The sequence below is a fragment of the Heterodontus francisci genome, chromosome 24 (genome assembly GCF_036365525.1).
Source record: "Heterodontus francisci isolate sHetFra1 chromosome 24, sHetFra1.hap1, whole genome shotgun sequence".
NCBI classification, from domain to species: Eukaryota; Metazoa; Chordata; class Chondrichthyes; order Heterodontiformes; family Heterodontidae; genus Heterodontus; species Heterodontus francisci.
The window spans coordinates 22753791-22824827 of NC_090394.1; the positions used below are offsets into that span (position 1 = coordinate 22753791).

The 71037-nt window shown below is 45.0% G+C and overlaps 1 protein-coding gene across 1 annotated transcript; it reads left to right on the top strand.

Annotated features, from left to right (window-relative positions):
* The first annotated feature begins 9157 nt into the window (after window positions 1-9157).
* LOC137383596 (large ribosomal subunit protein uL3-like) lies at window positions 9158-58000 on the top strand. The gene is made up of 10 exons (XM_068056753.1): window positions 9158-9535; window positions 15530-15722; window positions 17134-17302; window positions 20000-20135; window positions 27711-27897; window positions 36595-36755; window positions 48602-48703; window positions 52388-52483; window positions 53245-53364; window positions 57944-58000. The coding sequence occupies exons 1-10, from the start codon at window positions 9158-9160 to the stop codon at window positions 57998-58000; spliced, it is 1599 nt and encodes a 532-aa protein (XP_067912854.1).
* The last annotated feature ends 13037 nt before the right edge of the window (window positions 58001-71037 follow it).

Below are 71037 nucleotides of genomic sequence, written 5' to 3' on the forward strand. Positions count from 1 at the left end.
AAAGCCACAGGAAGCCACAGAAAGGGAATAAAGAAACAGGCCACAGCTGAAAGTTCTGGGTAAGACACAATGGCTGCAAATTTTCCTCTCCCAGTGCTAGTCAAAATGAAAGATGATATGAAGCAGAATTGGCAGGTTTTCCACTCGCAATGGCGAAATTATGAAATTGTAACAGATTTAATTAACAAACCAGAGCAGCTACAAGTAGCTACACTTTTATCTCTGTTGGGCAGAGACAGCTACAAAATGTATTCCACCCTAAATCTCTCCGAAGAACAAAAAAAATGGACAGCAGAAATTTTGAAAGCTTTGAAGGCACGCTTTGAACCCCAAGTGAATATAACTTATAAACGGTATGTGTTCAATATTAGGGTCCAAGGTGAAAAAGAGTCTATTGATCAATATGTGACTGCATTAACACAACCCGCAGAATCCTGTGAATTTGTGCGAATAAAAGATGATCTAATTAAAGACAGGATCGTATTAGGTATGAGAGATCCCGCAGTGAGAGCATCTCTACTGAGAGAGGACAAACTTACACTCAGGAAAGCGATCGACATGTACAGAAGAGCTGAGTTGTAAATCAGCAGCTGGAGCATATTCATGGCAGAACAGACCAGGCCTTGCATTATGCTGATAGACAGTCCTGGCTGAAAGGGCAGAAAGATCACGGACAAAGGACAGGATGCAAATACTGCGGAAGACATTACACAAAGGAAAAGAAGTTGTGTCCAGCGTGGGGAAAGCAGTGTTCTCACTGCAAGAAGCCAAATCATTTTTCACACCAAGTATTTGGCTATAAGGAAGCACAACAAGCAGGTACAGATGGCCACTGGAGAGATGTCAGCCGAAGATTCTGACGAATGACTATACACCATACAACAGGTTGGTTCAGTCAGGTCAATAGGTGACAAATGGTTTGTGACTGTTGGAATGATGACTGCAGAAGGAGAACATCAAGTCAACATAAAGTGTCAGATAGACATTGGCGCGTTATGCAACACCATGACCTTTACAGACCTGTGCAAAGTGGCTCAACATGGCGATCCAAAAATGAATCCCTCAAAAGTAAGGTGAGGCTAAACAATGACCCCATACTAGTGCCAAGAGGACAAGTTACTCTGAGAGCCCAATGCAATGACAAGAACGAAGATCTGGAGTTCCAGATCATAGACGGCAAGCAAAAGCCACCCATCTCAGCCGAAGCAAGTCTAAAGGTTGGACTGGTAACCCTCAACGTGCAAAAAGAGATTTGCAATGTGTCGCAGCATACTAAACGATTGAGCATGGAACAGAACCTAGAGGAGTACAACGATGTATTTACAGGTTTAGGATGCCTTCCTGGAGAATATCATCTCGAAGTAGATGAAAGGGTAAAACCAATTCAGCATCTGCTGAGGAAAGTTCCAACTGCCCTCAAGGCCAGCCTGAAAGACAAGATAGAAAAGCTGGAAAAGAAGGGAGTAATCAAGAAATTGACAACTCCTACAGAATGGATTAGCAGCATGGTAGCAGTGAAACAACCTGGAAAGCTGAGAGTATGCATCAACCCAAAGGATGGAAATAAAGCTCTGAAGAGATCTCACTACCCCATGCCAACCATCGAAGAAATTTTGCCACAACTTGCAAAGGCAAAAATCTTCACTACCTTAGATGTGAAGATGGTTACTGGCAAGTGAAGCTGGATTAAAGCAACTGCTTTCTAACCATATTCTGAATGCTGTTCAGGAGATACAGATGGTTGCGCATGCCATTTGGCATTTCCACGGCTCCAGAGGAGTATCAACGCAGACAGCATGAGATAGTTAGTGATCTTCCCGGAGTGGAAGCTATAGTGGATTGATTAGAGATACAGCACTGAAACAGGCCCTTCGGCCCACCGAGTCTGTGCCGAACATCAACCACCCATTTATACTAATCCTATACTAATCCCATATTTCTACCAAACATCCCCACCTGTCCCTATATTTCCCTAACACTTACTTATACTAGTGACAATTTATAATGGCCAATTTACCTATCAACCTGCAAGTCTTTTGGCTTGTGGGAGGAAACCGGAGCACCCGGGGAAAACCCACGCAGACACAGGGAGAACTTGCAAACTCCACACAAGCAATACCCGGAATCGAACCCGGGTCCCTGGAGCTGTGAGGATGCGGTGCTAACCACTGCGCCACTGTGCCACCCTGCTAGTTTATGGATGTGGAGACTCAATGGAAGAAGCCATTGCTGACCAAATCTAGTGTGACTGCTGGACAGAGCTCACGAGATGAAACAAGCTGAACAAGAAAAAATTGCAATTAAAGATGCCCAACGTCAAGTACTTGGTCATGTACTGACAGCAAAAGGTCTTCACCCAGATCCCAAAAAGGTGAGAGCAGTAGCAGCGATGCAGCGACCAACTGATGTAAAAGCAGTGCAACGATTTGTTGGATTCATCAACTATTTAGCAAAATTCTTGCCCAATTTGTTGTTGGAGTGTAAACCATTATGCTAACTCACTGCCAAGTACGTACAGTGACATTGGGACACAGAACACTAAAATCAAGCAACTAGTGACGGCAATGCTGAAATACTATGATGTAAATGATGAAGTTACCCTGCAGTGTGACACCAGCGAGACAGGACTTGAAGCAATCCAACTGCAGCAAGAGCAACCGGTTGCATTTGCATCCAGGGTGTTATTGCAAATGGAACGACATTATGCTCAGATCGAGAAAGAGTGCCTGGCCATTGTCTTTGCTTGTGAACATTTTCATCAATACCTACTTGGAAGAGACAAAGTGACAGTCGAGTCTGACCACAAGCCACTTCAAAGCATTTTCCTCAAGCCGCTACTATCCGCTCCAAAGCGTCTGCAAAGGATGTTACTCTGGTTACAGAGATATCATCTGGATGTGACATACAAGCAAGGGAAACAGATGTACATCGCTGACATGCTGTCGAGAGCAGCACTCCCTATGAATAAAGTAGAGGATGCTACTTCTTTGAAATCTTCCAAATCCAACGTGAAGCTGCAGCTCAACATGCTCTGGAAGTCATCAATCCAGCAGAGACAATGAATCTGACAGACACGCGCCTTGCTCAAATCGAGCGAACTAACCAACAAGATCCAACTCTACAAGGGTTGCAAGAAGTAGTGATGAAAGGATGGCTTGACAGCATCAAGGACACACCTGTGGTCACAAGAGCGTATTGGGCTTACAGTGATGAATTGACAGCCCAAGATGGCATCTCGTACAAAGGAAATAGAGTCATTATCCCTAAGGAGTTGAGAGATGAGATGCTAAAGCGCATCCATGCAAGCCACCAAGGAATTGAGTCGAGTTTGAGGAAGGCAAGAGAAGTGCTCTACTGGCCAAACATGAGCAATGAAATCAAGGACCACATCAGCCAGTGCAGTGCGTGTAACGAGTACCAAGCTAAGCAAGCTAACAAGTCGCTGATGACACATGACATCCCAGACAGACCATGGATGAAACTGGGAGTCAACCTCTTCACTTTCACAGGAACTGATTATCTTGTCACCGCAGACTACTGTTCTGACTTCTGGGAGGTAAACCAGCTGACCTCAGCGACTACCGGTGAGATTGTAGAATGCCTGAAAGCACACTTCGGTAGTTACGGCATTCCAGACATCGTGATGAGTGACAACAGCCCTCAGTTCACGAGAGAAGAATTCAGCCTCTTCATAAAGGATTGGAAAATTCAACACCAAACATTATCTCCACACTATCCCCAGTCAAATGGAAAGGCTGAGGCGGCAGTGAAAAGCACCAAAGGAATCATAAAAAAATCGAGCAAATCTGGCACAGATATATACAAGGCAATCCTCAAACGGAGAAAAACCTATTGAAGGCATGGACAGTAGACCTGTACAAAGACTAATGTCATGCCACACCCAAACGACTCTTCCAATAACATAAAAAACTACTGAATTCAGAAGTAATAACAGGCGTGAGTGACAAAATCAAGCTGAAATAGCAGAAAGCTATTGCTAAACCATTGCCAAAATTGAACATTGGAGAGTCAGTCAGGGTACAAACTTTCACTGCTCTCAACACGAGTCAGCCCAAGTGGCAACTTGGGACCTGCGTACAGCAGTTGTCACTTTGATCATGTGCTTAGAGTGAATGACCAGATATACCGTTGCAACCACAGGCACGTATGCACAACTGGAAAAGCTGTTCCTTCACTGCAGGCGGCCGATCAGGAAAATGTAAACTCACCATCTGCACAGGCCACAGATCAACCATCAGCCTCAGAGGTCCACTGCACCCCAACAACAGAAATGGAACAACAACAGTTACCACGGCAACAAGTGACACGGGAATAACACTCCCCGGAGAAGAATAATCACCCAGATGGACAGCCAACGACAAAATGCACATGCACCATTAAGAGACCCGGCACGATTTAAAGACTATGTGTGCAATGCATGTGCAGAATCTGACAAGACTAACAAACTGCTAATGCATGAGAATTGTTATGTGCATAGTGGGTAAGTTGGGCAACTCACAGTGTAAATGATAATGCATGCAAATATTTTTTGTATGTAAACGGGAATGTTTGGGATAGAAACGCAATACTGTTCTAATGTGCCCCCTTGCTTGCCATAGTCATATGACCTCTACCATGAGGCACTCATTGCAGGCATCCATCAGAAGGCAGTTCAATAAAGCCACAGTACAAGCAAGACTGTTGTCCTGCACGCTCCATCCCCGTAGCCCTGCAAGTTTATTTCCTTCAAGTGGCCATCCAATTTCCTTTTGAAATCGTTGATTGTCCCTGCATCCACCACCCTTGTGGGCAGTGAGTTCCAGGTCATACTACCCACTATGTCCTTCCTCATATTCCACCTGCATCCCAATTACCCAAAACCTTGAATCTGTGTCCCCTAGTCTGTACCATTAGTGAATGGGAACAACTTCCTTGTTTAACTTATAAGCCTGTCATAATCTTGTACACCTCTAATAGATCTCCTCTCAATTTCCTGGAAACCCTACATCAATTCTGCAACAATAATAGTAATAGAATACATAATTTATTACTTTTGCAGATCAACTATGATCCTAATACAAAAACAAAGTACTGCAGATGCTAGAAATCTGAAATAAAAAGAGAAAATGCTGGAAATACTCAGCAGGTCCGGCAATATCTGTGGAGTGAGAGACAGAGTTAATGTTTCAGGTCGATGAACGTTCTGGTGAAAGGTCATCACATTAACTTTGTTTCTCCAGACCTGCTGAGTATTTCCAGCATTTCCTGTTTTTATTAACTATTATGCTATTCTGCTTTTGCTTTCCCGACTGTAGATGTGATTGTCAACTCTGGTTGGACTGTTGCTGGAAATTTCATCACGTGACGTCCAACCGCTCAGCTTAATCAAACAGCCTTTATTTTTCCCACCTCTGGTATTTTTATAACTAATAAACAAATGTATTCAAAGAAAATGCAAAAAGAAAAAAAAATCATGCCACCATGAATCTTCTCTTGGGCTGCTTGAAGCAGTGTTCAGGAAATTAATCTGCAAAGCTGGAGACTGCAATGCAATCTTGGAGGATTGGCAACCCTAAATATAGAGAAGACCACACTCTGAGCAGTGGATACATCATTTTTTAAAAGTACATAATAACTAGTCTCTTACATTGAATGGGAACTTGTGGGCCTCAATAGCATTGTGGGAGAGGAGGTGAATGGACAGGTGTTGCACCCTTGCTAGGGAGAGCAGCAGGTATTGAAGTGAGGGAAAGCAATTACAGGTTGCTTTCCCAAACATGCCTTGCTTTCCCAAGCAAGTGCAAGCCTGTGAACTCTGTCATTTGCCACTTCAAATCCCTGTTTCACTCCCATTCTGAACTCTCCGTCTTTGGCCTTTTACACTGTTCTAATGAAGGTCAATGCAATTGAGCAGCAGCATTTCCCATGCACACTTTGCAGCTCTCTGGCCTTAGTATTGGCTTGAATTATACTTTCAGACCTCAACTTTAGTTCCTCCTTACTTTCTGGCAGAAGATACTGGCAGTGAGATTGGATGTGTCGGTGTTTCTGAGGGTGGGGACAAATAAGTTGGAGCTTGAGGTGGAGATCCTCTGTTGGAATATTGCACTGGTGAGCTCAACTAGTCACACATTCTATATATTTCTTCAACGTCTTTCATTTATTTAACTAAGCTTCATCCTATAATCTCATGTTAATATCACCTTAGACATTTATCTAATTTTTATTTTCATATTAAGCACTTGAAAGGTTATTCTATTATATATTTTCATTCTCATATATTTTCCTCCTCTCTTTGTTCACCTTTTTAGATGCTGATTATCAGCAATTCTTTTTTCTTCATGGATACTGATGAACTGCCCAGTGTTTCAGGCATTTGGTTTTTGAGGGAAACCTCTCGTCTTTTTCTCTGGCAGGTGGCACCACATCACCACAAAATTCTGCAAAACCTGCAGCTTTCCAATTCTATTTATTGCTTCTACCTTAGAACAACTGCAACATTATTTTTGGAATTCTTATGCTGGACAACAGAATCAAGAAATGGCCAGAAACAGAGACTATTTTTAATTCATTGGCAGTATCTTTAAAAATATTGTCATTTTGCAGTTATTCCCTTTTTAATATAGCTTTAATGAGTTCACTTTTGCATATCTATCTAAACAAATAAATTTATATTGCACCATTCCCTCAGGATGCCCCAAAGTGCTTTACAGCCAATGAAGTACTTTTGAGCTGTTGTAATGTTGAAATGTGGCAGCCAATTTGTGCACAACAAACTCCCACAAACAGCAATGTGATAATAACCAGATACTCTTGTTTTTTAAGGCATTGGTTGAGTGATAAACAATGGCCAGGACACCGGGGTTACCACCGCTGCTCTTCTTCGAAATAGTGCCATGGAATATTTCACAGCCACCTGAGAGGATAGACGAAGGTCTCGGTTTACATCTTATTCAAAAGACAGCACCTCTGACAGTACAGTTCTCCCTTAGTACTGCATGGAACTGACAGCCTAGAATTTCTGCTCGAGTTTTATATAATTGGAAGCTGTGCATTTCTAGTTTTGCAATTGTCAAAGATAGCACCTGAAAATTTGTCCTTACATATGTAACATCTCTTGGCATGCTCAAAAGACAAACAATTGTAGATGAGGTAGTCAACGTTTTGAGTGTATACCCTTCTGCAGAACAAGCATGGATGGGTTTGAGGAAGGGTACTCACCCGAAATATAAACCACCCGTTCTCTCCGCAGATGCAGATTGATTCCTATGTGCTGTTTACAAACTAAAATTTCTATTTGGTTCAAAGAACCATTTATCTGTTGCTACCAATCAAATATCTGATTGACTATAAATGACCAATTCAAAAGTGTCAATGAAAAATTAGTAATTGAAAGAAACCCGATCATTCCTACACACTTTACAAAGCTACTATTCATGAACCAGCAAGTACTATCTTTTTGTTAATGTGGTTTATGCCCGTGTGTTTACTGAGATTCATTTTCTACTACACTCAGAGTCCTTGTGGTTCCCTCAGTTGATTCTCCTAAAATCATACATTTCAATAAAATTTCACAATATTACCCAAAGTCTCTGTTGTTGTGACTTTTTGGCACAGAAGAATTATCATTTAAGATTTAAAGCTTGGGAAAGGAATTAAAATTCATCATATGTCCCAGTGATTGAAGGGGAAAAATCCAATTTTTACATTTATTTACAGGTTTAAAAGTTTAAAAAGTTAGAAATCTAAACTAGCTTTTTGATAACTCATTAAACTATGCTGATACCCATGCAATGTTGTGACCTTAATACTGCTTAATCAGATGTTCAAAATGGTGGTTAAGATTGTTTTAGAATCATAGAATCTTGGGCAAAGTGAAGTTAAAATATTAGGATGTTACAGTTGACTGGATGGTAAAAAATTATGTTGATAAAATAAACTTAAAAATGTACTTTAAAATGAAATTGATAGATCTTTGAAGAAACAATGTACTTGACAGTAAATCATCAAAGGTGTGATTTGTAAGACTTGTGAGTGAGACCTGCACAGTTTCATATTTCATATTTATTGGCTTGCAAACAAACAGGTGTCAAAGTGTAAAATAGCCGTAATAATGTAGTTTTTAAACCATGACATATTTAAAAAGCTGCTCAATGTTTGGAATGCTTGAACAGATTGTCCTCTCTGAGGGAATAACCTATAGAAACAAACTGTCCTTGGGAAATATTCAGGTTGGATGTATGACCTGTAAGAGAATGACTCCTAGAGTAGCCTTCCGAAAGGGAGAGAATAGGCTGGGTGACAGTTAATTGATGCTTACCAGTGCGATGTGCAAGGATGGCAACAGCAGAGGAGGCGTTCAGACAAGTTTGGTAAAGTTCATAGGAAGGCTGAGAAACAAAGGGGAGTTACTGTGGATCAGGTCACAGTGATTTGGTTACAGCAGAGGTGGTTACAGTGGATCTGCTTACTGCAGAACTAGTTACAGTGGAGCTGGTTGCAGTGATTTGGTCACAATGGAGCTGGTTACAGTGATTTGGTTACAGCAGAGCTGGTTACAGTGCAGCTGGTTACAGTGGAGCTGGTTACAGTGGAGTTGGTTACTGTGGATCTGGTTACAACAGAACTGGTTACAGTGGAGCTGGTTGCAGTGGAGCTGGTTACAGCAGAGCTGGTTACAGTGGAGCTGGTTACAGCGGAGCTGGTTACAGTGGAGTTGGTTGCAGTGATTTGGTCACAATGGAGCTGGTTACAGTGGAGCTGGTTACAGCGGAGCTGGTTACAGTGGAGTTGGTTACTGTGGATCTGGTTACAGTGGAGTTGGTTACAGCGGAGCTGGTTACAGTGGAGTTGGTTACTGTGGAGCTGGTTACAGTGGAGCTTGTTACAGTGGAGTTGGTTACAGTGGAGTTGGTTACTGTGGATCTGGTTACAACAGAACTGGTTACAGTGGAGCTGGTTGCAGTGGAGCTGGTTACAGCAGAGCTGGTTACAGTGGAGCTGGTTACAGCGGAGCTGGTTACAGTGGAGTTGGTTGCAGTGATTTGGTCACAATGGAGCTGGTTACAGTGGAGCTGGTTACAGCAGAGCTGGTTACAGTGGAGCTGGTTACAGCGGAGCTGGTTACAGTGGAGTTGGTTGCAGTGATTTGGTCACAATGGAGCTGGTTACAGTGGAGCTGGTTACAGAGGAGCTGGTTACAGCAGAGCTGGTTACAGCGGAGCTGGTTACAGTGGAGTTGGTTACTGTGGATCTGGTTACAGTGGAGTTGGTTACAGCGGAGCTGGTTACAGTGGAGTTGGTTACTGTGGATCTGGTTACAGTGGAGCTTGTCACAGTGGAGTTGGTTACAGTGGAGTTGGTTACTGTGGATCTGGTTACAGTGGAGCTTGTTACAGTGGAGTTGGTTACAGTGGAGTTGGTTACTGTGGATCTGGTTACAGTGGAGCTTGTTACAGTGGAGTTGGTTACAGTGGAGTTGGTTACTGTGGAGCTGGTTACAGCAGAGCTGTCATGTAGCAGTGATGAGAAGTGGGTAATTTTCTTCGTAGACAGCACTTGGAGTCTGCGATCTCCTGGATCTGTTTCGATTGCCTGAGGATGTCGAAGAGGTATTTTAGGGAGTATATTTTCTTGTATTGGTTTTTTTTTTCCTCTCCAAGGAAATTTAGATCTGGGGGGTTGGGGGCAGAGGGGAGTTTGGCGGTGTGGGTGGTGGGTGAAGCATTTAATCACGATACTCCAGTTATCATGGTATGTGGGATAGGTTTGATAGGGAGCAACTGGTCCTTTCCTGTCATCAATTTTGTATGTTTATATTATAAAGGGAGAGAGTGTATGCCTAGATGGTAACTCCTCCATCGAAGAAAGAACTACCCAGTTGGCATAGTTCACAGAATGAAAGTAATTGCTGTGTTCCCTCAGTAAGATTGCCTCAAAGTGAAAATGCAAAGTGCAATGTCCTATTACTGCCCTGCTCATGTTGCTACTTTGCTGGAATTTTAAAATTCTCATCCTTGTTTTCAAAAACTCTATGGCCCCACCCCTCCCTATCACTGTAATCTCCCTCAACCCTACAACCATCTGAAATATCTGCACACCTCTGATTCTGGTGCCTTGAACATCCCCAATTTTATTTGCTCCCCCATTGGCAGCTGTGCCTTTAGCTGCCTAGGCCCTAAGCTCTGGGATTCTCTCCCTACGCCTCTCCGCCTCTCTAACTCTCTCTCCTCCTTTAAGATGCTTCTTAAAACCTACATCTTGAACAAGGCTTTTGGATATTTTCCCTATATATCTCATGTGACTCGGTGTCAAGTTTTGTTTGATAATGCTCCTGTGAAGCACATTGGGACATTTTACTATAGTGGATTATAATCCTAGTCCCTTTTTGGGGCTATCCCAGATCAGGCGTACTTCTCAGATGATCATTGTCACTCAAGGTTGAGAAAGACAGATCCTAAAGACACTGAATGGGTCTGAAGGACTGTGACTCTCTCCAAAGCAAAAGAACCAGCTGAGAATATTACCATCCTTCTGATAGCCTTTTTAACAAGTTTCAGCCAGATTATAATAACCTTGATATTATGAGGGTCCGGGAATCTCTCCTCTATAATGTACCTCCCCACCAACGAGTGTACGGAGATGGGTTCATGAGTTAGCGATACAGAAGACTATATGAGACAATATAGTTTCTAAATTACATAAAGTTTATTAAAGAACCAAACATGCAAGTCACAGTTGGTGGGGCAGTTAATTGTGATGTTAATAGTTCTTGGCAGGAAAAAAGACAGAGGCGCAAGGGGAGAGCCAACTGTGAAACAGCCCCAACAAACAAATTTCTCTGCAGCACCTGTGGAAGAGCCTGTCACTCCAGAATTGGCCTTTATAGCCACTCCAGGCGCTGCTTCACAAACCACTGACCACCTCCAGGCGCGTATCCATTGTCTCTCGAGATAAGGAGGCCCAAAAGAAAGAAGAAAAAAGAAGAAAGATAATAGTTCTAGGAAAAGATAGAAAGTACAATCTTGTTTCTAGTGGAGAATCCAATTTTTAAATCCAAATATTGTAACAGTCAAATATTTAAGTAGGATATCCATCAATTATTAAAGTAACATTTACCTTAAATCCCTGAGTAGAAGACAACAAAGTTAGCAAGATACCTCTGTCCCAGTTAAGGGGAGGATTATCATTGCCTCATTCCATTAGTTGTAGCTTTACCATGAGAGACATTGGAGCGAGTCCAACGAATCTAAAAATCCAATGTGTGCTTCCAATATTTATATTTTTTTTAAAGGTGCATAACTAATTTCTTACTTATGGGGGTGTTACCTCAACTGTAAGTAAGTTGGTTCCCCTTTATTTCCTAAATAAGGCTGTTTAACTATTAATTTCTAGGTAAAGTCTATCCTCTTTGATTCCTAAGAAAGACTGTATAACTATTAATTTTTAGGTAAGGTCTGAGCCTCTTTGATTTCTAAGAAAGCCAAGCTAGGAGCCTCAAAATGGTCAATTTTGCATTAGTCATCTAACTGTGTTTGAAGATTATAATTCAATTTTGGAATTTAGTTAGTGTGACAGAAACCACACCTGCCAAAATGAGAAATATTTTGTCATATGGAACATTATTTTTCAACTGTTACTGGACTTGAAATAACTTGTTTAAAAAGACCACAACAGTGGCTGAAAACATGGCTGCACATTTACATTCCAAAAGACAGTTACATGAAGAAGACAATGGGAGTACTCCCTGATTCAATTGGCCAGATGGATTTTGTCAATAGTGATGATCAAGAGATATTGAATGTGTAAGAGCCAGCATTCCACACTGCCCCCCCCCCCCACCCCCCACCCACCCACCCACTGAGAGTGTCTGCTAAGCTTGAAGGAATCCACAAATCTCGCAGCGAGGCTGCTCGAAACAAGGAGCTAGTCACACGACTAACCTGCTGGCTAACCTAGGTTTTTAAAAAAATTGTGCCTGACACAGAACAGTTTGGGAAGAGACTGGAACTGAACTTCAAGAAGAGAGCACCTCTCTCTCCCTCTCTCTCTCTCTCTCTCTCTCTCTCATGCAAAGTTCCAGGGACCCACGGAAGTAGCTCAAGCCTCAAGGCAGAAGACCAGCGAAACAAGTTTGAAAGTGTGCACTGGGTCCCAACAAGAACTGCAAAACTTGATTTCAATCAAAGACTTTACTTGCAATCCAGAACCAGTAACTAAATTCCATCTACTGTTTCAAACCTTTCCCCTTTGATTCTTTCTCTTTTTCTGTCTCTATTTGCATGTGTGTTTATCGCGTATGCGTGCTAGCATAGTCGCATCATGTATTTTTTGTAGTTTTAACTGAATTAGTGTTTTAAGGTTAATAAACTTACACCTTTCTTGTTTAAATCTGTCTGGTTGATTTCTTTGCCATTACAATTAGAGAGCAGTGAGCAAGGATTCACTGAAGGGAAGCTAAAAACACAGTGTTTTAAAAATTTAACCCGGTTATGGCCAAACCAGGAAAAGGCTGAGAGGGAACTGCGGCTTGCCTTGCTCTATGAACTTTTTGTTCCTCTACATGAGTCTTTATGGATGGTGGGAGAGAGCTTTTAAATTCTTCTAGCAAAATTACCTCTCTGAGGTTTTCATGATGAGTATGCTCTAATATACATGTCCGTTCCTCAGGGGAAAACCTTTCCTAGTCACCCCCACAAATCCGAAAAGGACAAAGGGTGGGAATGTGATAGGAGCCCAAGCAATCCTGGGAGAGAGAGAAAACCAGGAGACACAGGGGGCCCTCCTCCAGCCAAAAGGGAAGGTGCTGTAAGTAGGAGTGAGACCCGGCGTCCTGTGTGCTTCCATTGTAATAAGGCAGGTCATCTGAGAGCTGACTGCTGGAAAGTACAGGGAAAGCCTGTAGGATTAATCAGGACACACCCGCTCAGTGAAGGAGAAAGGACCCTGATGGAAAGCACAGCTGAACAAGCTGTGGCTTTAACTGCAGCAGTAGTAAGACCCAGAAAACATACTGCTGTGGGTGCAGGAAAATTTAATAGGATCCCTGAAGGTTATCAGGATTTTGTGTCTACAGGGAAACTAACCCCACACCCCTCGAGTGGAGCAAGCAACTCCAGGGATACAGGGGCCACTAGATCCCTTTTACTGGGAAAAGGCATGACCTTTCCCCCAGAGAGTGCAGTGAACACCAGAATGGTGGTGAATGGTATTGGAGGGCAGTGTATGCCTGTACCTGTACACCCGAATGCACTTGGACTGCGACCTAGTTTCGGGACCAGAGACCATAGGGATTGTCCCTTGTTTGCCTGTGGACGGGGTTGACCTGCTCCTAGGTAATGATGTGGCAGGGGTGAAGGTGGTAGCCCCCCCAGTCGTGATAGAGAAACTGCAGGAGGTCAGAGAGACAGGGCAGTGGCAGGAGATGGTTCCCTGCAGTAACCCTGCATGTGTAGTGATTCGGGCCATGACCAAACCAGCTCCCCCAGAGGAGACTGAATTGACACTATAGGCAAATGACCATGAGGTCTGTCTGTCTGAAACTTTCTTTGGGAAGTTAGAGGACTCAGGGAATGGATTGAGTGAATCTTCCCTAGCTTAAGCTTAGAGAGCCATCCCAGTACTGAGAGAGTTAGCACAGGCGGCCCATACTGAAATTGAAGCAGAGGGAGTCCCTGATTGCTATTATTTAAAGAATGAGGTACTGATGAGGAAATGGAGTTCTCCTCACAGACCTGAGGACAAAGAGCGGACAGTGGTTCACCAGTTAGTTGTGCCACAGAGGTATTGGAAAGAAATATTAATAATGGCCCATGAGATTACAGTGGCTGTACATGCCAGTATATGAAAAACCAAAGCCCGCATAAGACTGGCTTTGTGATTGGCCAAAACTCCACAAAGATGTGGTGAAGTACAGTAGAAGTTGCCACATGTGCCAGGTTGAGGGGAAACCTCAACCTGCAGTGAAATCTGCACCCCTAATTCTTGTATCAGCTTTTGGGAAATCCTCCAGCAGAGGGCTGGTGAATTGTAAGGTACCCCTGCCGAGAACAAAAGGGGGCAGACAGGCACAGGGCTAGCAAAATGTTAGAGAGGAAAAGGGAAAAAGGGACAAAGAGGACAGGTTAGAGGAGATCTGAGAGGATTCCCAAATGGAAACCCCTACTGTCCAGTCAGCCAACCCCGAAATGTTGGAAAATTAGACCCCACATCATCCTATGTAAATGCAGACACTAGAAGTACCCCACCAGAGTTGCTAACAGTATTTACAGAAACCTGCAGGGACAAAGAAAGTCCTCAAGAGGGCAGAGAAACTGTGAGGGTGATGCCTCATCTAGTCGAAGTGCCACAGGGGCATGCAGTAGAATCTGGAAAAATACACAGTGTTTTAAAAATTTAACCCTGTTAAGGCGAAACCAGGAAAAGGCTGAGAGAGGAGTCCTAGGCCCCTTGCTCATCTGGTCATAACATTAGGCTTGTCAAAAATTTAGTTGACTGTAGTTGAGGTCTTTATCAACTATTACACTGTGGTAGCTTTTGTGACAGCTTGAAAAGCTAGGTTATCAATGTTTTACCATGTGGTGAGGTTTGTGACTTTCGAAGCAAATCCCTCTTATCAGAAGCTGCCTTTTACGGTTCTAAAATGGGGCAAGCTTTTTAACTCAAGCTCATCTCCATTTAGTACTATAGAGATGAACATTTCTAACCTGTTCGGAAGATGAAACCGTTTAAAAAAATTTTAAATCCCTCATTCATAGGAAAATATGTCTTTTAATCTTACAACCCTCTCATTATGTCCAGATTCCTTCATATTACTATGTTAAAGGTGCTATATAAATTCAAATTGTTGCACTTGAAGTCTGTCATAAATAAAAATTGCATTTATTTATTAAAAATATACATGCATGGTTATGTATGACTCGACAGGTCTAAAGTCACATTATATTTCGAGACACAGTGCACATGTTATTTTCTAACTATTATAATTCACTTTATTTTCAGGTAGCAATGAATCTCATGAGGGGAAAAGGATACAAATAAGCATCTTGAAAAGTTGCCAGTGAACATTTGTAATGTAATGAGCAGTGCCAATGGCACCTGGCAGTTCAGTGCCTGCAACTGCCGTGATGTCAAACTTGGGCAACCTCCCTGCTCCTAAAATCTATACGTGGACTAATGGAGTCAGGAGCTAAATTTGTGACTTTATATTAAGCAACATCTTAAGTATGAGCTTATTTCAGCACTTGGAAACTGTCCCTTTCAGCTGCTCGCGAGCGCACAGTGCACACCATGGTTTGTATGCTTTTGCTGTTAGCTTTAAAAAGTATGATTTGAAACAGAAACTTCTTTCTTGGCTTAGCTGGATCTGAACATGTATTTTATATTTCCTTATTTCTGCAGTTACTGTAATCTTTCGTGAAAGTTTTTCCAGATAACCTAGAACTCATGTTCATGACATGGATTTTCAATGGCAGGTTACATGTGTCGGTGGCCATGTCTTTTTTAAATTAAGAAGTGTTTCTGTTTCCAGTCGCATCGCAAGTTTTCGGCACCCAGACATGGGCACATAGGATTTCTTCCTCGTAAGAGAAGTTCCAGACACAGAGGGAAAGTGAAAACCTGGCCTAAGGATGATCCCAGCAAGCCTGTGCATTTGACTGCTTTCCTGGGCTACAAAGCCGGCATGACTCATATCCTGCGGGAAGTACATAGACCTGGCCAGAGTAAGGATTTGGATTATTTTACTGCATTGTCCACATATTACTCTGTTGTTTGAAAAACATCACCTCCAACAGTGCAGCGTTCCCACAGTGCTGCACTGGAGTGTCAGCGTAGATCTTTTGCTTAGGACACATTTGTTGACAATGCAACCACTAGATAGTGCACTGCTGGGACATGCGCAAATGCTGTATCATTGACTGAAATGTCACTGTCAGCGATGGCTCAGGCAGCTGCGCATTGATGGCATCGACAATCGCTCTGCGCATGCTCTGTGTTGTCAGGAGACCCAGTCTTTCTCTTTGACCATGCTCTTGGCCATCTGCCCCAGTATCTCCTTATGTGGCTCGGTGTCAAATTTTGCTTTATAATGATCCTGTCAAGTGCCTTGGACGTTTTATTCTGTTAAAGGTGCTATATGAATGCAAGTTGTTGACGTTCTTTCTTTTTCTTCCTTTAAAGTCAGTTACTAATGCTATATGGCTGTCTGACTTCCCTCTCGTGGTCATTTAGTTCTTTATTCGTAGTAGCTTGGGGTTGCACCATCTATTACAGTATATTTCGCTGTTAATAACATGTTTTAGGTGCAATTTCTAACATATCTGTGCTTCATTTATAATGAATTGCTTTTGAGGCGTTGTCTCCTGTGATCAAGCTCCATTATTGTAACAGTGGCAGAATGTGTCTTCAAATGTATCTGGGAGTACAGTGCCTGAACCCCTTAAAATTTCCAGGGTCAGGCAATTTGCATATTGTTGGTGGATGCTTGCACCTATATTGTGGGGTGGGGGGGGGGGGGGGGTGTGGTGGGTGGTGGTGGGGTCCAGTGGTGGTCTGGAAAATGTGGTCGTGCCCAGCTGCCTGGGCAGGTGGTCCTGCTGATTTGAAATTGGCCCTTTTAGGAAGGATTTCACATGTAACTGGCCTGAAACACTTTGGTGCCTACAGTATTATGGGGGCACTAGAGGTGGCACCAGTAGAAATTCCCATGGATGATGCCATCCAACCAGTACCATTTCCATACCTGATTTCAAGCTGCAACAACTACCTACCCCCTGAGGATCTCCCGGCGATACATCCAATAGATGTAATGGGGTCCCATCCTATTTCCACCACTGCAGATCTCTAGCCACTCTAAATCTGCTGGCCAGTTTGTGAACTTTCAGAGACACTATGCAATGCAGCCAAACACAGCAGGCATTTTGTGTACCATAGTGTCCCACAAGCAGCAATGTATAATGAAGGGAATAGTCTTCTCTCATTTGTACTTACCTCTTTGAGTCACACAATGTTAAGTATTTACAAACACAAAAGAAGTGATTTTTTCAGATGATCTTATGAAGTGGCTACCTTTCTATCTGCTCTGAGCAATGTTTTTGAGTAGAGCTTTTTAAACTCGATATTTTAATATTACAGAGATTTCAAAACGAGAAGCAGTAGAGGCTGTTACTATAATTGATACTCCACCATTGATAGTCGTTGGGATTGTTGGGTATGTGGATACGCTGAAGGGACTTCGGACTTTTAAGACAATCTTTGCTGAACACTTAAGTGACGAATGCAAGCGACGTTTCTACAAGAACTGGTAATATGAACTTTTCTCTTTTTTCATATTCCCTTTCTCAAGTTCACTTGTAGAGATAAATGTGAGTGGATGACTGGTCAAAAGAAGACACTCGACATATTTTCCAGCCTCTGGCTTGTTTGGTGCCCTGCATCTCACTGGGGATGCAACCCGATTGGACAGAAGCTCCCTGGAAAACATAAGAAAAGCCAAGGATCAGACGAGACCATTTGACCCATCAAAATTTGTTGCTCTCCCATCCCAGTGTCCAATTGGATTTTGAATTTCCATAATGTATTTTCACCTGGAAGATTATTCCAGATGTTTACCAACCTTTGAATAAAGAGCCTCAAGACCCTTCTCTCTATCACTTCCACAGCCTGCATGGTTCCCTTGTGCTTTGATGATCAGAACTGGACACAGTACTTGAGGTCTGGAGGGCTGTGTGTCTTCAATGTGATGACCTCAAACGTACATTTATCTAGTATCTTAATCTTCACTAACATAAATTTACCTCTTTGGTCTGACAGAACAGAGTTAACTTGAAGGAACATTCTTATTCAGCATATCTATACCATTCAATTATTTATATATATCAATGTGGTTTGCCCCCTTCCCAGTTCCCCAGCACCACAATCTTAATCTTCTTGTTCTCTCTAGACTGAGAAGATTATGCCCATTGCATGCAAACATTTTTTTATGGTTCTGACTACTTGAATCAAGGAGACCTACACTCTGTCTGGGTTGTGTATGAACACAGGAACAGGGGTAGGCCATTCTGCTGTTCAAGTCTGTTCCACCATTCAAATAGATCATAGCTGATCTCAACTTGACTTTATTGCACATTCACAGTTAGGCTGGATATTTGTGGGACACACAGAAGTCCAAAAATGAACATTCAAATTAAAGGGCGAGGAAAAGGGCCATCAAAGCTCATTTTACCGACTGGACAGTGAAAGCTTGTGCAGCGTTCTCCTAGGGCTAACTCCAGGGAAAAGAAGCAAAACCAGAGGGGAAATAAACATCACTTTCAGGATAAACTCTGCAAAGTTCCTCACTGATTTCACAAGGCAATCCTGCAAGTTCCAGGAACCTGTGGTTACCTTCCTCATGGGCTTCTTACTTCTCTTTTAAAGATCTGAGGGTTCATTTTGACTTTTGGGCAACCAACTGATTGCCTCTAACCTTGGCCAATCACCTGTTGGGGGATTCTAGTTACAAGGTTAGGCTGGAAAAGCTGGGAACGTTCTCCTTGGAACGAAGGAGATTGAGGGGAGATTTGATAGAAGTGTACCAGATTCTGACAGGTTTAGATAGGGTCAACAAAGAAAAGCTGTTCCAATTAGCTGATGGTACAAGGACTAGGAGACACATATTGAAGGCTTTGGGAATGAGATGCAGTGGGGAATGTGAGGAAGATCATCTTTACACAAGCGGTAATGACCTGGAACTCGCTGTCTTCGAGGGTGGTGGAAGCAGAGATGATGAATGATTTCGAAAGGAAATTGGATGAGCACTTGAGGGAAATAAACGTACAGGGCTATGGGATATAGCTGGGGAATGGGATTGATTGAATTGCTCTGCAGGGAGCTGGCACGGACACGATGGGGCAAATGACCTCCTTCTGTACCATTATGACTCTATGACATTTATTGCAAAATGGGGCCTACTGCCTGAGACAGGGTGGTGGGGAGGGGGGGAGTGCATTCGGCATCCAGTGGTGAGCTCTTTCAAAATGTTGTCAGTCTCTTTTTTGACGATATGGGCTGGTAAGACTACCAATCGCATTTTTAGGTCATACCACCCTGTTGACTTCAGAAGTGAACATTGACCTCCCTGTCGTGACCCCTTACTTACCACATCCCCTGTATTTTATAGGCAGGCTCTACTATCACTAACATTCAATCCTTTCCTAATTTTAAAAATCTCGATCATTTCTGTTGAAAGCCTACATTTCACCAATGTGAATAACACCAAGTGTAAAAGCTTATCCTTGTCTAAGTTCTTGTAGCTCCCTTTACTTGGTAAATTCACTCCCCAGCATTACAACTGAGCTATGCAGAACAGGAAGATCCCAGGTTAATCCCTGTTCTGGGGCGTGGGTGGAGGGGCGGGTGCGGGAGATGGCGGCGTACTGGTAATGCCACTGGACTAGTAATCCAGAGCTCAGGCTAATGCCATGGGTACACGGGTTCAAATTCCACTATGGCAGCTGGTGGAATTTAAATTCAATTAATTCATTAAAATCTGGAATTGAAATCTAGTCTCAGTAATGGTGCCTTGAAACTGTCATCAATTGTCGTAAAAAAGAATCCAATGTCCTTTGGGGAAGGAAATCTGCCATTCTTACCTGGTCTGGCCTACATGTGATTTCAGACCCACAGCAATGTGGTTGACTCTCAACTGCTCTCTGAAATGGTCTCGCAAACAACTCAGCTGTCAAGGGTAATTAGGGATGGGCAACAAATGCTGGCCTTGCCAGTGATGCCAACATACCATGAAAGAATAAATTTGAAAAATGCATCACAGATCTCTGTCCAGAATTCCACTAGGTCCTCTTGACTTCTGCCCATAAATTGAGAAATGCCAATTGGAAAATGTAGGCTTGTGATATAACTACTGATGGGACTTTTGGTCTCATGGTTTTGAACTGAATAATTAGTATATGTTCAGTATAATATATGCTGCAGCACACGTCATACCTCCATGTACAACTAGGTGTAAGAGCAAGAAGAAAGCCTTTACTAAATACAGCAAGAAATGGCAGGACGAGGTTGAGAGAAAACAACTGGAGAAAGATTTTAAAGCCATGAAGAAGTATTGCAAGGTCATCAGAGTCATTGTTCATACTCAGGTGAGAACTGGTTTGTTTCTCCATTGTCCATATTTATCTTTCCCATTTCGAGCCACTCAGATTTATACACCTTCTACAACAAGGAGCAGAGTAGTTACCAATATGATCTCAATGCAGTGCTGCTCTGTTGACTGCCTACAATGTTACATATTAAAGACGGAGTAGTTTGAACTAGTGACTTGGTTGAAAATTGTTAGAACTCACTTCAGCTTCTTGCTGGATCTTCAAACCTAAACTGATGTGCCTTAACCACTATGGTAGAGACCCATAATAAGGAACAAGGCCTCAGTCCAGGCCTAAAATCAGAGCCACCAGCGGACTATATATGATCTTTCCAGTATTTGAAGAATCAATGTAAATTTACATTTTGAAATAACTGTATCGTGCTGATAAATTAAATTGTAAAGAAGTGAAATGTGGTATACTTACATCTGGACTTCATACTGCATTAAGTGCAATTCATAAATGTAACAACCAAGACTTGCATTCGTATAGCACCTTTGACCACCACAGGATGTCCCAAAGTGCTTTAGAGCCAATGAAGTACATTTGGAGTGTAGTCACTGTTGTAATTTAGGAAACACAGCAGCCAATTTGCACACAGCAAGCTCCCACAAACAGCAATGCGATAATGATCAGATATTCAAATGGGAATTAGACTGTTATCTGAAAAGGAAGAATATGTAGGGTTGTGGGGAGAGGTGGGGGAATGGCATTAGGTGAATTGCTCATTCGGACAGTCAGTGCACATACGATGGGCCAAATGGCCTCCTTCTGCGCTGTAACAGTTCTGTGATTCTGTTATCTGCTTTAGTGATGTTAGTCAGGATTAAGGAAAATCCCAAGGCTTTTTATATGTATATAAAGAGCAAGAGGGTAACTAGGGAAAGGGTTGGCCCACTCAAGGACAGAGAAGGGAATCTATGTGTGGAGCCAGAGGAAATGGGCGAGGTACTAAATGAGTACTTTGCATCAGTATTCACCAAAGAGAAGGACTTGGTGGATGATTAGCCTAGGGAAGGGAGTGCAGATAGTCTCAGTCATCTCATTATCAAAAAGGAGGAGGTGTTGGGTGTCTTGCAAAGCATTAAGGTAGATAAGTCCCCAGGGCCTGATGGGATCTACCCCAGAATACTGAGGGAGGCAAGGGAAGAAATTGCTGGGGCCTTGACAGAAATCTTTGCATCCTCATTGGCTACAGGTGAGGTCCCAGAGGATTGGAGAATAGCCAATGTTGTTCCTTTGTTTAAGAAGGGTGGCAAGGATAATCCAGGAAATTATAAGCCGGTGAGCCTTACGTCAGTGGTAGGGAAATTATTGGAGAGGATTCTTCGGGACAGGATTTACTCCCATTTGGAAACAAACAAACTTATTAGCGAGAGGCAGCATGGTTTTGTGAAGGGGAGGTCGTGTCTCACTAATTTAATTGAGTTTTTTGAGGAAGTGACAAAGATGATTGATGAAGGAAGGGCAGTGGATGTTATCTATATGGACTTCAGTAAAGCCTTTGACAAGGTCCCTCATGGCAGACTGGTACAAAAGGTGAAGTCATACCGGATCAGAGGTGAGCTGGCAAGACGGATACAGAACTGGCTCGGTCATAGAAGACAGAGGGTAACAGTGGAAGGGTGCTTTTCTGAATGAAGGGCTGTGACTAGTGGTGTTCCGCAGGGATCAGTGCTGGGACCTTTGCTGTTTGTAGTATATATAAATGATTTGGAGGAAAATGTAGTTGGACTGATTAGTAAGTTTGCCGACGACACAAAGGTTGGTGGAGTTGCGGATAGTGATGAGGATTGTCAGAGGATACAGCAGGATATAGATCGGTTGGAGACTTGAAGGAGAAATGGCAGATGGAGTTTAATCCGGACAAATGTGAGGTAATGCATTTTGGAAGATCTAATACAGGTGGGAAGTATACAGTAAATGGCAGAACCCTTCGGAGTATTGACAGGCAGAGAGATCTGGGCGTACAGGTCCACAGTTCACTGAAAGTGGCAACGCAGGTGGATAAGGTAGTCAAGAAGGCATACGGCATGCTTGCCTTCATCGGTCGGGGCATAGAGTATAAAAATTGGCAAGTCATGCTGCAGGTATACAGAACTTGAGTTAGGCCACACTTAGAATATTGCGTGCAATTCTGGTCGCCACACTACCAGAAGGACGTGGAGGCTTTGGAGAGGGTACAGAAGAGGTTTACCAGGATGTTGCCTGGTCTGGAGGGCATTAGCTATGAGGAGAGGTTGGATAAACTCGGATTGTTTTCACTGGAACGACGGAGGTGGAGGGGCGACATGATAGAGATTTACAAAGTTATGAGCGGCATGGGCAGAGTGGATAGTCAGAAGCTTTTTCTCAGGGTGGAAGAGTCAGTTACTAGGGGACATAGGTTTAAGGTGAGAGGGGCAAAGTTTAGAGGGGATGTGTGAGGCAAGTTCTTTACACAGAGGGTGGTGAGTGCCTGGAACTTGCTGCCGGGGGAGGTGGTGGAAGCAGGTATGATAGTGACGTTTAAGAGGCATCTTGACAAATACATGAATAGGATGGGAATAGAGGGATACGGTCCCCGGAAGTGCAGAAGGTTTTAGTTTAGGCAGGCATCAAGATCGGCGCAGGCTTGGAGGGCCGAATGGCCTGTTCCTGTGCTGTGCTGTGTTCTCTGTAGTTGAGGGATAAATATTGGCCTGGATATTGAAGAGAACTCCCCTGCTCTTCTTTGAAATAGGACCATGGGATCTTTTACATCCACCTGAGAGGGCAGACAGGGGACCGAATTTTCATTCCGGTGTCAGGAACCCAACGCTCAGAACATTTCCAGGTCCCGACCCTGCAGTGTATCGGCGTCAGAGACGCAACGCAGTTTTCGATGTGTCAGCCACTAATTGTCCCAGAGCTGAGCTCAGCTCCCAATTGGGGCATCGGGCATGGGCAGGAGACGGGAGCTAAGTTTGGAAGGATAATTGAACAGACAAATGGCAGCCATGACTGGGTTTGCCATTGCCTCGGAAATGGATGAGCAGGGAGAACAGAGGGCCGTTGGTGGTTTGGGCAGCTGTCCTCGGGTGTCCCCAGATTTTTCTGTTGCCTCCCTTGAAGTTCTGATCGAGGCTGTGGCTCACAGATGAGCTGTACTCTTCCCTCCATCTGAAAGAGGAACTCCAGTGAGCCAAACCAAGCAGGCATGGCTAGAGGTGGCCACGGATGCCAGTAGCCTCATGTTCCTCAAGCACTCTCTCCTCACAAAATTAAGCCTCTCAGCCCTAGCAATGGCAACTCTTCACCACTGCATGTCCAACTGAGTTTAAATCACCCCTTTTATACATTTTCACACTGCAGTCATGAGCACGAATGGCTGCCCGCTATGGTCTCGACAGCAAAACTCAAACGTGTTCCAGACCCTCTGTGTTCCCCGTAACTGCCATTTAAAATTTTCTAACTCCTAACGAGTTCCACAACGAGCTCAACGAGCAAATATTTGGAAGCATGTGGGCTGTTGGCTCCCTGCTCCCGACCTCCCTTTGAAAAATCTAATCACAGCACTGAGGCACCAGGAACCAGTGATACCTTCCAAGTACGCGATTTTCCAGGCCTGCCCACACCCGAATTCACTCCCATGGCAAGTGAAAATTCAGCCCAGGGTCTCAGTTTAAAGTCTTGTCCGAAGGATAGCATCTCTGAAAGTGCAGCACTCCCTCAGTACTGCACTGGAGTGTCAGTCTGGATTTTGCGCTCAGGTCTCTGGTGTGGAGCCTGAATTCATAACCTTCTAACTCAGATGCAGGACTGCTACCCGCTGAACTTTGTCTGACATCATTATCAGTACCATTATTATTAGTAAAATTACAAATTAGTAGCAAAATGGTTAAAACGTTAGTTTCGTGGTGGCATTGTGATTAAAATGAAGAACTCAGCTCTGACACAGACGCCAATTGTTACTCGGTCACTGTTTATTGGGATTTACATTCTGAATTTGTGCTCGTAGATTTTATGTAAGAACAGCACAAACTTCAATAATTGTATAGATTATCAAAAGCACTGATTCACTTTTGGGATTGTTTGACTTCCTGTCTGCATTGCTCAGGTACATACGGTTTTGTTAAGTGTCTACTAGATAGAAGATTTTTAAAAAGTTAGATCAGTTCTAAATTTGTTTGCTGCATGTATTGTTGAAAATGTGTCATTGTGCCAGGCTTTGCTGGATTCGTGCTTTAATATTCAGGAGAAAGGCCAGAGAGGATAAAATCAGGTCACATTCTGGACTTCAGAAATTGTGGGATCAGATTGACCATCTAAAGCATCTGCTGTAAGCATCTGTCATATCATTGTACAGTCCATAATTAGCATATTGCATTATGTCTCATATTATGCACATTGTTGACATTTTTCAGCCAAGTTGTAGTCCGTCCTATCAATAGAACGGGGGTTGGAGCCTAGTTTCACTGAGTTAACTTATTTTGTTTTTGATGGTTCGTGTTTTCCTTGTGCATTAGAATGGTTTAACAATATTAATCATTTGCTCTTTTTTTTCCAAGAAGCTAACTACATATAATAATAGCAACAGGTTGCATTTATATAGCACCTCTAATGCAATAAAACACCCCAAAGGATTTCACATGGGTGTAAATAACTGGGCACCAAGGAGTAGTGGGAGAAGGGTACATGGGGAATCTAGAACTAGGGGGTTACAGTCTCAGAATAAGTGGTCAGCCATTTAGTACTAGGACGAGGAGAAATTTCTTCACTCAGAGGGTTGTGAATCTTTTGAATTCTCTACATCAGAGAGCTGTGGATGCTCAGTCATTGAATACATTCAAGTTAGACAGCTATAGATTTTTAGATTCTAAGGGAATTAAGAGATAGTGTGGACGATGTAGCTGGGATCATGGTCTGATTGAATGGCGGAGCAGGCTCGAAGGTCTGAATGGCCTAGTCCTGCTCCTATTTCTTATGTTCTTATGTGAAGAACAGTGAGCAAAGGCATTATCAAAGAAGTAGATTTTGAGGAGGCTTTTGATGGAGATGAAACGTTAGTATGATGGAGGGGTTAGGGAGAGCATTCTACAGTTGTGGCTGGAGGTGGAATGGAGAGTCAGGGTGGGGTGGGATAGTGGCAGATGATGAATAGGAGGCTGAACTCGGAAGAGTGACAGTAGCAAGCAGGATCATAGGGCTGAGTAAGGCTGCAGAGGTAAAGAGCATGAGACCATGGAGAGATTTTTAGATTAGGACAACAATTTTGAAATCAATGCAGTGGGAATAGGAAGCCAGTTAAGGTTAACAAGGACTGGGATGAAAGCAGAATGGGACTTGCTATGAGATAGGGTGTGGCAGAATTTTTGGACAAGTTGCAACTTATGATGGGCTGAATTTGGGAGGTTAACAAAAACAGCTTTGGAGTTTGGAGATAACAGGGCAAGGATAATACACACTCTTACTGTCAGGAAAAGTGAATTATTTCTATGCATAAAGGTGAGTTGTCGGTGAGTCACCTGATGGATCTCATCACACATGTGACTAACAGATTCAAACTGTATCGCAACTTTACAGTCACGATCATCATCCCTTTTGTCATTTAATCTTTCCTGCCTTCCACCCTATCACGGACCTTCCCTTTTGTTCCCCTGCCCACTTTTTCCTGCGTCTGTACTTGTTTAAACAATATTACAACTCTACCATTTCTGACGAGAGGTCATCGATCTGAAACATTTGACAGAATTTTCCTAGCACCGTGATGGTGGGAGTGACAGTTGGGGGGTGGGGGGGAGGGTGGGGGGTTGGCGGAGCTGGGAAAATAACGGTGTGTCTTGTCAGGACGGCTCCCTGATGCATTCCCTGCTGGGGACCCTTCCCAGGGTGGCCTGAGAAACAGATGGGTGCCCTCTATGTGGAGGCAGGCAGCCAATTGAGATCATTAAGGCCCCAATTAGGGGTGATGTTACCAGCTCGCTGGCCTTTTGCCGGCGCTGGAGCAGCCCCCTCCCCATCGCATGTGGAGGCCACTAGCTTAAGGAAGGCAGCCTTGCTAATGACAGGTCAAGGGTCATTGGAAGCGGAGGCTCCATCCACCAAAGAAAGTCCTTGGGGAGGTGAGGCTGCCCCTGTGGCCCCAACAAGCCAACTAGAGGGGTCTCCTCACCGCTCCGAGGGGGGTCTCCCCTATGCTCCAAGGGGTCTGTCAGCTTTTCCTATCTGATTATTATATTTACTTTTACCCCTCCAAGGGAGCCTCCATTTTGAGGCACCTTCAAGGTCTCCTATTTGCCTCAGCAGCGTCCACCTCTCCTGATGGGGCTGCCAAAGCACCAGAGCTGCCAGCCCTCTGATTGGGCCTATTAAGGATAGCGAGCCCACAGGCAGCCAATTAGGAGGCTGCCTCTGGGATTACTGTTGAGCCAGTCTTGTTGCCAGCAAGTGCGGGCTCAGGACCCCTATTTGTGCCAATGTCGGGGTCCTGAAGCCTGCAGTACAGTCCTGCCCATTAACTATGTTTCTCTCCATGGATGCTGGCTGACCTGCTGAGTATTTCCAGCATTTTCTGTTTTTATTTATAGTCACAAGGTTGTGAAACAAGTATTTTAATTACTGGACAGTTAAGCCATACTTTATTTTGCGATATACTTGCTTGGAGACGATAACTGTCAGATTGAGATGATTCTGATGGAGTGGGTGGGGGGAGGGGGGTTGTGGGCGAGGATCCTTATTTTGCTGCAAGCTGGGTGGAATGTCCAATCCTGCACCAGCTTGGAATTTCTGATTTTACCCTCCCAGGCACTGGAATCTTAACTTAAATTAACTTGTTGCTCTCATTCAACTTCTTTTGTCACATTTATTCTTTGGAAAATGTGATGGTAAAATTTTAATCCAGAGAAAGTCTGGAGTTTCCTTCAGACAACGGATTCACTTCCACTCGGGAATGTTTTTGCAGTGCTATGAATCATTTCAATTTACTATTAATAACCGTGTTTATTAAGGTCCATAAGAATGGTCTGTAAGGGAGCTCTTCTTTTCTTGTAGGTTGGATTCCAGTTGGTAGCTTCAGGAAATATGAGATAATTAAAAAGATCAATCCAAAAGCTTGTTCTGTTTGAAATGGCATCCTCATTGCAGTGTTCTGCACCTCAGTCATCATATATGCCTCTGAACTTACCCTGAATTTGAATTTGATCGGGTTTCAGGAAAAATTCCATTCAAAGATCTAACCTTAAATCCTCCTTCCTTTAACATTCATTATCTTATGTCATCCAGTTTTGCTAGTCTGCACCTAATTGGCTGTGAAGTGCTCTGGGATGCCCTGAGGTCATGAAAGGCGCTATATAAATGCAACTTCTTTTTTCTTAACAGGATTGTCTGTGTTCGGGATGTACCATTCTGTAGATTGCATTGATTAAGGAGGTGGACTGGAAATGACCGTGGCTCTTACATTACAACTTAGCCAACTGAAATATCCAGGCTGACTGCAGGGGCTGACCACAGAGGGAAAAAGTAGAGGGGACGAGGAACAAACTCCCATCAAATTAAATATTTAGGTCATGGAGCTGCTGTCAATTGACCTTTAAAAACATTTTTTCCCTTCAGATGAGATTGCTGCCTCTGCGTCAGAAAAAAGCCCACATCATGGAAATCCAACTGAATGGAGGAACCATTGCAGAGAAGGTGGACTGGGCACATGAGAAATTGGAGAAACAGATCCTAGTGAATACTATCTTTCATCAAAATGAAATGATAGATGTAATTGGTGTTACCAAAGGAAAGGGATTCAAAGGTAACTCAGATACTTGTTAACCCTCCAGGATTATGCTACGATCTTTAGATATAATATGAAAAACAATTATTTCCATTACATTTTAAAACGTTATTTTTCAACTGTTTAAAGATCAGTGACAGAAGGTAAAGGCGTTTGCACTAATTAACAATTCTACAATATTATTCACCCAGTGGGAGCCAAGCTCAAAGGTAGCACAGGTTGGCAAGAATGCAACAGCATTCTCTACACATACTCGCTCGGAGTGCAGGATCCAAAGCCAACTCTATTCTCTGATGCACCATTTACAAAAAAGATGTCCTAATATTAGCAGGGCTAAGCCTGCCTTAGGACCTCATTCATTCAAATGTTGTAGAAGTTCTGTTGTGCTAAAGCCTAATTAAGGCTATAGATTCCAGTGCCTATATGATGCACAATAAGTGACATAATGGACAGGAGAAAATATGGTGCACTGGCTGAAGACTAAACATATAATAATATGCTAGCCAACACCTCAATCTTTAGTGGCTACAGCACCACTGTTGATCAGGTACCAGTGATGCTATAGGTTCATGAAAATTCTGATTCCCATGCAAATGATGAGAGCTCCCTATAAGGTAAGGAGAGTGCCTGATCATCACTGTTTATGCTAAGCTTCCATATAAATCAGGCAAGAGAGGCCTTGTTCCTTCAAATGGGCCATTGCTCTGAAAGATACATTAATGTTTTGCTCTATCTGTTTACAAGTCATTCTAATTTTTGCTTATCCTTGGGATATGAGCATCACTGGCAAGGCCAGCATTTATTGCCCTTGAGAAGGTGGTGGTGAGCTGCCTTCTTGAACCGCTGCAGTCCGTGTGGGGTAGGTACACCCACAATGCTGTTAGGGAGGAAGTTCTATTACTTTGACCCAGCACCTGTGAAGTAACGGCGATATAGTTCCAAGTCAGGATAGTGTGTGGTTTGGAGGGGAACTTGCAGGTGGTGGTGTTCCCATGTGTCTGCTGCCCTTGTCCTTCTAGTTGGTAGAGGTTGCAGGTCTGGAAGGTGCTGTCGGAGAAGCCTTGATGAGTTGCTGCAGTGCATCTTATATATGGTACACACTGCTGACACTGTGCACTGGTGGTGGAGGGAGTGAATGTTTAAGGTGGCAGATGGGGTGCCAATCAAGCGAGCTGTTTTGTCCTGGATGGTGTTGAGTTTCTTGAGTGTTGTTGGAGCGGAACTCATCCAGGCAAGTGGGGAATACTCCATCACACTTCTGGCTTGTGCCTTGTAGATGGTGGACAAGATCTTGGGAGTAAGGAGGTGAGTTACTCGCCGCAGAATTCCCAGCCTCTGATCTGATCAAGTAGCTACAGTATTTATAAGGCTGGTCCAGTTAAGTTTCTGGTCTGTAGTATAAGGGTATCAAAGTGTTAATCTTGAGAGAATGTAAAGATTACTGCCCACCATGATGAGGTAAGAGATCATGTGGGAGAGACTTGAGAACAGTTACAGCCTGGCTTTTGAAGGAGACACATAGGCTAGTGTGGATTGTATACAGTTAGTATACATTAAAGATTAATGTTTAAACAGTACAGTCTAAGAACCTCGCTGGCTAGGCTCTATAAGATGGCAGCATAATGAACCAAAGATATAACATGGTCAAGGGTAACTCCCCCCCCCAACAGGATGTTGATGGTGGGGGATTCAGCAATGGCCCTGGCAGAATCCAAACTGAGCGTCATTGAGCAGGCTATTGCTGAGTAAGTGCCGCTTGATAGCACTGTCAATGATAACTTCCATCACTTTGCTGATGGTTGAAAGTAGATTGATATGCGGTAATTTGCCAGATTGGATTTATCCTGGTTTTCATGAAGAGGACATGCCTGGGCACTTTTCCACATTGTTGGGTAGATGCCAGTGTTGTAGCTGTGCTGGAACAGGTTGGCTAATGGCACGACAAGTTCTGGAGCATAAGTGCTACAGTACTACAGCTGGGATGTTGTCAGGGTCCATAGCCTTTACGGCATCCAGTGCCTTCAGCCATTTCTTGATGTCAAATGGAGTGAATTGAATTGTCTGAAGACTGACATTTGTGATGCCGGGGACCTCAGGAAGAGGCTGAGATGGATTATTCACTCGGCATGTCTAGCTGAAGATCATTGCAAATGTTTCAGCCTCAGGTTCTTTCCCTGTTAGATAAAGGAATCTCGGGATACTTCTTGGAAACTTCCTGACACCTTCCTAACACTGTATTAATGGTATATATCAGTCATCTGTGCCCATATCTCCAGTTATTGGTGTTAGTGTGGGCATGTCTCTCTGTTTGCTGGTTCTGAAGAAGGAAGATCAGAGATGTTCCATTAGAGACCATCCTTATGCTGCCACCCATGTATACATGTGGGCGTATCCAAAGATGACACCTTCAGTGTCTGGATATAAAATATCACCTGGCCACAACATGCAAAGGAAAATCAAATAAAGCAGAACGTAAACCTGTAACTCAGTCTGCCCAATCTTCAATTTAACTCATTATTGAATCATTATTAGCAACAGGTTCTGTTATGGGCTTGCAGTCTACCCTGTCTGATTTTCCTCTCCATGATGTGCCCGGGTAATACTTTATGCCCAAGTAATAAAGACAAAAATCTGCCCCAAGACTCCGGAAGAAGACTGTATCCAGTCTTGAAAATCACTTCCAAGCCAGGATGGCTCAGTCAGTGGCTACAAATGTTCCAGCTCCATTGAGCTTTTATATGTCAGACTTATTCTAAACAACCTTGGGAAATCAGGGCCCACCCATCAGTGCACACATTGATCACACTATTTGTCAGGGCCAGTGTCTTCCTCAGTTTACTTTTGAAAAGCAGCCAGCAGCAGGAGAGAGTCCTGCACTTAATCTGTGTGATAGGATTGACCAGAGGGCAAGGTATCATTGACTATACTCTTTTGGTCCTCTGCATATCTATCTCCTGTGCTACTCCCTTCAGAACACTATCAGTCCATGACTGTCCAGTTGGTCTGAGGCCAGAAAATTACGTATGTGAATGCCCATTAATCCAGCAGCATCCAGTAGTTCCTTCATTCTGCAGCAGTCAATGGTGTCAGTGTTATTTGAAGAACTCTAAAGATTGCAGGGGTGTTTGCTGGGAGTCCAGGGGCATACACTGCAGTCATAGCTGAGAACGCCACTGTGTAACCGAAGACAAAACCATAGACAAACGCACCACAATTCAGATGTATAGACAACTCAGGCAAGGTCTCAAAGAATTATTATAGACTTCTGTGTTCTGCACAAATTTGCCCTGCAAAGGAGCACAACATGGATCAGGCAGGGGAAGAATGGTAAGCAGCAACCAGAGGAAGAAGATGAGTTTTTATTTTTTTTATTTTTTTTATTTCCAAAATATACTTTATTCATAAAAATCTGTAAAAATTACATTGCCAAACAGTTTCCAAACAGCACCAAAAAATACAAACATTGCAAGGGAGATCAGTTTCCTTCAATACTGTCATGAGTTTCTTCCCAACCCTTCCGTTTCACAATTGTCATGTCAATTACAGTTTTACATTTACAGCAATTGAGAATATTAACGATACAGTTCGAGGAGTTTCCCATGGATCCAGCCCCTCAGTCCAGCTTGGTGGGGGAACCTTACACTGTGGTCTTTCCCCATTGAGCCTTTGCTGCGGCTGCCCCAAGCTTTAGTGCGTCCCTCAGCACGTAGTCCTGGACCTTGGAATGTGCCAGTCTGCAACATTCGGCGGTGGACAACTCTTTGCGCTGGAAGACCAGCAAGTTTCGGGCAGACCAAAGGGCGTCTTTCACCGAATTGATAGTCCTCCAGCAGCAGTTGATGTTTGTCTCGGTGTGCGTCCCTGGGAACAGCCCGTAGAGCACAGACTCCTGTGTTACAGAGCTGCTTGGGATGAACCTTGACAAAAACCACTGCATCTCTTTCCACACCTGCTTTGCAAAGGCACATTCCAGGAGGAGGTGGGCGACCGTCTCTTCCCCACCACAGCCAACGCGGGGGCACTGTGCGGAGGGGGCGAGACTTCGGGTGTGCATGAAGGATCTGACGGGGAGGGCCCTTCTCACCACCAGCCAAGCTACGTCTTGGTGCTTGTTTGAAAGTTCTGATGATGAGGCATTCCGCCAAATGACTTTGACGGTCTGCTCGGGGAACCATCCGACAGGATCCACCGTTTCCTTTTCCCGTAGGGCCTTGAGGACATTCCGTGCAGACCACTGCCTGATGGACCGGTGGTCAAAGGTGTTTTTCCGCAGAAACTGCTCCACGAAGGATAGGTGGTACGGCGCCACCCAACTGCATGGTGCGTTCCGCGGCAATGTGACCAGGCCCATCCTTCGCAACACCGGGGACAGATAGAACCTCAGCACGTAGTGACACTTGGAGTTTGCGTACTGGGGATCTACACATAGCTTGATGCAGCCGCACACGAACGTGGTCATCAGGATGAGGGCCACGTTGGGTACATTTTTCCCGCCCATGTCCAGAGATTTGAACATCGTGTCCCTCCGGACCCGGTCCATTTTAGATCCCCAGACGAAGCGGAAAATGGCTCGGGTAACTGCCACGGCGCAGGAGTGGGGTATGGGCCAGACCTGCGCCACGTAGAGCAACAACGTGAGCGCCTCGCACCTGATGACCAGGTTCTTACCCACAATGGAGAGAGATCGCTGCCCCCACATGCCCAACTTTTGTCGTACCTTGGCTACTCGCTCCTCCCATGTTTTGGTGCACGCCCCGGCACTTCCGAACCATATCCCCAGCACCTTCAGGTCATCTGACCTGACGGTGAAGGGGACAAAGGATCGGTCAGCCCAGTTCCCAAAGAACATGGCCTCGCTCTTGCCGTGGTTAACTTTGGCTCCCGAGGCCAGTTCGAACTGGTCGCAGATGCTCATCAGTCTGCGCACGGACAGCGGATCCGAGCAGAAGACGGCGACGTCATCCATGTACAGGGAGGTTTTGACCTGAGTGCCTCCGCTGCCTGGGATTGTCACCCCTCTTATGCTCGCATCCTTCCTAATAGACTCAGCAAAGGGTTCAATACAGCAAACAAACAAGACCGGGGACAGAGGACAGCCCTGTCTGACTCCAGATTTGATCGGGAAACTTTCAGATTCCCACCCGTTGATTGACACTGCGCTACTGATGTTTGTGTAGAGCAGTTGGATCCAATTGCAGATTCCCTCCCCAAACCCCATTTTGGAAAGCACGTCCATCATGTAGGTGTGCGATATCCTGTCAAAGGCCTTCTCCTGGTCCAGGCTGATGAGGCAGGTGTCCACCCTCCTGTCCCGTACGTAGGCGATCGTATCCCTGAGTAGCGCGAGGCTATCAGAGATCTTCCTGCCGGGTACAGTACAGGTCTGATCGGGGTGAATCACCAGCTCCAGAGCAGACTTGACTCGACTGGCTATGACTTTGGACAGAATCTTGTAATCAACATTAAGCAGTGAGATGGGCCGCCAATTTCTGATTTCTACCCTCTCCCCCTTCTGCTTGTAAATGAGGGTGATGATGCCTTTACTCATGGATTCTGACATGCTACCGGCCAGGAGCATACTCTCGTATACTTCCAGCAGGTCCGGGCCGACCCAGTCCCACAGGGCCGAGTACAACTCGACCGGTAAGCCGTTGCTCCCGGGAGTTTTACTCGCCTCGAAAGACTCGACGGCCTTTGTCAGCTCGTCCAGAGTTAGCGGCTTGTCCAGTCCCTCCCTCCTGCTGTCATCTAAGACCTCTGTGATAGATGACAGGAAGGACTGGGAGGCTCTGCTGTCTGTGGGCTTCGCGTCATACAACCCAGCATAAAAGGATTTGCTGATCCTTAGTATGTCGGACTGCGAAGACGTTACCGAGCCATCTTCTTCCTTCAGGCTGCTGATAACAGAGCTCTCTCTGTGTACCTTTTGGAAGAAGTAACGCGAGCACGTCTCATCCTGCTCGATGGAGCGGACTCTGGACCGGAAGATGATCTTGGAGGCCTCCTTGGCAAAGAGCGAGGCCTGCTGGCTCTTCACCTCTTGGAGGTCCTCTTTGACCTCGACCCCCATTGACTGCAACCGGAGTAGATTTTGCATAATTTTCTGGAGTCGGGACATTTCCCTCTGTCTCTCTCTCGCCTTCTGAACACCTTTGTGGATGAAGAACCTCTTGATGTTCTCCTTAATCGCTTCCCACCAGTGAACTGGAGACTCAAAGAGGGGTTTCACGGTCCTCCAACCATTGTAATCCCTTTTGAGTTCCTCAACGTTCTCTGGGGTCAGCAGTGTCGCATTGAGCTTCCACGTCCCTCTGCCAACCCGCTGGTCGTCCTGTAAGTGACAGTCGGCCAGTAAGAGGCAGTGGTCGGAGAAGAACACCGGCTTGACGTCGGTGGATCCGACCGTGACAGCACGGGACACAAACAGGAAGTCAATCCTGGAACGGGCAGACCCGTCCGATCTTGACCATGTGTATCTGCGCTGCGCTCCGTCTGCAGGTTTGCTGAAGACGTCGTGCAGTTTGGCATCCTTAACTGTTTCTATTAGGAATCTGGACGTAGCGTCCAGTTTGCTGTCGTCACTGCCGGATCGTCCAGCCGCATCGATGATGCAGTTGAAGTCACCGCCTAGGATGACCGGCCTGGACGTCGCCAGCAGCAGTGGGAGCTGCTGGAAGACGGTCAGCCGCTCGCTGCGTTGTACCGGGGCGTACACGTTGATCAACCGGAGCGGAGCGTTGTTGTACATCACGTCTGCTACGAGGAGGCGGCCGCCCACCACCTCCTTAACTTCGGAGATGGTGAAGTTACCTCCCCGCAGCAGAATACCCAGGCCGGAGGAACGGCAGTCATTACCCCCCGACCAGATCGATGGCCCGTGGGACCACCATCGCGACCACTGCCTGTAGGTGCTGAGGTGTGGTATTCCACACTCCTGCAGAAACAGTAGGTCAGCTTTGACCTTGGCAAGGTAATCCAAGGTTGAAACACATCGCGTAGTCGATTTAATGCTACGCACATTAATGGAAGCAATTCTTACACCCATTTTTTACTAAAAATTAGTTGTTGCTTCCCATACCATTTGTCCTCGCTAGTCCCAGTCCTTCCCCTTCGGGATGTTCCTGCATACCCATCGTATGCGCAAGCAGTTTCACGTTGGTTGGGCTCAGAAACCCCTCCTGATTTTTCATGCAGGGTTTGTGCCGCTCGGGTGACATCGGGGGGGTCTTGTAGGCAGAGAGGATTGGGTTGTCCTCAGCTGCTTCCATCTGTTCCTCCTCGAAAACATCACAGCTCCCAGTCTCCCGGAGCTCAGGTGCGCCAGACGTGTCTTTGCTCCCGGTGTCCCGGAGCTGAGATGCGTTGGCCACGTCGTTACGTGTGGGGAATTGGGGTTGGGGCACGCCGGGCCCATCACAGCTTCCAGTGCCAGGGGGCTGGGATGCTAGAATGTGAGACAGAAGACTTGTTTGCCCATTGAACAGCTCAGTCAGCAAGAAAATCAGGCCGGTCTGAAATTCAGCATGGGTCCTCCTGGTCATCATAACTTTGTTGGCGGATGAGCAGAACTGCCAGAGAAATGGTCTAAGCAGCTGCTTTTAGAAGTTATGGTAAGATACTGTGATCCCATGCCTTACTCTCATTTAAAAACCATTTAACAAATCTATAATAGCTTTAATATCCCCACTGGGAGAGGACAGCTACAAGCACTTAATCACCATATAAGAGGGATTTTGGAAAACATACACAAACAAACTGAATTGCCAGGAATGTACATGCTGCCACCATCTGGTGGCTTCATTCTGCACTACTGCTGCTACCCTTTATTATCATGATTACCTCTTGTGCTTAAAACACTTTTCACACATGTTCGTTCCTGAGAAATGTAAAGTAAACAGTCATGCCAAAAATATTGAACGTGATTATGCAATGAAGAAAATAACATTGAATAAAGTGGATCAAGAAAAAAGGCCCAAGTTTGATAATTGACCAAACATTGTAAGTGATGATATTATATGCAAGCATTTGTCAGCATTATTAGAAGGGTATGTGTATGTGCTGAACCACAGAACATAAGTTCAAGGGAGTGATACTAAAAATCTAGAGAATACTGTCATGACGTGAAATATTAAGATTTGTTTTCTGAAATTCCATGCCTGACAGAGTCTCATTCAACACATTAGACAATAGGGTGCTGAGGTCAGCTGCCCACTTTCTGAGCTGTGTGTTTTTGTTTTGGTTGTTATTTAAACGGCAGTAAAACTACACGGTGCAAATTGCTCTGATCAGTGGTCCTGTTAAGTATGGCGCAGTGTCCGAAGCTAATTTTCCAAATTTACAGCATAGAAACAGATCACTCAGCCGGTGTTTTTCTGTTCCACATGTGCCTCCTCCCACTCCTGTACTTAGGATAAAACACTGGAGAACTGGATTGGATTCATGGAAAGTTCCAGATTTTACGTGACTGAGTGAAGGACATTAAAAAAGCAACAATATAGGGCATAGAGAAACATGGCTGAAATTTTGAAAGCTGTGGATGGGACTGATGGGATTGGATGTAGAATTATTGTCTGTGAAGATGGGGAGATTACTGTAAGTTATCAAGTTTACTTTCTAGCAGATGTACATTTAGGAGATTTGCTGCAAAATATTTCAATGCTAACGTGTGAAGGAAATGTAACTACAGCAACTACATCTGTTCTTGTTAACTTTCAGGCGTCACCTCCCGCTGGCATACCAAAAAGCTGCCGCGGAAGACTCACAAAGGTCTGCGAAAGGTCGCTTGTATTGGGGCTTGGCATCCAGCTCGAGTTGGGTATACGATTGCCCGTACAGGACAAAAGGGTTATTTCCACCGTACAGACATCAATAAGAAGGTACACTTCAAATGCACTGGGCAGGTGTGCCTTATGTTCCACGTGGTGTATAAAATGGCTACTGCCTAAAGTCTTTATTTATATATCATGACATCAGAATTTACATGTGTACAGCAAGCCAAAGTGTACAAAGGTATTTATCCAAAATCTCTCTCTTCATAAAATAAGTCTGTTCTTTCTTGTCCTTTCAAATTTGTCTGTCCCGACACATACGTTTCACACATAATCTTTAAAGCCTTCAGGTGATTTTATGGTATGCGTGCGAGTTGTTGTTGGCTGTTTGTCTGGTGCCTGCTAGTTTCTTGGGTGATGTTGTTGGTGTGTTGATTGTTACTGCTCATCTGTTGCACTTGTTGGAGTACGGTTGATCTCTGGAACTGATGGTCGCTCAGTTCCTTATTTAGTTGGCGAACTCAGATCTGTCTCATCAGCCATTTGCTGTGCAGAAGCAGTTTCTCCGGTTGAGCGTAGATGTCTGCGGTTGCGATGATAGATTTGGTTGTTCACCTTCACCTGGTACGATCGAGGTGATAACTTCTTCATGCAAGTCCCAAGTTGCCGAGTGGGCTCATTTTTCTTGAGTGCACTGAATGTTTGCAGTCTGACCGGCTCTCCAACTCTCAGCTCTGGCAACGATTTTGCAGTTTTATCAAAGTGATATTAGTTGCTGGACTGAACTACTTCCCATGCCTTCAGTAGGTGCGTTTCTCCACTCTAAGATTGCCTTGTACACATCTGTGCCAGATCTAGTAGATATTTTTATGATCCTTTTAGCAATTTTCACCGCTGCCTCAGCCTTTCCATTTGACTGGGGTTAGTGTGGAGATGATGTGTAGGGCTGCATTTCCCAATCATTCATGAAGTGTCTGAATTCTTCACTTGTGAACTGAGGGCCATTGCTGCTCATCACAATGTCAGGAATGCCATAACAACTGAAGTGTAATTTCAGGTGTTCTACAATCTCACCAGTAGTTGATGACATCAGCTGGTCTAACTCACAGTAGTTAGAGCAGAAGTTGACTGTGATGAGACAATCAGTTCCAATGACAGTGAAGAGGTCTACTCCAAGCTTCATCCATGCTCTGTCTGGGATATCATGAGTCATGAGGGTCTCTTTAGTTTGCTCAACTTGATGTTCAGTGCAAGCACTGCACTGGCTGATATGGTCCTTAATCTCATTGCCCATGTTTGGACAGTAGAGCACTTCTCTTATCTTCCTCAGATTAGACTTGATTCCTTGATGGCTTGCAGGGACACGCTTCAGCATCTCCTTTCTTATCTCTATTGGGATAATGACCCTAGTCCCTTTGTACAAGATGCCATCTTGGGCGGTCACTTCATCTCTGCATGTCCAATACTACCTTACAGAAACAGGTGTCCCCTTGATGGTTTCAGTCTATCCTTTCATCATAACCTCCTGTAGCACTTGAACAGTTGCATCTCATCGTGTAGTTTGCTTGATCTGAGCAAGACACTTGTCTGTCAGATTCAATGTCTCTGCTGGGTTGATGACTTCCAGAGCGTGTTGTGCTGTTGCTTCTTGTTGAATCTGGAAGATTTTGCACTCTGTACTAGCATCTTCAACTGCCTTCAAAGGGAGCACAACTCTCAACAACATGTTGCCGATGTGTATCTGCTTCCCTTGCTTGTACTTCACTTCCAAGTGATATCTCTGCAAACGAAGTAACATCCTTTGCAACTGCTTTGGAGCAGATAGAAGTGGTTTGAGAAAAATACTTTGAAGTGGCACGTGGTCAGACTCTATCATCATTTTCTCTCTCCAAACAGGCACTGGTTGAAATGCTCACAAGCAAAGACAGTAGCCAGATACTCTTTCTTGATCAGTGCATAACGTTGTTCAATTTGCATTAACGCTTCTGGATGCAAATGCAACTGGTTGCCCTTGCTGCATGAGGGTGACTCCAAGACCATTTTCACTAGTATCACACTGCAGGGTGACTTCCTTATTGACATCACAATACCTCAGTGCTGGCGTTGTCTTCACTAGTTATTTGATGAGAGTGAAAGCTGCTTCTTGTTCTTTGCCTCAATACCACTGAACATCCTTTGCAGTGAATTTGCATAGAAGTTCACACTCTGATGACGGGTTGGGTAAAAGCTCAGCTAGGTAGTTAACAAATACAAAAAAATAATTGAACTGTCTTCATATTTGTTGGTTGCTGCATCTCTGGTACAGCTCACACCATATCAGGATCAGGGTGAAGTCCTTTAGTTGTCAGTACATGCCCTATGTACCTAACTTCAGTCATCTTCAACCACAGTTCAGTTGTTCAGTTTCGGGTTCATCTGGCGAGCTCTCCCTAGCAGTCCCACTAGATTCCAATCATGGTCAGCGATGGCGTCTTCCATCATATCTCCACATCTATAGACTAGAAGATCATCCATGATCACTTCCACTCCTGGTAGACCATTGACTCTGTCATGCTGTCTGTGTTGGTACTGTGTCTGGAGCAGTAGAAATGCCAAAAGGCATGCACAACCATCTGTACCTCACAAACGGCATCATAAAAGTAGTCAGAAAGCTGCTGTTTTCATCCAACTTCACATGCCAGTATCCATCCTTAGCATCTAAGGTAGTAAAGACCTTTGCCTTGGCAAGTTGAGCAAGAATCTCTTCAATGGTTGGTATAGGATAGTGAGATCTCTTCAAAACTTTATTGAGGCCTTTGGATTTAAACACACTCAACTTTCTGGGGTTTTTCACTCTTTCCATGCTGCTAATCCAGTCTGTAGCAGTTGTCACTTTCTTCATTACTCCCATCTTTTCAAGCTCGTCTATCTTGTCTTTTAGGCTGGACTTGAGGGCAGCTGGACCTCTCCGCGGAAGATGTTAAGTTGGCCTCACACACTCATTTACTTTGAGATGATATTCCCAGGAAGGCATCCAAGACCTGTGAAAACATCTTTGTTGATGCTACCTGAAGCACTGCAAATCTCTTCTGGTACATAGAGGGTTATCAGTCCAAGCTTTTGACTTGATTCATCTGAGATGCTTGGTGTCCACTATCTGGAACTGAAGTTCTTTATTCTTCCCATTGCATTGAACACTCAGCTTGGTTTGTTTCTCTTGGGGTGAGCATCGTTCCATCATAGAGCTTCAACTTTACCGTCAACAACTTCATATTCAGATCACTACCTTTCACACAAGTCTGTAAAGCTCACGATGTTGTACATAGAACTGGCATCTATCTGACACCTCACATTGAAGACACAAGTAACATCCCAGTATTAGCTGTAAGTTAGGAAATGGAAGGGATGGAGGAACTCAAGAAAATTACAATCACCAGGGAAATGATACTGAACAAATTGTTGGAGCTGCGGGCTGACAAGTCCCCGGGTCCTGATGGACTTCATCCTCGGGTGCTAAAAGAAGTAGCTAGTGAGATCGTTGATGTGTTAGTTTTAATTTTCCAAAATTCCCTAGATTTGGGGAAGGTTCCGTTAGATTGGAAACTAGCGAATGTAATTCCTTTATTCAAAAAGGGAGGGAGACAGAAAGCAGGAGACGACAGGCCAGTTATCTTAACATCTGTCATAGGGAAAATGCTAGAAGCTATTAAAGATATTATAGCAGAGTATTTAGAAAAATTCAGGGTAATCAGGCAGAGTCAACATGGCTTTGTGAAAGGGAAATCATATTTAACCAATTTATTGGAGTTCTTTGAGGGAGTTACATGTGCTGTGGATAAAGGGGAACCGGTGGATGTATTGTACTGAGATTTCCAGAAGGCATTTGATAAGGTACCGAATAAAAGGTTATTGCAGAAAATAAAAGCTCATGGTGTAGGGGGTAACATATTGGTATGGATGGAAGATTAGCTAGCTAACAGGCAACAGAGAGTAGGCATAAATGGGTCATTTTCTGATTGGCAAAATGTAACGAGTTGTATGCCACAGGGATCTGTGATGGGGCCTCAACTTTTTACAATTTATATAAATGATTTAGATGAAAGGACCGAAGGTATGGTTGCTAAATTTGCTGATGACACAAAGATAGGTAGAAAAGTAATTTGTGAAGAAGACATAAAGGGGCTACAGAGGGATATAGATAGGTTAAGTGAGTGGGCAAAGACCTGGAAAATGGAGTATAATGTGGGAAAGTGTGAAATTGTCCATTTTGGCAGGAAGAATAAAAAAGAAGCATATTATCTAAATGGTGAGAGATTGCAGAGCTCTGAGATGCAGAGGGATCTGTGTGTCTCAGTGCATGAATTGCAAAAGGTTAGTATGCAGGTACGGCACGTAATTAGGAAAGCTAATAGAATGTTCTTGTTTGTTGCGAGGGAAATTGAATACAAAAGAACAAAGAACAAAGAAAATTACAGCACAGGAACAGGCCCTTTGGCCCTCCAAGCCTGCGCCGATCCAGATCCTCTTTCTAAACATGTCGCCTATTTTCTAAGGGTCTGTATCTCTTTGCTTCCTGCTCATTCATGTATCTGTCCAGATACATCTTAAAAGACGCTATCGTGCCCGCGGCTACCACCTCCGCTGGCAACGCGTTCCAGGCACCCACCACCCTCTGCGTAAAGAACTTTCCACGCATATCCCCCCTAAACTTTTCCCCTCTCACTTTGAACTCGTGACCCCTAGTAATTGAATCCCCCACTCTGGGAAAAAGCTTCTTGCTATCCACCCTGTCTATACCTCTCATGATTTTATACACCTCAATCAGGTCCCCCCTCAACCTCCGTCTTTCTAATGAAAATAATCCTAATCTACTCAACCTCTCTTCATAGCTAGTGCCCTCCATACCAGGCAACATCCTGGTGAACCTCCTCTGCACCCTCTCCAAAGCATCCACATCCTTTTGGTAATGTGGCGACCAGAACTGCACGCAGTATTCCAAATGTGGCCGAACCAAAGTCTTATACAACTGTAACATGACCTGCCAACCCTTGTACTCAATACCCCGTCTGATGAAGGAAAGCATGCCATATGCCTTCTTGACCACTCTATTTACCTGCGTTGCCACCTTCAGGGAACAATGGACCTGAACACCCAAATCTCTCTGTACATCAATTTTCCCCAGGACTTTTCCATTTACTGTATAGTTCACTCTTGAATTGGATCTTCCAAAATGCATCACCTCGCATTTGCCCTGATTGAACTCCATCTGCCATTTCTCTGCCCAACTCTCCAATCTATCTATATTCTGCTGTATTCTCAGACAGTCCCCTTCACTATCTGCTACTCCACCAATCTTAGTGTCGTCTGCAAACTTGCTAATCAGACCACCTATACTTTCCTCCAAATCATTTATGTATATCACAAACAACAGTGGTCCCAGCACGGATCCCTGTGGAACACCACTGGTCACACGTCTCCATTTTGAGAAACTCCCTTCCACTGCTACTCTCTGTCTCCTGTTGCCCAGCCAGTTCTTTATCCATCTAGCTAGTACACCCTGGACCCCATGCGACTTCACTTTCTCCATCAGCCTACCATGGGGAACCTTATCAAATGCCTTACTGAAGTCCATGTATATGACATCTACAGCCCTTCCCTCATCAATCAACTTTGTCACTTCCTCAAAGAATTCTATTAAGTTGGTAAGACATGACCTTCCCTGCACAAAACCATGTTGCCTATCACTGATAAGACCATTTTCTTCCAAATGGGAATAGATCCTATCCCTCAGTATCTTCTCCGGCAGCTTCTCTACCACTGGCGTCAGGCTCACCGGTCTATAATTACCTAGATTATCCCTGCTACCCTTCTTAAACAAGGGGACAACATTAGCAATTCTCCAGTCCTCCGGGACCTCATCCGTGTTTAAGGATGCTGCAAAGATATCTGTTAAGGCCCCAGCTATTTCCTCTCTCGCTTCCCTCAGTAACCTGGGATAGATCCCATCTGGACCTGGGGACTTGTCCACCTTAATGCCTTTTATAATACCCAACACTTCCTCCCTCCTTATGCCGACTTGACCTAGAGTAATCAAACATCTGTCCCTAACCTCAACATCCGTCATGTCCCTCTCCTCGGTGAATACCGATGCAAAGTACTCGTTTAGAATCTCACCCATTTTCTCTGACTCCACGCATAACTTTACTCCTTTGTCCTTGAGTGGGCCAATCCTTTCTCTAGTTACCCTCTAAAAGGTAAGTTTATATAAGTTGTAAACTCACTTACCCAGCTGCCACCTCGCTCTCCCTGTTGCTGCTGCAAAATGAAACTGCCGAAACAAAAAGGTAAGTTTATATAAGTTGTAAACTCACTTACCCAGCTGCCACCTCGCTCTCCCTGTCGCCACTGCAAAAAGTAGGGAGGTTATGCTTCAACTATACAGGGCATTGGTGAGACTGTGTACAGTACTGGTCTCCTTATTTAAGGAAAGATGCAGATGCATTGGTGGCAGTATGGAGAAGGTATTCTAGACTAATACCTGGAATGGGCGGGCTGTCTTACGAGGAAAGATTGGACAGGCTAGGCTTGTATCCGCTGGAATTTAGAAGAGTAAGAGGCGACTTGATTGAAACATATAAGATCCTAAGGGGTTTTGACAGGGTGGAATCTAGAACTAGGGGTCACTGTTTAAAAATAAAGGGTCGCCCATTTAAGACAGAGATGAGGAGAATTTTTTTCTCTCAGAGGGTCGTGTGTTTTTAGAATTCTCTTCCTCAAAAGGCAGTGGAAGTAGAGTCTTTGAATACTTTTAAGGCAGAGGTAGATAGATTCTTAATAAGCAAGGGGGTGAACAGTTAGTTGGAAATGTGGAGTAATCAGTTCAGCCATGAACTTATTGAATGGCGGAGCAGGCTCGAAGGGCCGAGTGGGCTACTCCTGCTCCTAATTCGTATGTATGTTCATATGTACATCACCTTGATGCTCCCCTTCTGCAGTCATCATTCCAACAATCACAAACCCCTTTCTACCTCGAGGCTTGACGACACCAACATGTGCTAGGGTATAGAGTGATTCGTCAGAATCATCGTCTGACATATCGCCATCAATCATCTTTATAGGCTTGCTTTTCTTCTTTCTAGTGCAACACTTGTGTACAAAGTGGTTCAGCTTCTTGCAGTTAGAGCACTGCTTTCCCCACACTGGACATGCTTCCTTTTCCTCCTTGTCGTACTTCCCCAGTACTCTGGCCTTGATCTTTCTGCTGGCCCTTCTGAAATTTGTCCTTCCTTTTTCATCACTGCTTTGTGCTTGGAAGACATGGACTGCTTCTCATCATAGTGCACAGCCTCATTGATTATCCCACCAATACTCTTCAGCTGTTGAATAGCTATCTCAGAGCTTCTGCACATGTCGTTAGCTTTAGATTTTTAGATTTAGAGATACAGCACTGAAACAGGCCCTTCAGCCCACCGAGTCTGTGCCGACCATCAACCACCCATTTATACTAATCCTACACTAATTCCATATTCCTACCACATCCCCACCTGTCCCTATATTTCCCTACCACCTACCTATACTAGGGGCAATTTATAATGGCCAATTTACCTATCAACCTGCAAGTCTTTGGCATGTGGGAGGAAACCGGAGCACCCGGAGGAAACCCACGCAGACACAGGGAGAACTTGCAAACTCCACACAGGCAGGACCCAGAATTGAACCCGGGTCGCTGGAGCTGTGAGGCTGCGGTGCTAACCACTGCGCCACTGTGCCTCTCTGGAGAATAAGATTCTCTTCTCTCAGTAGACATGTACCGACAGCAGGATTTCTTGTTCCTAAGACAATCTGATCTCTAATGAGATCATCTTTCAGTTCCACAAGTTCACAAGGCTCAGCTGGACATCTCAGTACAGTCACATACTGATCAATATTCTCCCTCTCTTCCTGAGCTCCAGTGTTAAACACATAGCGTTCATAAATGACATTAGTAGAAGGTTCAAAGTGGGTCTTCAAGCCTCCAACATCTCCCAAGTCCTGCTTTTCTTCTCCTCAGTGAGATCTAGGGTGTAATACAGCTTGTAACACTCCTTCCCCATCAATGATAATAGAGTTGCTATTCTTATCTGTTCAGATTTCTTGTCCAACTCTGTGGCAACCTCATAATTCTGCCACTGAGATTGGAAGAATTGCCAATTCCCTCTTAAATCTACCTTCATGTCCATCGGAGCAGATACTGGAAAATTCAAAGCCATAATGACTTACCCAGCTGTTGATGCCCTGAGCAAAGTTGCAGACAGGATTTGTTTTAAACTCTGATGTTTTGCATATCTGCTGACTGTTTTACAGATATAAAAATCCTCTCAAATCCTGGCTACTCCCTTCTGACACCATGTTCCATCTGGTGCTTAAAATGACTACTGCCAAAAGCTTTTATTTACGTATCAAGACACCAGAGGTCACATATGTATGGAAGTCAAAGTGTACAAATGTTTTTATCCAAACATTTTCAAGCTTTAGGCCTTGTGAGGCAAGATTCCCTTCATTTTTGATACTTTTTGTCAAATTGTAATTTCTAAAGACATTGTTAGCTATTTCATTATCAATAGCAAAAACTATGCTAGTTTTTCCATGCTCAAATTCCCAGAGCTACACTCAGGGTGAGACAACTGATGTGAGATTGCTCACCTTGCTCAAAATCAGGTGACTGGGGTTCCATTGTACATTGGGATTTAAGTCATTACGGGCTGGATTTCTGTTTGGGAAGTTTTCAACCGCTGGAAGTGGGTCAAGTGGAACTTTTGCCCGCTGCCCCAAACCCACCATGAACATGATCCATTTTTCTTGGCTGGTCTTAATTCATTAATGCAGGGCAGGCTCCCACCACGAGCTCTACCACACAAAGGGAGCTTGTCACTTCAAGAGAGGGAAATCCAGTGGTGCTGTAGTGTGACGCCCACTGCAGTGCTAAAAGGAGTAGGAGACAGTAGTAAAACAGGTTGAATCCTCCACAATGTCAGGTCTAACCCTAACACCGTGATCAAACTCTGCTGACAAGGGTGGTGATGTTGTTGTCTGGTGCACCGACCTCTACCTTGCAGAGACTGAGCGCCAACTATCAGACACTTCTACCCACCTCCCCCTGGACCATGACCCCACCACTGGTCATCAAGCCACTGTCTCCAGGACTGAACTGACCTCATCTCCTCTGGAGATCTTCCCTCAACAGCTTCCCACCTCATGGTCCCAAACAGCCTGCTTCTATCTCCTTCCCAAAATCCACAAGCAGGACTGTCCTGGTAGACCCATCGTTTCAGCCTGTCCCTGCCCCACTGAACTTATTTCATCCTATCTTGATTCTGTTTTTTCTCCCCTTATCCCATCTCTTCCCACTTACATCCGTGCCTCTTCTGACGCCCTACATCATTTCGACAGTTTCCAGTTTCCTGGCCCTAACCACATCCTCTTCACAATGGATGTCCAATCTCTCTACACCTCCATCTCCCACCAGGATGGTCTGAGGGCTCTCCACTTCTTCCTTGAACAGAGGCCCAACCAGTCTCCCTCCACAATTTGCTTCCCGTTTTTACCCTTCTCTCACCTTTACATGGTCCACCTCTGACACTTCCCTTCCCTTCCTCGACTTCTCTGTCTCCATCTCTGCGGATAGGCTGTCCAATAGTATTTATTATCAGCCCACCGACTCCCATGGCTACCTTGACTACACTTCTTCGCACCCTGCCTCCTGTAAGAACTCCATTCCATTCTCACAATTTCTCCGTCTCTGCGCATCTGTTCCGATGACGCAACCTTCCATAACAATGCCTCTGATATATAAACAAACAAAGAACGAAGTAACAGTACAACACAGGAACAGGCCATTCGGCCCTCCAAGCCTGCGCGATCTTGATGCCTGTCTAAACTAAAACCACTGCACTTCCGGGGACCGTACCCCTCTATTCCCATCCTATTCATGTATTGTCATGATGCCTCTTAAACGTCGTTATCGTACCTGCTTCCACCACTTCCCCCGGCAGCAAGTTCCAGGCACTCACCACCCTTTTTCCTCAACTGAGGATTCCCCTGCACTGTGGTTGACAGGGCCCTCGGCCCATTCTGACCCATTTCTCGCACCTCTACCCTCACCCCTTCCCCTCCCTCCCAGAACAGTGACAGGTTTCCCCTTGTCCTCACTTTCCACCCACCAGCCTCCACATCCAAAGGAACATCCTCTGCCATTTCTGCCATGTCCAGTGTGATGCCACTACCAAATACATCTTCCCCTCCCCTCCCCTGTCAGCATTCTGAAGGGATTGCTCCCTCTACAACACCCTGATCCACTTCTCCATCACCCCGACACCTCTTCCCTTCCCACGTCACCTTCCCATGCAATCGCAGGAGGTGCAATGCCTCCCCTTTTACTTGTTCTCTCCTCACCATCCAAGGCCCCAAAAGCTCCTTCCAGGTAAAGCAGTGATTTACTTGTACTTTTTTCAATTTAGTATACTGTATTTGCTGCTCACAGTGTGGTGTCCTCTACATTGGGGAGACCAAACACAGATTGGGTGACCGCTTTTCAGAACACCTCCGCTTGGTCCGCAAGCCTGATCCCGAGCTTCGGGTTGCTTGCCATTTTAATTCACCACCTTGTTCTCATGCCCACATTTCTGTCCTCAGCCTGCTGCAGTGCTCCAGTGAGCATCAACGCAAGCTCGAGGAACTGCATCTCATTTTCCGATTAGGCCTTCTACAGCCTTCTGGACTCAATACTGAGTTCAGTAATTTCAGACCCTGCACCCCATTATTTTTATTTGTTTATTTTCTTTCAATATATATGTTCTCAGCTTTTTATATTTATTTATTTTTTTAACCATTTGCTGGTCTTAAACTTATTTGTCATGTTTTTGCTTTCGTAAAGAGCTGTTCATTATTCTGCCATTAGCACTCTTTCTGGACTCGTGCTTTGTCTTTCACTACAACGATTTAGCACTCCATTTGCATTCTGTTCCATGACATTTGTCATTTAACCTCTCCCCCCTCCATCCTATCACAGTCCTTCTTTCTTGTTCTTCTTCCTCCTTCCCCCTTTTCACTTGCTCAAAGACTGTTACATTTCTAAATTTTGCCAGTTCTGATGAAGGGTCACAGACCTGATTCGTTAACTCTGTTTCTCTGTACACAGATGCTGAGTATTTCCAGCACTTTCTGTTCTCATTTCAGAGTTCCAGCATCCACAGTATTTTGCTCGTCTATGAATCCCCCACAAGCCGTTTTCAAAAAAACTCTGCATGAACCATGGGCACCTATGGGCAATTAACTCCTCTGGTTGTTTTTATTTTCAAACAGTTTTTTTGGGCTACATGTTTAGAATTGTCTTCTTATTTCATCTTTGACTTAGTGAAGTCCTGCAGTGCTGATCTTTGTAAAGGTTGGGCTGCAGTTCAGGCCAATGTATTCCCTTTAATGGAACTAGCTCTAACGCTGATTTTTGACAGACATGCTTGTTTTCCCTCAAAGACGTAAAAAAGAAATTGAGGTAAAACAAAGAATCTTTTAATGGCCATCCGTAGTTAGCATGAGAAGCATGAACCCAAATTCAGAAGCCTGCATGCATTTGTTACAGTGTTAATGTTAATAAAAATGTAAAAAGCTTACATCACCGTTATGTACAGCTAATCTTGTGCACAGCAAAATCGGCAAACAGCAAATGAGACAAGTGACCAGCTGAATTGTTTTTGGTGACGTTATTAAGGGAGGGATGCTGGCCTGAATATGATGAGACCCTCTTACCCTTCCTTGAATAATGTCATGGGCTCTTTCAAAGCCCATGTGAAGAGGTAAATGGGGGCCTTGGTTCAATGCCTTGTCCTAAAGACAGCATCTTTGATGATCTCTCAGCACTATGCTGAATGTCAGCCTAGATTATGGGGCACATTGTGAATTGTAAAAGCCATCTGAATGTTTTTCCTATTACTGATCAGATATATCGCATTGGACAAGGTATCCACATAGAAGATGGCAAATTAGTGAAAAATAATGCTTCCACTCATTACGATATGACTGATAAGAGCATCACTCCAATGGTGAGTCAGTTTGAACAATCTCACTTGTAAAATGGCAGATATCTGCAAATTGGTTAATTGAAGCAAATATTTTGTAGAATGGCCACTGTCCTCCTTACCAGCATTCCGAGATCTTTCACTTTCAACCAGTTGATTTCTCAACAAGTACGGCATCTGTAAGTGAATGGCCACTATGTGTAGTGCTTGGGTCCAAGTTGCTAGAACACATTATTTGCTGCTAATGGTTCCATTACCCTACAGTGTGTGTCCTGCTTGGATGTACTGGTGCATTGCTTCAAGTAGTGATATCACATTTCACATTTTTTTTTTTATTTCCAAAATATACTTTATTCATAAAAATCTGTAAAAATTACATTGCCAAACAGTTTCCAAACAGCACCAAAAAATACAAACATTGCAAGGGAGATCAGTTTCCTTCAATACTGTCATGAGTTTCTTCCCAACCCTTCCGTTTCACAATTGTCATGTCAATTACAGTTTTACATTTACAGCAATTGAGAATATTAACGATACAGTTCGAGGGGTTTCCCATGGATCCAGCCCCTCAGTCCAGCTTGGTGGGGGAACCTTACACTGTGGTCTTTCCCCATTGAGCCTTTGCTGCGGCTGCCCCAAGCTTTAGTGCGTCCCTCAGCACATAGTCCTGGACCTTGGAATGTGCCAGTCTGCAACATTCGGTGGTGGACAACTCTTTGCGCTGGAAGACCAGCAAGTTTCGGGCAGACCAAAGGGCGTCTTTCACCGAATTGATAGTCCTCCAGCAGCAGTTGATGTTTGTCTCGGTGTGCGTCCCTGGGAACAGCCCGTAGAGCACAGACTCCTGTGTTACAGAGCTGCTTGGGATGAACCTTGACAAAAACCACTGCATCTCTTTCCACACCTGCTTTGCAAAGGCACATTCCAGGAGGAGGTGGGCGACCGTCTCTTCCCCACCACAGCCAACGCGGGGGCACTGTGCGGAGGGGGCGAGACTTCGGGTGTGCATGAAGGATCTGACGGGGAGGGCCCTTCTCACCACCAGCCAAGCTACGTCTTGGTGCTTGTTTGAAAGTTCTGGTGATGAGGCATTCCGCCAAATGACTTTGACGGTCTGCTCGGGGAACCATCCGACAGGATCCACCGTTTCCTTTTCCCGTAGGGCCTTGAGGACATTCCGTGCAGACCACTGCCTGATGGACCGGTGGTCAAAGGTGTTTTTCCGCAGAAACTGCTCCACGAAGGATAGGTGGTACGGCGCCGCCCAACTGCATGGTGCGTTCCGCGGCAATGTGACCAGGCCCATCCTTCGCAACACCGGGGACAGATAGAACCTCAGCACGTAGTGACACTTGGAGTTTGCGTACTGGGGATCTACACATAGCTTGATGCAGCCGCACACGAAGGTGGTCATCAGGATGAGGGCCATGTTGGGTACATTTTTCCCGCCCATGTCCAGAGATTTGAACATCGTGTCCCTCCGGACCCGGTCCATTTTAGATCCCCAGACGAAGCGGAAAATGTCTCGGGTGACTGCCACGGCGCAGGAGTGGGGTATGGGCCAGACCTGCGCCACGTAGAGCAACAACGTGAGCGCCTCGCACCTGATGACCAGGTTCTTACCCACAATGGAGAGAGATCGCTGCCCCCACATGCCCAACTTTTGTCGTACCTTGGCTACTCGCTCCTCCCATGTTTTGGTGCACGCCCCGGCCCACATTTCACATATCAAGTTACAAGGTAACAAACTTTAGGAGATACTCAGCAGGGCAGATTGGAGATTCCAGCTAGATAATTAGATACCCTCTTCATAGACACAGGTAATACCATTATATTAATGTACAGGCATATGTAAACCAACAATATATATTGTATGTGACATTATTATAATAATCTAAAAGCATGCACAATAACTTAAAATTTATTACTTGCAACAGTAAAAAAATGATCCAACACCTGCATTAAAATAATGGACAAAAGGATGCCATCTGCTAATCAGTGACAGTAACTGGGCTGAGTTTTGTGTTTCTCCAACTGGGAGATGTTAATGCTGACAGTGGAAGATTCCATTGTCTGCACCAGTGCCAATATGAAGCTCTCCCGGGTCAGGTAAATGTTCAGATTTAGATGCAAAGTGAAGCTACCTCTACTCTGTCTCAACAGTGGGCCTTAGAACACCACATACTGGACAAGTCTGATGTTTTTCAATTTTCTGCTCTCATCTGTCTTGATATATGATGCTTGTTTAATTTAGCGTCTCTCTCAAAGAGGGACCATTACTTTTGTTTGGCACATCCTCTGTTTCACAGCTCAGCTAAGATTGGGAACTCACCACCTGGTTCACTAATGTCTATCTGAGAAGGGGGAAATCTGCCACCCCCACTGGATCTGGCCTACATGTGACTCAAGTTCCAGACTATGTGGTTGGCACTTAATATCTTTGGGGTAACTGGGGGTGGGGAATAAATATTGGCTTGTTGGCATTACCTACATCCTGGCAACAAATGAAAAAGTGGTGATGGAGGAGGAATGTAAAGATAAGAATCTGCCCTACTGATTCAACATTTCATCATTAAGGGTGCAGAATGAAATATAAATGGGTTACAATCTAAAGGGAGTGTTATGTAAGTCAGTAGTTCAGAGGTACATTTTTATTTTAAATGTTCAATTGACTGAAAGTTGCTCTCATGCTAAATTCTATGTAATGCTGATTCCTTTGTCAGTTATGTTTCTAACAGTCTATTCGTGTTATCTTATGCTCTGCTAAGTAAACAATTCACACATTGTACATGCAATTCAATCAATGGGCAGTTGCAATTTAGATTTTATCAACTGTACTGTTTACAAACATATTTAGGCTTAAGTTTTTTTTCCCCAAAATATACTTTATTCATAAAAATCTGTAAAAATTACATTGCCAAACAGTTTCCAAACAGCACCAAAAAATACAAACATTGCAAGGGAGATCAGTTTCCTTCAATACTGTCATGAGTTCCTTCCCAACCCTTCCTTTTCACAATTGTCATGTCAATTACAGTTTTACATTTACAGCAATTGAGAATATTAACGATACAGTTCGAGGGGTTTCCCATGGATCCAGCCCCTCAGTCCAGCTTGGTGGGGGAACCTTACACTGTGATCTTTCCCCATTGAGCCTTTGCTGCGGCTGCCCCAAGCTTTAGTGCGTCCCTCAGCACGTAGTCCTGGACCTTGGAATGTGCCAGTCTGCAACATTCGGTGGTGGACAACTCTTTGCGCTGGAAGACCAGCAAGTTTCGGGCAGACCAAAGGGCGTCTTTCACCGAATTGATAGTCCTCCAGCAGCAGTTGATATTTGTCTCGGTGTGCGTCCCTGGGAACAGCCCGTAGAGCACAGACTCCTGTGTTACAGAGCTGCTTGGGATGAACCTTGACAAAAACCACTGCATCTCTTTCCACACCTGCTTTGCAAAGGCACATTCCAGGAGGAGGTGGGCGGCAGTCTCTTCCCCACCACAGCCAACGCGGGGGCACTGTGCGGAGGGGGCGAGACTTCGGGTGTGCATGAAGGATCTGACGGGGAGGGCCCTTCTCACCACCAGCCAAGCTACGTCTTGGTGCTTGTTTGAAAGTTCTGGTGATGAGGCATTTAGGCTTAAGTTAATGGTCAATTCTTGTGTTATGGTGTTAAAAGGATATTGGTAGAGTCAATCTCTTTTTCTGTTTTAGGGTGGATTTCCACATTATGGTGAAGTGAACAATGACTATGTTATGGTAAAAGGCTGCGTTGTTGGAACAAAGAAGCGTGTTCTTACACTAAGAAAGGTACAACATCCTCCTCCGTATATGTTTGGAACATCACTATATATGATGGCAATGTAGTGGGGGTGTTATCATTTCTAACTTTGTTGGCACATTTGGAATATTTTCCATGAGAGAATTTTTCTCAGTCTCTCTCTAAGCATCAAATACCCAATTTCAGAAAAAAACTCCTTTCTTGATGCATGGAAACAGTAGCCGAGGAATTGGTGTGTACCTGAATTGGGCCGTGATCCTTGTGCCATGTACACTGCAGGCTCCTCATGGGGCCGGTGGAAGGACCACAGAAAATTTGCATATGTAAAGGTTTTAATGTGCCCATGATGCCTAAAGATGGAGCCGTAATCAATATGGTGGGCAGTGCACTTCTGGTGTGGAATGAGTGCGTGTATGCCGCCTGCAATATTGGACCCTGAGGCACCCGATTTACATGTGCAAAAAAAGCACAGTGCAATCCAATTTCTAGGCCAGTGAGCTTAAACAAAACAAATTTACATCCTGGAAAAAAAAATCAGGAGATTGTCATGGAAACACAACATGGAAATCTCTTAATCACAAGAGCAGGTAAAATAGCCCAACAATTACATGGCTGGAAATCTATGTAAAGTATAGGAGGGAATAAGGTCACTGAATATTGCAGTTTAGTTTCTTGTATATTATTTTCAGTTAACATTTTAAATGTGCTCATGTTTCTATAATTTTACATAACAATTCTAGTGCAGCTGAAAAATGCAAATTCAGAGTTGACATCTATTCTTCTTTTACAGTCTCTTCTGGTTCACACAAAACGGAATGCTATTGAACCAATCGAACTCAAGTTCATTGATACAACTTCCAAATTTGGCTACGGCCACTTCCAGACACCTGAGGAGAAGAGAGCTTTCATGGTAGGATTACAATATAGTTTGGATTCCATGGGATAGATTTTGACACTTTGTGATTGTGTAAAGCAGGTGATAGCGAGTTGGAAGCTAGTTTTACCATTCTTCCGATTTTCCATTGAAGTCAGTGGAAATGAAAATTGGGACAGATCTAAAATGAGCTGCCAATTTGCTATCGCCCATTTTACGCTATCTCACAAGGTCAAGTTCTACCCTGAATGAGCAACTGCAGAGGTGATGGGGTGTGACAAGATTTGGGATTAGGGAATGGTGGCATGGCTTAATCGGGGCGAAGATGTGGCAGAGCGAAGGAGAAAATGGTAAAAAATCAAATAATTATCAAGAAGGAACTTCACCATAGCAATGCAAAATAAATGTTTGTAAATTTCAATTGCATTTATTTATAATTTTTTAATACGTATTTATAACTGGTGCATGTTGAAATCAGAGTTTAACTGGCCTGATCTCACCAGATTTAGGAACAGGAGGAGGCCATTCAGCCCCTCAAGCCTGTTCTGCCACTCAAATAAATCAAGTCTGATCTATGACCTAACTCCACATACCTGCCTTTGCCCCATATTCCTTAACAGCTTTGGTTAGCAAAAATCTATCAATATCAGATTTCAAATTAACAATTATCTAGTATCAATTGCCATTTGTGAGAGTTCCAAATGTCTACAATCCTTTGCAGTTAGAAGTGTTTCCTAATTTCCCATCTGAAAGATCTGGCTCTAATTATTAGACTATGTCCCCTAGTCCTAGACTCAGCAACGAGCAGAATAGTTTGTCTCTATTTATCCCATCTTTTCCCCTTAATATCTTGAAAACTTGGATCAAATCACACTTTAACTTTCTAAATTCCAGGGAATAATATTAATCGTAATTTAACCCTTGGAGTCCAGGTATCATTCTGGTAAATCTAAACAGCACTCCTTCCAAGGCCAAAATATACGTCCTATGGTATGTTGCCCAGCACTGCTCACAGTATTCTAGGTGTGGTGTAACCCGGTCTTTGTATAACTGAAGCATGACTTCTGTCCCCTTGTATTCTAGTCCTTTAGATATTACGGTCAGCATTCCACTAGCCTTTCTGATTATTTTCTGTACCTGCTCATGACATTTTAATGAGCCGTGTACCTGGGCCCCCTAACCTCTTTGGGCCTTCACTGTTTCTAGTTATTCACGATTTAGAAAGTACTCCGTTCTATCCTTTTTAGGTCCAAAGTGGATGACCTCACATTTGCCTACATTGAAATCCATTTGCCATGGTTTTGCCCATTCACTTAATCTATCAATATCTCTTTGTAATTTTATGCTACAATCTACTCTGCTTACAATGTTGCCTATATTTGTGTCATCTGCAAATTTGTTTATGTGGCTTTCTATCCCATCACCTAAGTTATTAATAGATATGATGAATAGTTGAGGCCCCCCACACTGATCCTTGGAGGACACCACTAGTCATATTCTGCCAATTGGAATGCCTTTCCATTATCCTTACTCTCTGTTTCCTGTTGCTCAGCCAATTTCTAACCTGGTCAATAATTTGCCTTCAATTATGGAAAAGGATAGGACTGGTCCTCAGGTTGAAGTCCTAAATTGGGGGAAGGCTAATTTCAATGGCATCAGACAGCAACTCTCAAAAGTTGAATGGGAGAGGCTGTTTACAGGTAAAGAGACGCCTGGCAAGTGGGAGGCTTTTAAAAGTGAGATAGGAAGAGTTCAGGCCAGCATGTTCCTGTTAGATGGAAGGACAAGGCTGGCAAGTTTAAGGAACCTTGGTTGACAAGGGATATTGAGGATCTGGTCAGGACAAAGAAGGAGGCAGATGTCAGGTATAGGCAGCTGGGATCAAGTGAGTCCCTCGATGAATATAGGGGATGTAGGACTACACTTAAGAAGGAAATTAGGAGGGCGAAAAGGGGCCATGAGATTTCCCTGGCAGATAAGATAAAGGAGAATCCTAAAAGATTCTATAAGTATATTAAGACTAAAAGGGTAGCTAGGGAGAGAGTAGGTCCCCTTAAGGATCAGTGTGGCAATCTATGTGTGGAGCCACAGGAAATGGGTGAGGTCTTAAATGAATATTTCTCATCAGTATTTACCGTGGAGAAGGTCATGGAAGCTAGTGAGTTCAAGGGAGGGAACAGCGATATCCTGGAGCATATTAACATTACAAAGGAGGAGGTGTTGGAGCTTTTGAAGCGCATTAAGGTGGATAAATCCCCAGGGCCTGAACAGGTGTGTCCTAGGATGCTACGGGAAGCAAGGGAGGAGATTGCTGGGGCCCTGGCAGAGATTTTTGTATCATCGTTAGCCACGGGTGAGGTACTGGAAGACTGGAGGTTCACTAATGTTGTGCCTTTATTTAAGAAGGGCAGCAGGGATAAACCAGGGAACTACAGGCAGGTGAGCCTTACATCAGTGGTGGGAAAGTTATAAGAAGGGATTCTGAGAGACAGGATTTATATGCACCTGGAAAGGCATGGTCTGATTAGGGATAGTCAGCATGGCTTTGTGCGTGGAAAATCATGTCTCACGAATTTGCTTGAGTTTTTTGAGGAGGTGACCAAGAGGATTGACGAGGGCAGGACGATGGACGTTGTCTACATGGACTTTAGTAATGCCTTTGACAAGGTACCGCATGGTAGGCTGGTCCAGAAGGTTCAAACACATGGGATCCAGGGTGAGCTAGCAAATTGGATACAAAATTGGCTTGGTGATAGGAGGCAGAGGGTGGTAATGGAGGGTTGTTTAGCAGACTGGAGGCCAGTGGTGTGCCGCAGGGATCAGTGCTGGGCCCTCTGTTGTTTGTCATATATATTAATGACTTGGATGTGAATGTAAGGGGCATGATTAATAAGTTTGCAGATGACACCAAAATTGGTGGTATAGTGGACAGTGAAGAAGGTTGTCTAACGTTACAACAGGATATAGATCAACTGGGAAAGTGGGCAAGGGATTGGCAAATGGAATTTAATGCAGACAAGTGCAAAGTGATGCATTTTGGGAAGTTAAACCAGGGTACGACATATACAGTGAATGGCAGGGCCCTGGGGAGTGTTGTTGAGCAGAGAGACCTTGGGGTGCAAGTACATAGTTCCCTGAAAGTGGCAACACAGGTAGACAGGGTGGTGAAGAAGGTGCATGGCATGCTTGCCTTCATCGGCCGAGGCATTGAGTACAAGAGTTGGGACGTCATTTTACAGTTGTACATAACGTTGGTTAGGCTGCATTTGGAATACTGTGTGCAGTTCTGGCCGCTGCACTACAGGAAAGATGTGATTAAGCTAGAGAGGGTGCAGAAAAGATTCACAAGGATGTTGCCTGGTTTGGAGGGCTTGAGTTATAAAGAGAGATTGGATAGGCTGTGTTTGTTTTCCCTGGAGCGAAGGAGGCTGAGAGGGGACATGATAGAGGTATATAAAATTGTGAGAGGCATAGATAGGGTAGATAGCCAGAGTCTGTTTCCCATGGTAGAGGTGACTAAAACTAGAGGGCATAGATTTAAGGTGAGAGGGAGGAGGTTTAAAGGGGATCAAAGGGGTAAATTTTTCACACAAGGAATAGTGAGTATCTGGAATGAGCTGCCTGAGGAGGTGGTGGAGGCAGGAACAGTAGCAACATTTAAGAGGCATCTGGACAAGTACTTGAATGAGCAAGACATCGAGGTATATGGAATTAATGCAGGTAGGTGGGATTAGTATAGATAGGCATTATGGTCGGCATGGACGCGGTGGGACAAAGGGCCTGTTTCTATGCTGAATGACTCTATGACTCTAATTCCATGAGCTTCAATATTAGCTAACAGTGACTTCTGAGGGATTTTATCAATTACCTTTTGGAAGTCCATATAAATAACATCCATAGACATTCCCCTGTCCACTATTTCAGCCATCTCGTCAAAACAATTAATCAGGTTTGTCAGGCATGACCTACCCTTTACAAATTGTTAAACTGTCAGGAACTGTTTTATTTAAACAGAGTACATAGTAATAATTTTTTAATTTAAAAATGTGGAAACCACTTTTGGAGGCTGATGGACGCGGGACGGATGCGGGCAGGCCCGGAATTTTGCGCCACCAGCCGGCACTATCCTGCCCCGAGCCATTTGTGAGAAGGCTGGGTTGGGAGCGGAACAGCTACCTGCCTGCAAGCAGCAGGTCACCAATTGAGGTAATTAAGGGGCCTATTAAGGCCCCTCTCCCGCGCTGTGGAATCTTTCAGCCAGTAGTCAGACCCCACATTGCAGCTGAAATGTGGCCAGTGAGAGGAGGAGGCTTTTAAATCTATTTTTTTTTACCTGGTCTCCTATTGGCCCTCCAGCCTTGGGGGCCCACCTGCCATCCTTAATTGGACAGCAAGCATGCCCTCTGGCAAAAATCCTGTCTGGTGATTATCCTGACACAGTGTCGGCTCAGGACCTGTATTTGATCCCAACTTTGAGGTCTCGATCCCAAACAGAAAATCCAGCCCCATGTTCCGTATGGTATGCTATAGTATTGAAGATAAGTTAATGCTATACATTGGAGGTCGGAATAGGACAAAAATCATTTCAAATTCAATCATTATTCTCTTTTTTCAGGGGCCACTCAAGAAAGATCTGGTGCAAGGGAAGGCCAGAGTCTTGATCGATTCTTAACAGCTACAGATATGAAGGACTGTGCCTGTCACTGAATTGCTTACCAAGCCGATAATAAAGAATTGTTTAATGTTCAGTGTCTGTTTTTTTTTAAGTAACTCATTAGTTTGTCTTTACTACTTCAAAAACGACAGCAGAACCTTTAAATGAAAAAACAAGAATGAGACTTTATTCAACAAATAGTGTCAGTGATGAAATGTTCAATAACCCATATAGTTCTACTTCCTGTAATATTTATTAATATCGGAAATAAGATAAGCAATTTTAAAGCTGAAAGAACCTTTAGGTAAAGGAGTTTGGTTTTCATTGCTATTCCCCCCACATACCATAGCTGAAAGTCTCATTTGCTTTCTTCTGCAGTCTGTTAGCTTCATGGGTGCAATTTTCAACTGTTAGTCACCATTTCTTGCCTGACCCCTGGGCAGCCGCCAGTTGAATATTGGGAGAAGAGGCACTTTGCTCATTCCAAGGCCTATCTAATACATTTTTCAGGTAGGCCTGTAAAGGGCTGAGCAGCCTGCTAGCCTGTTGGAGCACAAAGTTGCTTAAGTATGCAAATCCAGATCATATGACAGTACTTCTAGACCTCCGATTGTAATTTTTGAGTACAAATGGACAGAGTGTGTTGCTCTGCCCATTTGTACCAGGTATTGAGCAGCCTAACCAAAAATGACTGAGGAAACTTTACATTTTGTTGGGCTGAGAGGAGCAGGTTTTGAGCTGCTCTGCTGACACCTGTTTCGAGCACAGGTCGAAGATTGGCATCCATCTGACTTATGGCATATGTTCGAGAGATGGTTCCAAATAATGATTTATAGACTTCCAAGAGTCACGGTGCTGTTAACTTGAGGCAGTGTTTAATTGGAGTAATTTCAGCTATACTTGTTCTGTTTTTGTGATTTAATAACTGAATCCCTAGATTAATTCATGTCATCATTACTCACTCACAGCCATCTAATCATAAAAAGAAAGACTTGCATTTATATAGTGCCTTTCGCAACTACCAGACGTCTCAAAGTGCTTCACAGCCACTGAAGTACATTTGAAGTGTAGTCACTGTTGGAATGTAGGAAACGTGGCAGCCAATTTTGCATAGCAAGCTCCCATGAATAGCAGTGTGATCATGACAGATAATCTGTACTGAATTTAGTGAACCTGTCACGGTTCCCTGCAGCGGACCCGGAAGTGGGCGCTTGTCATGTGTGCGGCCGGCCCATTGCCCTCAAGCGGCGGGCAGCCACTTTACAAAACGGAGGCGTGGGCCCCGGCCAATTATATGATGGAGGCAGGACTTGATGCACAGAATACAGCATCAGATGACTCTGGAGCAGGTGCTGGCGCCATATTGAAAGCCCTGCCAACTCTGTTTGCATTGCTAATTTCGACTCATTTGCAGTGCTGTCTTGTGAAGCCATTGCTGTAGTGACCCCTGGACTTGCCCGACCACTGGTGAAGGACGCTGCAGGATGACAGGGAAAGAAACAGAGTGACCCTACAGTTTAGTGAAGCCTCCCTGGCGATTCTCCTCCAGGCTGCAAAAGAAAGGCGGGAGGTTCTTTCCCCCCAGCAATGGAAAAAAGAAGTCCTGCCGCCTGACCAAGCAAGCCTGGATGGAGATCGCTGAGAAGGTCAGCAGCTGTGGGGGGGTCACCCCCCACAACCCTCCCGGCAACATGGGTACAGTGCCGCAAGAGGGTCAACAACCTCCTTTGTTCTGCCAAGGTGAGTGCTCCATACCTCTCTCCTTTTCAGGGATTGCATTATTTACATGTTTTTTATTTATTCTTTCATGGCCACTAGCAAGGCCAGCATTTGTTGCCCATCCCTAACTGCCCTTAACAACTGAATGGCTTACTAGGCCATTTCAGAGAGCAGTTAAGAGTCAATCACATTGCTGTGGGTCTGGAGTCACCTGTAGGCCAGACCAGCAGATTTCCTTCCCTAAAGGACATTCGTGAACCAGATGGGTTTTCCCGACAATTAATTAATTAATTAAAAAATCTGGAATTGAAAGCTAATTAATTAATGAATTCAAATTCCACCGGCTGCCATGGAGGGACTTGAACCAGTGTCCCCGGGGTATTAGTCTGGGCCATGAGGCTACACAGGAGAAAGCAGGACATGGGGTTGGAGGCACCACAAATGCACTGGCAAAGGGGGTTAAGCATCATCTCATCCTGACAGATGCATGGCTGCATCTCGGCCACAGGCCATCTTCTTTCACAGCTCACCCCCATTAACTCCCCTGAGAGTTGATGGAAGGACGAGCTATATAGGAAACCCCAGTATGGGACGAGGGGCTGTCACTAGCACAACTGTCATGTTGATCTCTCTGTGAAGTGTGACTATCTCCCTCTTTCCACTTGCAACACAAGAGGGCCCATAACAGCAGGGAGAAAGAGCAGACTGGCAGAGGCATCCCAGACATCAGGCCTCTCTCAATAGCTGAGGAGGGGGCACTTGAATTAGTGGGGACCCAGAATGACTGCTCACTAGCTGATGGTGAGACTGGAGTCTCTGTGCAAGGAGGTGAGAATTGTCTTCAAACAACATACAGTTCACTTCAGGAGATCCACATCAAGCCTGGTTGGCATGATGAGATCTGCACAGCCTCACCCACACTTGTTTGTGTTCTCTCATGTTGCTCAGTGTCCACAGGAGACTCCAGCAGAAGGGGGACATAATTCAACCTCTGAGGAGGATGAGCAGTCAGAGGATGCACTGTCACATGACTCTCCTGCATCTTCCATCAGCACAGATACATTCACCTGGGTGGGTACCTGCTCAGCTGTAGAATCAGGGTCACAAGCTGGTGAGAGCACCACACACACGTGCCCGAGTGGCTGAGACAGCTAAGGCCTCTGACAGTCAGACAGTCATGACAAACTTCTGGTGTTGACAGCACAGGGCATGCTGGAGTCGCAGAGAGAGGTAAGGCAACATCTGGCAGAGATGCCGGAGGCCTTGTGCAATCATGAGTGGATGATGGAGGAGTCCATCCATGCCCTGAGTGCTGCCATGTCTCAGGCATCTGAGCACATGGCTTCCTCTGAGAGGTTAATGACCCACATAGAGAGCCAGATCCCACAAATGCACACGGACCTGCACACCATTGCCTTGGCCATGAGCTCAATGCAGCAGTGGCAAGGCGAGATAAGGACAAGGCCCCTGGAGTCGTCTCTAGCACCTCGTCCTTCTTTGGTCAGCAGGGAGTGTCATGCAAACAGGAAGTGCAGCGATGGAAATACAAAAAGAAACCAAAGAGTTATGAAAAAAAGAACAATTTAAAATGGCTGGTACACTTACCTTCAACAAGGTGACTGACAAAGTCACATGACACATACCTTCTCCTGAACTGAAAGGCACATTCATGTCTGATAGAACTGAAACTCATTAACCCTGAAATGGATGTGAGCTATTCACAAAATGAACTAAAACAAAGTCACTCACAGATGCTCCGTCTCCAGCTACAACTACTACATTAAAGCGTGAACATCCCTCATCTTATCGAAATTGGCTGTAATCAAAAGCTATTATAGCTCCTCAGGAACTGAAAACCGAAAGTCACATGGGTGAAACCAACACTTTATCAGTTTACCTTTAAAGGTAACCTTTTTGGAGAACAAAGGGAGTCATCAATCATCAAGTCACCAGAAGAGCAGTCTGAGATCTCCAGCTACAGAGAGAAAGAACATCAAAAGCCATCTTGAATTCCAACACAAGGTTGAGAGAGAGAGAGATCGATTCCAGCTAAGACAGTTGAACCTTGCTGAGATGAGTTTGCAACCAACTGCAGCAGAGAAGTGAGAGAGTGCTTTTTAAACAACTCCTCCATCTGTGAAAACGGAACTAAGAAATACCAGCCCCATCTTCAAGCTGACGTGTTGACTGACAGAAGACTTCAGCAACACAGCAAGTGCAAGACAATGAGCAAACAGGCCTGCAACTTTAAAAACTTACCTTCCAAGAGGATCCCACAGGCTTTTTCTGAAAACAGCAGGCTTTTACACCTTGAACTCAATGCATCTTGCCATTTACCTACTGCAATCTTTTCTTGGTGCACATGTGAGAGTAAATGCATGCGTGGGTGGTGTTGCAAACATTTTGGGTGATTATTGTTCAATAAATATTTAATCCTCTGTTTTAAACTCACAAGAAAACCCATCACTGTATGTTTATTTGGCAAACAAGACACAGCGGCTGAAACATTAGTTTAAACAAAACACTATCTGTGCTCAGTTGGAAGGTGACCAGTGGAAACCAGCCACACCATTTCCCACCTGTCCATAACAGGAGGTTCAAGTGAGCCTTGGAAGAGAGGAGGAGAGGCTGACCTACACAGCTGGGGGCTCCCCTCATGGGGCTCTGAGTATGAGCACCGGCTCCTCAGTCCCTCCCCCAGTGAGCCCCAGCTCCAGTAACTGCGATGCCTGGGAAGAGTCCAGATAGTTCAGTACCTGTGCAGGGAATTGTCCGGCAGCTGGGACCCTCCAGGCCTCAGGCAACCAGGGGTTGGCTGCTGAAGTGATCACAGGCCAAGGAGCAGCATAATCAGCAGCCTGCCTCCAGCCCAGCTGTTAGCACAGAGGTTACACTGCGTGGAAGCACTTGAAAATGTATAAAGAGCACCTAGACACACTTGGGGTTGCATAGGTTTTTGATATTTGCTATTTGATTTCTCTTACAATTTTTTTCATTTTAGAAATTCTCTTTCATTGTGGAAAATGCTTATTCTATAGCTCCTTAATTGTGAGATGCTGACTTCACCCTTCCCGCTTAGTGGATGCCAATGTAGGGACAGCCCTGATTTGATTAGCGTCTCCCATGGGCCATTGCACATGGTTAAACTGGGAGGGCACTAAGCACGGAAGAGAAGTAGAAAGGAGGTGATAGACCGACTGCATTGAGGTGAGTTTTCATTGATTTCATTGTAAGAGGCCATCATGGTGGCTGGAAGTGGTAAATATGAGACTGTCTCTTGCGTCCTTGACCCGTCTCTCAATGTGCCTGGCCTCTGGTGCAAGGGCTTCAACATCCAGTGTTGCCTGCTCAGCACCCTCCTCTACGTCCTCCTCGTCCACATTCAGTCATGTTCTCATTATGCAAGGCCTCCCTCCACTGCAGTACTAGATTGCATAAAGCACAGCAGACCACCAAGCGGGACCCTTGCTAGGGCATACTGCAGGGCTCCACCGGACTGACCCAGGCACCGGAATCTCATCTTCAGCAGCCCAATGGCCTCCTTGATAGTCACTCGGGTGAACCAGCGGCAAGTGTTGTACCTCTCCTCTGCTGCATTGCAAGGGTTTCTGACAGGTGCTAGTAGCCATGTCTTCCATGGGTAGCCTTTGTTCCTGAGAATCGATCCCTGAAGGCGAGCAGGGACCAGAAAAGCTGTGGCACCTGGGACTGTTGAAGTATGTGAGCGTCGTGGCTGCTTCCCGTGAAGTGGGCACACACTTGCAGGACATGCTTTCGGTTGTCGCAGACCAGTTGAATGTTGATTGAATGGAAGCCCTTCCTGTTGATGAAGGTGGCTGGCTGGTCTGTGGGAGCCTTGATGGCCACGTGCGTGCAGTCTATCACACCTTACACCTGGGGGAATACAGCGATTGCCCCGAATCCGATGGCCCTCACTGCCTGAATGTCAGGGTCGGTCCAGTAGCGCACATACCCTCTTGAACAGGACATTGGTCACCTCCTTGATGCAATAGTGGGCTGCTGCCTGGGAGACCGCACACATGTCCCCAGTGGATCCTTGGAATGATCCCCACATGTAGAAGTTAAGTACCACGGCCATGGGCATAGAGTGACCACCGAATCACATAGGTCACAACTCCTCTTGCAGCATGGAGCATAAGTCAGTGATGGGCCTCCCTGGAGATCTGTAGTCTTTACTGACAATGCTGCTCGGACATTTGGAGGTAGCTGAATCAAGTCCAGTACACTCTCTGGTACAGGTGGACCCTTCTTGGCATGGCCAACTGCTGTTGCTCTCTTTGTGGAACTCCACGTGCAGGCGCAGCTGCCTCCTGCCCTCCCTCCGTCAGCGGCACTGCGTCATGCCATAGGGGTCCAAAAAGACAGGGGTGTATGAGACCCATGGAGGGTGATCTGTAGGCCTCCAGATTGCTGTCCTTCCAGAGATGAACCTATCTTGTCAGCTTTCCCTTTGGTACTCCTCTCAACCTTCTTCATCAATGGCCCTCAGTGCCCACCCTTGCTGATAACTAACCCACTTACCCAGCAGTATGGCCACCCAACCCACTCACCCAGCAGTATGGGCACCTGGTACTGCCACCCAAGACCAAGTCCTGCCCCAGTACTGTCATCCGTGACCAAATCCACCCATGCAGAGTGCATGTCGGCCAACAATAGCGGCACAGTGGCGCAGTGGTTAGCACCACAGCCTCACAGCTCCAGCAACCCAGGTTCAGTTCTGGGTACTGCCTGTACAGAGTTTGCAAGTTCCCCCTGTGACCATGTGGGTTTCCGCCGGGTGCTCTGGTTTCCTCCCACAGCCAAAGACTTGCAGGTGATAGGTAAATTGGCTGTTGTAAATTGCCCCTAGTGTAGGTAGGTGGTAGGAGAATGGTGGGGATGTGGTAGAGAATATGGCATTAATGTAGGATTAGTATAAATGGGTGGTTGTTGGTCGGCACAGACTCGGTGGGCCGAAGGGCTTGTTTCAGTGCTGTATCTCTAAAAAAATAATAGCCTCCACTCCCCCCCTCTTCCACTATGCGGTGCTGGTCATGGGCTGCCTCAGTGCCACCAGCTTTCAATGGCTGGGGATCCAAAGGCATGTGAGGGCCACTCATCGTCCACTTAATTCCAAGTCCCCTGTTGAATCATACTCAATAACATAATTTATTAAAACTAACTGTTCTACAATTTAAATTACATTCCCATTGTGTCAGGGCAGCAATGCTGCCTTTGTGCTTTCCCGCCACTGACAAAATCCAGAACGTTGGATTTCCGGGTGGACTCATCTGATGCTATTCTCCTGCCCCTAGTCTTCGAGTCAGGCTTGAAGCCAGAGCTTCCTGACTCAGAGGTACAAGTGCTACCACCAGAACCACAGCTGACATCAAAAAGGAAGAAAGACTTGCATTTATATAGCACCTTTCACGACCACTGGAAGTCTCAAAGTGCTCTACAACCAATGAAATGCTTTTATTTTGAAGTGTAATTACTGTTGTAATGCAGGAAACACAGCAGTCAACATGTGCACAGCAAACTTCCACAAAGAGCAATATGATAATGACCAGATGTGATGTTGTTGAAGGATAAATAATGGCCAGCATTCAGTTTGCTCTGAGGACTGCTGCTTTCATCCTAGAAGCTGTTTTGCTTTAATCTCTACTTCAAATATTTGTCAGTCTTCCAAAATTTTTTCATCAATAATATATCTGAGATGAATGACAACGTAATCTGTCTTTGGTGCAGTTGCCTGAGGGAGGAATTTTGGCCAGGACACCATGAGAACTCTCTGCTGCTCTTTGAATAACACCATGGAATCTTTTACAATCCACCTGAATCATCAACAACAGGCAAATGGGACCTTGGCTGAACATCTTCTCTGGAAATGGCATCTCTGACAATGCGACACTCCCTCAGTGCTGCATTGAAGTGTCAGTTTAGGAAACAACTCAGTATGGCTTGACTTTAAAACTGATGAGTTGTGTTGCTTCTCGTTGCTGTGGGATATTTATATTGGTTACTGAATGGTGCAGACAGACATGTGTACATCTTATACAAATATTCATTCAGTCATTCACCCTTCGCAATATTAGTCGAACTGATCGAATTAGAGTTTTCTGGTTGTACTCTGGAAAATCTAAGGAAGAATACGAAAGATAATAAAAGCTGCACTCATTGCCCGAAAGGGCAGTGAAAACAGACACAACTGTAACTTTTGAAAGGGAATTGGAGAAATGCTTGAAAAGGAAAGAAATTGTGGGGCAATGGGGAAAGATCAGGGCTGTGTGACTAATTGGACAGCACTTTCAAAGGGCTGGTAGAGTCATGATGGACCAAATGGCCTTCTCTGCTGTATTTTTTTAAATTCAGAGTCCTTTGTAATACAGATAACAGAATTCAGTCTATTATTGAGTAGTATATTACTGTATTAAAATGTTGGGCCATTGGATCTCCTACATAATGCACTCAAAATGTAATGGGAGTCCCTGAAGGAATAGAATAGCACACAACTGATGATGCATGAATGCTTAACTTCATTTTAAGTACACTTTACAGCAACAGCAGCTTACAGCTATTTTAATGTAAACAACATTCCAAGATGCACCTCTTTACAGATTCTTCTTCTTCTTTGGCCTCCTTGTCTCGAGAGACAATGGGTAAGCGCCCAGAGGTGGTCAGTGGTTTGTGGTGCAGCACCTGGAGTGGTGATAAAGCCAATTCTAGAGTGACAGACTGTTCCACAGGCGCTGCAGATAAAATTTGTTGTCGGGGCTGTTACACAGTTGGTTCTCTCCTTGCGCTTCTGTCTTTTTTCCTGCCAACTGCTAAGTCTCTTCGACTCACCACTCTATAGCCCTGCCTTTATGGCTGTCCGCCAGCTCTGGCGATCACTGGCAACTGAATCCCATGACTTTTATTTTATTCATTCATGGGATGTGGGCATCACTGGCCAGGCCAGCATTTATTGCCCATCCCTAATTGCCCTTGGTGGTGGTGAGCTGCCTTCTTGAACCGCTGCAGTCCATGTGGGGTAGGTACACCCACAGTGCTTTTAGGAAGGGAGTTCCAGGATTTTGACCCAGTGACAGTGAAGGAACGACGATATAGTTCCAAGTCAGGATGGTGTGTGACTTGGAGGGGAACTTGCAGGTGGTGGTGTTCCCATGCATTTGCTGTCCTTGTCCTTCTAGTTGGTAGAGGTCGTGGGTTTGGAAGGTGCTGTCTAAGGAGCCTTGGTGCATTGCTGCAGTGCATCTTGTAGATGGTACACACTTCTGCCACTGTGCGTCGGTGGTGGAGGGAGTGAATGTTTGAAGATGGGGTGCCAATCAGGCAGGCTGCTTTGTCTTGCATGGTGTCGAGCTTCTTGAGTGTTGTTGGAGCTGCACCCATGCAGACAAGTGGAGATTATTCCATCACACTCCTGACTTGTGCCTTGTAGATGGTGGACAGGGTTTGGGGATTCAGGAGGTGAGTTAATTGTCGCAGGATTTCTAGCCTCTGACCTGCTCTTGTAGCCACAGTATTTATATGGCTACTCCAGTTCTGTTTCTGCTCAATGGTAACCCCTAGGATATTGATAGTGGGGGATTCAACAATGATAATGCCATTGAATGTCAAGGGGAGATGGTTAGATTCTCTCTTGTTGGATATGGTCATTGCCTGGCACTTGTGTGGCACGAATGTTACTTGCCACTTATCAGCCCAAGACTGGATATTGTCCAGGTCTTGAATCATTTCTACACGGACGGCTTCAGTATCTGAGGAGTCACGAATGGTGCTGAACATTGTGCAATCATCAGCGAATATCCCCACTTCTGACTTTATGTTTGAAGGAAGCAACTGAAGATGGTTGGGCCTAGGACACTACCCTGAGGAACTCCTGCAGTGATGTCCTGGAGCTCAGATGATTGACCTCCAACAACCACAACCATCTTCCTTTGCGCTAGGTATGACTCCAGCCAGCGGAGGGTTTTCCCCCTGATTCCCATTGACCTCAGTTTTGCTCGGGCTCCTTGATGTCATGCTCGGTCAAATGCTACCTTGATGTCAAGGGCAGTCACTCTCACCTCACCTCTTGAGTTCAGCTCTTTTATCCATGTTTGAACCAAGGCTGTAATGAGGTCAGGAGATGAATGACCCTGGCAGAACCCAAACTGAGCGTCACTGAGCAGGTTATTGCAAAGCAATTGCCACTTGATGGCACTGTTGATGACACCTTCCATCACTTTACTGATGATTGAGAGCAGGCTGATGGTGCGGTGATTGGCCGGGTTGGACTTGTCCTGCTTTTTGTGTACAGGACATACCTGGGCAATTTTCCATATTGCAGGGTAGATGCCAGTGTTGTAGCTGTACTGGAACAGCTTGGCTAGGGGCGTGGCAAGTTCTGGAGCACGGGTCTTCAGTACTATTGCCGGAATATTGTCAGGGCCCGTAGCCTTTGCAGTATCCAGTGCCTTCAGTCGTTTCTTGATATCAGGCGGAGTGAATTGAATTGGCTGAAGTCTGTCATCTGTGATGCTGGGGACTTCAGGAGGAGGCTGAGGTGGATCATCAACTTGGCACTTCTGGCTGAAGATTGTTGCAAATGCTTCAGCCTTATCTTTTGCACTGATGTGCTATGTCCCCCATCATTGAGGATGGGGATATTTGTGGAGCCACCTCCTCCAGTTAGTTGTTTAGTTGTCCACCACCATTCACGGCTGGATGTGGCAGAACTGCAGAGCTTAGATCTGATCCGTTGGTTATGGGATCGCTTAGCTCTGTCTATCGCATGCTGCTTATGCAGTTTAGCACGCAGATAGTCCTGTGTTGTAGCTTCACCAGGTTGACACATCATTTTGAGGTATGTCTGGTGCTGCTCCTGGCATGCCCTCCTGCACTCTTCATTGAACCAGGGTTGGTCTCCTGGCTTGATGGTAATGGCAGAGTGGGGCATATGCCGGGCCATGAGGTTACAGATTGTGATTGAGTACAATTCTGCTGCTGCTGATGGCCCACAGCGCCTCATGGATGCCCAGTTTTGCATTGCGAGATCTGTTCAAAATCTATCCCATTTAGCACAGTGGTAGTGCCACACAACACGAAGGAGAGTATCTTCAATGTGAAGGCAGGACTTCATCTCCACAATGACTGTGCGGTGATCACTCCTACCAATACAGTCATGGACAGATGCATCTGCGGCAGGCAGATTGGTGAGGATGAAGTCAAGTATGTTTTCCCCTCTTGTTGGTTCCCTCACCACCTGCTGCATACCCAGTCTAGCAGATAGGTCCTTTAGGACTCAGCCAGCTCGGTCAGTAGTGGTGCTACCGAGCCACTCTTGGTGATGGACACTGAAGTCCCACACCCAGAGTACATTCTGTGCCCTTGCCACCCTCAGTGCTTCCTCCAAGTGCTGTTCAACATGGAGGAGTACTGACTCATCAGCTGAGGGAGGGCAGTAGGTGGTAATTAGCAGGAGGCTTCCTTGTCCAGGTTTGACCTGATGCCATGAGACTTCATGGGGCCCAGAGTCGATGTTGAGGACTCCCAGGGCTACTTCCTCCCTACTGTGTACCACTGTGCCGCCACCTCTGCTGGGTCAATGTCACAGGAATTCATGTCGTGTTTGCAGATGACTTTAAAGTGGAAACATGGACGGTCGGTGGGTCTGATACCAGTGATGAGCTCGCTGTACAATGTGTCCTTGGGGATCCTGCCATCTTCCATGCGGCTCGCATGGCCAAACCATCTCAAGCGCCGCTGGCTCAGTAGGGTGTATACGCAAGGGATGTTGGCCGCCTCGAGGACTTCTGTGTTGGAGATATGATCCTGCCACCTGATGCCAAGGATTTTCCAGAGGCATCGAAGATGGAATAAGTTGAGATGCCGCTCTTGGCTGACATACGTGGTCCAGGCCTCTCTGCCGTACAGCAAAGTACTGAGGACACAGGCTTGAAATACTCGGACTTTTGTGTTCCGTGTCAGTGCGCCATTTTCCTACACTCTCTTGGCCAGTCTGGACATAGCAGTGGAAGCCATGTGCTTGTTGATTTCTGCGAGAGACTGGTTACAGGTGATAGTTGAGCCTAGGTAGGTGAACTCTTTAACCACTTCCAGAGCGTGGTCGCCGATATTGATGGATGGAGCATTTCTGACATCCTGTCCCATGATGCTAGTTTTCTTGAGGCTGATGGTTAGGCCAAATTCGTTGCAGGCAGCAACAATCCTGTCGATGAGTCTCTGCAGACACTCTTCTGTGTGGGATGTTAATGCAGCATCGTCAGCAAAGAGGAGTTCCCTGATGAGGACTTTCCGTACTTTGGTCTTCGCTCTTAGACGGGCAAGGTTGAACAACCTGCCAACTGATCTTGTGTGGAGGAAAATTCCTTCTTCTGAAGACTTGAACGCATGTGAGAGCAGCAGTCAGATGAAGATCCCAAACAGTGTAGGTGTGAGAACACAGCCCTGTTTCACGGCACTCAGGATAGGAAAGGGGTCTGATGAGGCACCGCTATGCTGAATAGTACCTTTCATATTGTCATGGAATGAGGTGATGATACTTAGTAGCTTTGGTGGACATCCGATCTTTGCTAGTCTGAAGAGATCACATCTGCTGACGAGGTCAAAGGCTTTAGTGAGATCAATGAAAGCAACGTAGAAGGGCATCGGTTGTTCACGGCATTTCTCCTGTAGCTGGCAGAGGGAGAACAGCATGTCAATGGTGGATCTCTCTGCTTGAAAGCCACATTGTGCCTCAGGGTAGACACGCTCTGCCAGCTTTCTGGAGCCTGTTTAAAACGACTCGAGCGAAGACTTTCCCCACTATGCTGAGCAGGAAGATTCCATGGTAGTTGTTGCAGTCACCGTGGTCACCCTTGTTCTTATAAAGGGTGATGATATTGGCATCGCGCATGTCCTGTGGTACTGCTCCCTCATCCCAGCACAGGCAAAGCAGTTCGTAGAGTGCTGAAGGTATAGCAGGCTTGGCACTCTTGATTATTTCAGGGGTAATGCCGTCCTTTTCAGGGGCTTTTCCACTGGCTAGAGAATCAATGGCATCACTGAGTTCCGATTTTGTTGGCTGTGCGTCCAGCTCATCCATGACTGGCAGAGACTGGGCTGCATTGAGGGCAGTCTCAGTGACAGCATTCTCCCTGGAGTACAGTTCTAGGTAGTGCTCCACCCAGCGGTCCATTTGCTTGCGTTGGTTAGTGATTGTGTCCCCTGATATAGACTTCTTGATGGTTGGCCCAAAAGCTCTCTTAATGCCATCATACATTCCTCTGATGTTTCCGGTGTCGGAGGCCAGCTGAATACGACTGCATAGGTGTTGCCAGTAGTCATTT

Excerpts from the sequence above, each read along its gene's own strand:
- LOC137383596 (XM_068056753.1), top strand. The coding sequence starts at position 9,158 with ATGGAGCTGGTTACAGTGGAGCTGGTTACAGAGGAGCTGGTTACAGCA. Across the intron at positions 15,723-17,133 it reads AGTACATAGACCTGGCCAGA|AGATTTCAAAACGAGAAGCA; the intron begins GTAAGGATTTGG and ends TTAATATTACAG. Across the intron at positions 17,303-19,999 it reads CGACGTTTCTACAAGAACTG|GTGTAAGAGCAAGAAGAAAG; the intron begins GTAATATGAACT and ends ATGTACAACTAG.